Source organism: Ptychodera flava, chromosome 2 (genome assembly GCF_041260155.1).
Source record: "Ptychodera flava strain L36383 chromosome 2, AS_Pfla_20210202, whole genome shotgun sequence".
Taxonomy (NCBI): domain Eukaryota; kingdom Metazoa; phylum Hemichordata; class Enteropneusta; family Ptychoderidae; genus Ptychodera; species Ptychodera flava.
Window position 1 is genome coordinate 26,230,541 of NC_091929.1, and position 61,092 is coordinate 26,291,632.

At 36.7% G+C, this 61,092-nt stretch overlaps 4 protein-coding genes across 5 annotated transcripts; 1 reads left to right on the top strand and 3 right to left on the bottom strand.

Moving 5' to 3' along the window:
* Positions 1–4,435: 4,435 nt before the first annotated feature.
* LOC139149615 (uncharacterized) lies at positions 4,436–8,751 on the bottom strand. The gene is made up of 7 exons (XM_070721452.1): positions 8,727–8,751; positions 7,463–7,627; positions 6,946–7,015; positions 6,557–6,710; positions 5,102–5,151; positions 4,698–4,818; positions 4,436–4,537 (listed from the first exon to the last, which is right to left on the bottom strand). Exons 1-7 carry the CDS (start codon positions 8,749–8,751, stop codon positions 4,436–4,438), a joined length of 687 nt encoding a protein of 228 aa, XP_070577553.1.
* Positions 8,752–13,467: 4,716 nt separating this feature from the next.
* On the bottom strand, positions 13,468–26,359 carry LOC139149624 (salivary glue protein Sgs-3-like). The gene is made up of 6 exons (XM_070721463.1): positions 26,341–26,359; positions 25,700–25,909; positions 17,689–17,844; positions 17,044–17,199; positions 15,928–16,071; positions 13,468–13,619 (listed from the first exon to the last, which is right to left on the bottom strand). The coding sequence occupies exons 1-6, from the start codon at positions 26,357–26,359 to the stop codon at positions 13,468–13,470; spliced, it is 837 nt and encodes a 278-aa protein (XP_070577564.1).
* Positions 26,360–27,686: 1,327 nt separating this feature from the next.
* Positions 27,687–36,558, top strand: LOC139117766 (uncharacterized). Of its 2 annotated transcripts, XM_070681037.1 has the most exons (9): positions 27,687–28,454; positions 28,772–29,814; positions 30,826–30,953; positions 31,851–31,957; positions 32,558–32,655; positions 33,480–33,644; positions 34,460–34,604; positions 34,958–35,207; positions 35,826–36,558. In XM_070681037.1, exons 2-5 carry the CDS (start codon positions 29,663–29,665, stop codon positions 32,594–32,596), a joined length of 426 nt encoding a protein of 141 aa, XP_070537138.1. In that variant the 5' UTR covers positions 27,687–28,454; positions 28,772–29,662; the 3' UTR covers positions 32,597–32,655; positions 33,480–33,644; positions 34,460–34,604; positions 34,958–35,207; positions 35,826–36,558. The 2 variants fall into 2 exon arrangements, with proteins under 2 accessions (XP_070537138.1, XP_070537130.1); XM_070681029.1 differs by lacking the exons at positions 32,558–32,655; positions 33,480–33,644; positions 34,460–34,604; positions 34,958–35,207; positions 35,826–36,558 and having other exon boundaries at positions 31,851–32,032.
* Positions 36,559–38,876: 2,318 nt separating this feature from the next.
* On the bottom strand, positions 38,877–39,908 carry LOC139149635 (uncharacterized). Its single transcript, XM_070721474.1, has one exon. It carries the CDS (start codon positions 39,906–39,908, stop codon positions 38,877–38,879), a length of 1,032 nt encoding a protein of 343 aa, XP_070577575.1.
* Positions 39,909–61,092: the final 21,184 nt, after the last annotated feature.

The following is a 61,092-nucleotide window of genomic DNA, read 5'->3' on the forward strand; positions in this document are numbered from 1 at the left end:
CTATTGTTGATGAATTAAAAGAAAAATACACTTTTTGGTCAATATTATGCCCTAACACGAAAACCTAATAATGATATTTTCAAATAATGTCAAGACATATCACACCATATCATTTCCATTTGTTACAAAGTTAACCAGAGGACCCATGTCGACAGAATGCCATTCCTAAGCAAATCTGTCAGGAATAATTTTGCACTTTAGTCGACGTTTCGGCGTAGTCCGTTATGGCACAGAGTAACATCATAGACAGAGTGGCAACAGCTATTGTTTAAGGCGTGAAGCGGTTACGTAAGCAATCCATGTTTGCCTCGACTCACGAAACTCTTGGCTCTCTTTTCCGAAGAGTGCCGACCATGCACCTTCGGTAATTTTCGGATTTTCACCAATTATTAGGCGAAAGTATGTTCGACAAAGTTTGTGTTGTTGTTGTTGTCGTGTGGTGCTGATCGGAATTGATGTGCTGGCAAAAACGGGAGTGTTTTGAGCTTCAGGAAAGTGGGTTTTACCGTTTTAAAAATTCCTCTCATATTTTTATGAATATATAATGAGTGTGTTTGAACCAAATTTGAAAGTCATTTATCGATACTGTCTGGTTTTATTCAATGGTTTACGCTCAGTCATACCGTCTTTTACACGTGCGTCAAGAAAGGACATGCTTATGAAACTGCTGGCGTGCTATGTTTTGATTGGCGTGAAGCAGTGTTTCTGGCCTGAGAGCTCACAAAGTAACTATGGTTGCTACGCGACTGGCATTACGATGCCATCTCGTCGTATGTTTCGCATAATCTCGTGTAATTATCAACCACAAACAAAGCCTCCAAAAAGTTTAACACCTTTGAAGCTCATTTTAATATGAAAAGCCAATAGTCTACCGAGACGACCATGGAACAAAAGGCATGCAAGTGTTGCCACTCTGTCTATGGTACTCTGTGGTTATGGCCTGTAACATGGCAGTTTTCGTATGTCTTTGTGTGCATATCCGTGACTGACTAAGTTGGCCGATATTATAGATATTTTCGTAATTGTGCGTGTGTGTTACTAAAGTTTTGTTCTACTCATACCTCAAACACTGCACCGTCGCAGCTAATGAAACCTACAGACCTGAAAAGTTTCTGTAGATGTTTGCAGTGACGGGTCCGGGGAGCATTATTTGGTCCTTCCAAACAATTCAGTTTCTGTGAACAACAGTTAATGAGCAGATAACCGCATTCCATTTTCTGAACACTTGTATATTTTTAAATGTTTTACTTTGTATTTGAAATTATTGTTTGCATATGGATCGTGACAGTTTACTTTGTTAACCTCTCATAATCAGTTTTACCTTCCCTGTACAGACGTTGCAGTGTTTCAGGTTAAAATTAGTAGTATCAACGATCGGTAAACTAATGATCTAGAAAAAATGTCTCAGATTTCTCAGATTTATTGACAACTTGTCGTAATTCATTAATCTCTCCTAGTTCTGTTGTTAAAGACGCTTAAATGTGTTTGACTTCAGATCATTCGCCAGCCAGAAAATTGTTGAGCCTTATAAAGATCTACATCTTCAATAAATCAGAATCAAACAACCATTAATCAATCAATCAATCGATCAATCGACGAAAAAGTCAATTAATCGATCAACAATCAATCGACGAATCTTTCTTTATCCTATTTGGGAAATCAGCTTTTTCGGCAGTGACAACCATAATGTAGATCACTCATGAAAATAATGCGTATATTAATATCCAGGCAGCACACATTCAAACTCAATAAAACACACAAGGGTGAAATGAACAATATACAAATTTTAAAAACTAGTGAATTGCTTGCAATCGTGTGATAGTCCTGTTGACAATGAAGCATTTATGTCTGTTTGTTTTTAATATCGGTGTTCTAAAACGACGAAAAGAGGGGCTAGAAAAATCAAATTCATGATGTAATGGATGCTGTACAGTCAGTACTCACTTTGCATAGATATTCTTGTGCAGGCAAAAACGTAGCTTGAGAAAATGCTGCAGACAAAAATTGAAAACCCAGGAACAGGAACTTATGAGTGCGTAGTGATGGAGCATGGCTGTCACACGACAACTTACCTGTAATCAATGGAATTCAAGATAATAAAGCACATAGTTTTCAGTAAAATAATAGCATTGTTTTAGGAGAAAATTCAAGGATTCAAACTTTGTTCTTACCGTAAACAGTCGAGCTTGTTGAAAGTCAAGTTTTAGACTACTATATTCGTTGTCTGCTGATAAGTTTTGCTCTTGTGATTAAGAAAAGCAAACCGCCAAGTAATAGATCACAAAATATTGTATAATATTTGATTAATGTTTCTCAATTCACATAATAATAATGAAAATGTATTACTGTAAATTAGGTGTTTCGTACCGTTCCCCTCTCCATGTTCAAAGCTAAGACCACAACGAAAAAATACAGCGTCAATGACAATGTGAGACTTGCACACACAAAGTAGTGGTCCGTTGTAATCCTGCAGATAATCAGGAAATAGAAATAAAATTGCGGGGTTCTAGAAATTATTCGTTTCATGGACACTCGTGTACAAAGAAGCACCTTTTCGTTCACAATTTAGAAGTGCATTTTGTGTGATTTGGAGTAACATAAATCCTCAAATTTAACTCTGCATTTTTTATCACTTTTACCATATTTGAATCTAGTATTTACCTGTGATTGTTACTGTGTGAGTCAATGGGATACCAACATGTTTCATAAATATTCAACTACGACAAAAATCGGCGTTAGCTTATCAATAGAATCCATAGGTAACATTTCTTTGGTACAGTTGTTATAGTTGTAAATAGTAAGGCTAGTAAATGACCAAACTGAATCGTGTCAGTTCCCATAAAATACGTAAATTAACAAGGGACGACATGCATGTCGACTTTTTCTTTATAGTCAAGATCAAAGAGCTTAACTTACTTAAAGGGCTTAAGGGAAAATATGTTTTTATAGTCTGCCGTAGCGTCACCAACAATTTCAGGATCTTGTACTGTTGCCGAGAATGTACGCATGTATATGTGAGTTTCTGGTTTATGCTAATCTGGATCACTTTGAAATTTGCTTTGGCGAGCTAAGGCCCCCTTGTTATTAAAGAAATATGCAAAGATTGTAATTTGTGTTGCACAAATGCGATGTATGTATGTATGTATGTATGTATGTATGTATGTATGTATGTATGTATGTATGTATGTATGTATGTATGTATGTATGTATGTATGTATGTGTTTGTCCGTCAAAATCAAAACCTCGAAAACCGCAGCACCTACCATATTTGTATTTGCACATGTTATAAAGCGATAACAAATCAATAAAGAATACTTCCACAACAAACAAAAAACCAAAACTTCCAGTATGGCTGCCTTTCAGCTCTTACACGATGCACGAGACATATCAAACTTTTAGGAAAGCCAGAGTCCATTAATGTAGTGTTGGAAATATGCTATTTACCATTTCAAGGCAATAGAAATATATATTCTTGCGTAACAGACAGCAAAAATTGTACGATTGTCTTTTTAAAAATCTCGACCGACAACCGGAAATGTGTCAGCATACGGGAAGCAGGCTGCCTAACCGGCACATTGTATCACCTCTCCCGATGTTCCGGGCTACACGCACCCGTCGCCAGTGAGATGGAAACATAATTCATAGACATTACTGCGATCCTTTAAAATTAATGTCCCCATACTCAGGCCACTCTCAGAAAATTTTCCTTATGATGATAGCTCGATTTTTAGAACGAAATAGTTATCAGTTATATAGAGGTCTAACCAGATCGAGTGAACGGACTCACAGTCACTGTTCCTGTTGGGCACATACAATGAGCGGTCTGTATGATCGATGTAAGCTAGCTGGTGGCCGCAATCGCAAATTGTTCAAAAACATAATTCACAACTACAAATCGAAAAAGCGTGCTATAAGGATATAGTAAACATTTGAGTTTGACATTTTGATCTCTAATATTGTTTTTCATGATCGTAGAACGGCGTAGAATTCGCAATACTGTAGCCGCAAATTTCTTAGAAATACAACTTGACATTACAATCTTAAGCTGTATTCAATTGTACCAATGTAATTTTGAAGAACATTTGACATCTTAAACATAAGTTAGCTTTTGAACGATAAGATGTCCAACGCAACAGATTGCGAATTCTACGCCGTACTACGATCATGAAAAATAATGGTCGCTATAAATTGAGGGGTGTTTGTCAACATTGAGACGACCCAAATCAAACCAAACGGAGCTGAACCGAGCAAAAGCGACCAAAGAAGACCGAAGAATTGTGAAAACGACCTGAAACAGGCCAAATTAGGGTAAGAAAGTTGCAACCCGCCGTAAGATCAACTGAAACTTAGCAAAGGAACTTAAATCTGTACTCTTTGTATCAAGCAAATAAGTGCCACTCGTTTCTTAAGAGGAAAATGAATGTAAGCAATTAAGTTACCTTCTGAGGCACAGCATCACAAATGTGAAACTTGTCAGGAACGCTGCTAGGCCGTTTGCTACAAGAATAATTCTGCTCAAAGCATATTCCGCAAATGGCTGTTTTGAGGAAACAAGGTTAGAGAGACATTAGAAATTTGAGGCAAGAAGAGGTGAAAACGTCCGTATTAGCGAAACCTATTTATTTCATTCTTAGCAATATATTAGTATTACATAAATAACAAACAAAATTGACTTTTGAAGAGTGGGTAAATCTTACCATTGGCATTGTGCCCATTGTTGTTATTATCGCTACACTTCCTACATGATCACACTGACACTCTGTGAAATCAGTTGTTGCATTATGGTTCACTTTGCGACAGTTGTTATAGTTCCATACACTGCGTTCAAAGAAAGGAAAGACTTACTTTGTTGTTTTCATTACTCAATATTTTTTTTCTAAGTACACCCTTAAAATCGTATAAGACAAATGTACAATTCCTTGCTAACTTGTATTTAAAAACATTTGAAATATTTTATGTGATCACAGACAAATACTGAAGATTATGACATTCTAATTTTCCGAACGTTAAAATTTTGTCCTAAAGTCGACAAGATTTTGCGTTTTATCTTAATGTCTGCATATAAAGCTGCATATAGAGCATAGGAGGAAATAAAACTCACGCAGTTGGATTTCCGTGGATCATAGAAATGCATTTAGCATTGTAGCCAGCCTGAAATTAAAGACCAAATTTTACTAGACGAACTTGATTAATGTTTCAAGACATATTTATTGACTATACGCTAGACAACAGAAGTTTGCTAATGACAATATATTTTCCATTCAATCTTACAAAACATCCATACACTGAGATATCTTTAAAAACAGATGACGCTTTACCTTTAAACATGGTACGAAGATGTATAATTACTTATTTTTTGCTACAATTGTTTCGCGCATTAGCCAAAATCATACAAACAAGAAAACATATTTGACTTCCTCAACACATCTTCAAAAACGTTTGTTAGACTGTGTAGATGGTTGATGTACTGTCGCTACAAGTAGGTTTGGCAAGGTCCGGTTTTGTTCAAACTAGTACAAAAGTTACTGATGCAAATTGTTGAGAATATTTACTTCATTCCGTGATGTTTGTTCAAATAAGTATAGACGCTCTGTATATAATCAAATCAGAATCTGCTCAAGTAATGATAAAAATTTGCATAATGGTATACATTTTTGGCCAATACGTCTATCTATTTTAAAACACAAAGCAATAAAACAGTCAAATAAAAAACCAAAAGAGTTTTCTCGCTAATTACTCATCACATAACTTTCAAATTTACCATGAGGGTACCATAAGGTAACTGATTTTATTTTTACTAAGGGAGGGAGATAATGAAATTCGCGTATGTCAATATCAGGGTTATTATTTAAATATTTGTTAAAACGTTTTTTACAAGCATTTCTCACACCGCTTTTAAATTTACAATGTAGGTCCCTTTAGGTGACACTATTTTGATATAATATAAATGGCGTTGTTTGTATATGTCAAGGGTAGGTATTATTGTATAATTAGGTTGAAACACCTTGTTCCTGGAAACCACTCGCCTGATGACTTTCATGACTTTCAAATGCTGTTTGGTGGTACCCAGAGACGACTTACGTAATTTGTTATGTAAAATAGTATTTGTACACGTTAAGTTAAGATGCAGTGTTCCCATCTTTGGTTAAACAACTTTTTCTTTCAAAAGTATATGTCAGAGTTCCTTCAAATTGCATTAATTTGGATGCGCCATGTGCTAATGGCATTCGAATTTGATAAAATGTATATGGATTTGTAAAATGTAGACTTCATGAACCCTATATTCATTTTCTACCGCAATCTTCAACTCTGCAACTTCTTCTCTGAGAGTTTTCACATTTAATTACCACATTTCCTGATCTACTGGGAGCATGCGTCATTAATTCTATTTTAATTCAGACTTCGCATTTAAAGTATATCCCCAGAAAGGAATATCTATGAAGTCTGTATCAATGTGCACGGCTATGTTGGTAGCAATGCCATGACAGGGGGAACTTGACAACACAACACTGAGAAAAAGTTTATCAACGTTAAAAGCAATACCAATTACATTTACCTGTTTGTGGTATAACGTGAAGGTCAGAGGTTCTTGAAGCTTTCTTGTATGCTTGCCTTCTTCACTGTTGTAGACACTGACCGAAATCACGGGACTGTTAACTCTCTTAACCTTTTTCGTCGCAGTTATTGTACGCACCCACTGTCTATTCGTTCTAGAAATGAAATATCGGTAATCGTTAACGAGTATGATTTTTCATTCCCTAGTATGAATATCATTACGGCGAAATATATTTCCGTAGTTATCATCTCACATTTCTGTTCGTGCAAGATAACAAGCAGTTAAGTACATTTACTGTACAACTACATTTATTGGACCATATAGTATGTGGAAAGCACACAAAACAGTCTCAATAAATTTTCGATTAAACGTGAGACAAATCAACTTACCCCTTTTGAGCGCCAGGCGGCAGTATGTTAGCCGGGTTCTTGTAAGTAAAAACAATCACCGTTATACGATCTGTTGGAAATTTAAAAGGGAATTATTTGTTTCTGACATTAGGAACTTTACCGATAGCTAATTTGGCACCATTGCATTGATAATTTGAATAAACCTGAATGTGGCCAATCCTAGCGACCTCTACATCAATTATTCATGCTGTCTAAAAGGCGCTTTTAAACATGAGCAATTTGAAATAGTTTTTCTTGTTTGTATGATTTCCGCACTCATATGAAAAATTATTGACAGAAAAATGCTTTCTTCATACCATATTTCGAGGTAAAACGTTCACAGGTTTTACAAGATATCTCAGTAGATGGATATTTTGTGCGATTGGATTGAAGAACATAATCATTAGTACCTCTATCGTCAAGCATTATGATCAATATATATGTCCTGAAACACAGACCAGGTTCATCATTAAGGGTAACTAAATGTGTGATATTAAAACACTCTTAACTGAATTACCTGAATTTTGAAGTATGACGTTCTCTCCGGGTATGACAACTTTACTTCCTCCTTCGTCAACTTTAAACCAAACACTTTCCTGTGATCTCTTGTGTCTTGCAACTTTCACTTTGCTCGGAAACTCCAGATCGTCGGCATAGGACCTCACTTGTTTTGCTTCAAATCCTAGTATTATCAAAAGATAGAATGTCGTTCTTGTTCATGAGAAATATTGAATTTTCATGCTTTCCTATAATATATTTAAGCAATAACCCCCCCCCCCCCGCCGCAGGAGGGTAAACACGAGATTTTGGTACAATGCGCGACATATAGCACGAGCCGATAGGCGAGTGCTATATGGAGCGGATTGTACAAAAATCGAGTGTATACCCGACTGCGAAGGGGGTTATTGCTATTATGTTATATCAACTTGCGTGTATTTGTTGTCTTACTTGGGTATTTTCATCACTCTAAGCGCCAAATGCAGAAAATGGACGTCTGAGAGATCGAACATCGGAAATTCTGCACCCGAGACCGAGCATTTTTATAAGTTGGGATTCCGTACAGGCACACAGTATCCTACGATAAATAAGCATTACGTCCATATCGACACTGCATTTTATTCGCATGCAACACTAACGATACTTGTCAAAAATATCTGCTGCACTCACACAGAAAATGGGTCAAGAGTTCTAATCAAAAGAAAAAAGTTACAATTTTTTTCGTAAATTTACATAAGAACAATAGAGTCCAGGCTTTTTTGGCATACTAAAAATAGATTTGTCTCATTCTGTACCGAATACCGTCGCGACATTCAGTGGTGGCACAGTGAAGTTACAGGATCTATTTTTGATGGATAATTTGGACGTTAATTGTATCAGAAAACAAGCATTTTTAAAATAATCCAGACTTGCGATGACTGCAACTGTGATGAACAGTTGTGCAGATTCTGAGTGTGTTGCCCGATGCAGGGAGAGCTGGACGCTGAAACTGCTCGTTACATTTGATGTCAAATATCGCCGCAGTCGCCAGAAGTCATCCCATTGTTATTTTGAACTTCTTGGTCTACATCGTTAGGACATCCCGATCTGTTATAGCCCAAACTTTGGAAAATAATATCTGACATACCGTTACTGTGAGGAAGTGTCAATTTATTTGTGTATGAACGAATACTATCTTCATTTTAAAGAGCGGTATTAGGATATATCGCGTCTCGACTCCCGCAAAGTGCACGAAAAAACACGGTGCGCTGTCGCCCCATATTTGTATGCATTATACCCCAAACGTGCTGCTTCAGAGATGTCTTTCATCATCGATCCCAACTTATTTACACCAAGAGGTGAGTTACACACCCACACTTTATCTGTGTATCAAAATTCGGTCTTTGGTCTTTGAAACAAAGTGGACTGTTTCGGTCTTTCTCGAGGGTGTATTGTTTAGATAGGTACGTTCAGATGCACCGACCGGGCAATTTTCAAAAATGCTGGTTTAGGGGCCCGTTTTAGCACTGCTATCAGTGCTAAAACAGTATTTTAGCATCGGTGGAATGAGCTCTCGTCCAATCAGAATGGCGCATGGTAGCATGATATAATATAAATTTAGTTAACTTTATTCCTTAATCCTTAACAGGGCATTAGGTACATGCTAACGACACTGTGTCATTACAGGATATCCTTCATCATTGCAAGAAATTTTTCGATTTTGGACGCTGTAATAAATGGAAACGCATCCCTTATAAGGCAATAAACCATACCCAGCGACGGTATACCACGAGATTTTGACCAGTGTACGACATAATAGCTCGTGTATATATGACGTGAACTGGTCAAAACCGAGTGGTGCACTGTCGGTGGGTGTGGTTTTATGGCTATTGTATCATAACAGTATGTTGAAGTTCTGCCAGGGAACGTCAAAAAGGGGTTTCTCTCGTTGATAGTTCGTGCATGTACCAACCGTGCTATATCGCGAATGTTGCACCGTCATTTTCACGTCTCGACCAAGCAGATCGCTGTATTTGCGTTATCAATATATTGGACATATAAGATATAATTTGACATATTATACAGTCAACAACGGTATTACCACTGAACTGAAAGATTTTCATACCTATATTTTTGCTGTAAAGCCTGACTTCAGTGTCGACCTGTCGGACGTAACGATATACAGTCTCTCCGAATCTGTTCAGCGTGTCAAACAAAGTTATGGCACCTAACTGAACGCCCCGGGTCTGAAAGTGAAATGAAATCAAGTTAGATTATGTGCTTTGCTCGGTGAGAGTGAGAAACCTTTCCACATTTAGAGAAGCAGCAAAACGTTTAAATCGCAAAATGATACTTGTTTATGCTAACCTTGGGACTTGTATCTCTCTCTGTTTACAATACGTAGTTTTTAGTACATTGTCTGTCCACAAAACTTAATAAACATAAAAAAGTTTTTGATAAAAAAGTTTTGTATATATGGTGGCGGTATTGATAGAATGTGATCACAAACGTCAGTAAATATGTTGCATATTTTTCAGACACACACTCGTACACTTTAATCCAACCTACGGATCGAGGATTCAGTTTTATTTTATAATAAAACTTGTAGAACCCAAATTGCTATATTATCGAAAATAAATATAATCTTACATTTAGAACTTCAATACGCCATGTTCAAAAGACAAAATATATTTGGTTGCGAAGAGTAGCATGACCTTTGGACCACAACAAGGGGCATACACTGTCAGACAAAGAGTGGAATTTGGACACATTATAGTTTTTCGTTAACTTAAGTGTTCGCGCATTCTGGCACTTTAAAAGCAAAGATAACAGTGCATTTAGTCCTGAAAATTAATTTGATGTAAGAAGTGCGATAAAATATTTGCTGAGTTATTGATTCAGTAAAACTTGTGTATGGGTTCTTACTTCATGAATCTGGATCCAGCTTGGTTCCGTGTCTGCATCTAATAGAGCACTCACGAATCTTACAATCGACTGAAATATAACACATAACATTACAGGTTAAATGGTAGGAACAAATAACCTATTTTCAATAGCAAACACCCACTAACAGCATATGACGCGCTACGCCAAAACATCAACAGAAATTGCACAAAACACTATGAACTATATCCATAAAAGATAGAAATCCAAATCCCACACAGTTCATATATTTCTATTATTTATCTATCTATCTAGAAAATTTGTATAGCGCCAAATATCCAAAGTTAAAATATGCTCAGTGGCGCTTAGAGTAACAATGAAAATGCTCTCTGGAAGATGTAAGTTTTTAAGAGTCTTTTGAAAATGTTGAGATTAGGAGAGGTTTTTATATCCAGATCTAAAGAGTTTCAAAGGACAGGGGCTGCTGCGCAGAGAAGGAGCAGAGGCCATAGATAGTCAGAATCCACCTAGATGTGTGCAGAAGACATTTATCAGATGAGCGAAGAACACGTGATGTGGCAAAAGGTGTTATCAAATTCCTGAGTTATTGTGGAGCTTGTCCATTCAGGGCTTTGAAGGTAATCAACAAAAGTTTGTACACAATTTGATGTGTAATTGACCCTGAACTAATAGTAACTCGCACACTAGAAGCTGCTACAAGCAAATTGCTGATACGCTTGCCTAAATTCTACATTATTGTTGACCTCTTTACAAAGACACCCCTTGCTTTACGGCAATCACAGTTCCCACCTTCAACATTTGATGTATTTAATCAAACTATGCGAGCGAAAACTTCCTTCCATACCGTAACCATTTGAAAAAATTTAGTTGCAGGTGATATCCCCTTGGTCAAACTAATCAAATGCTTTTGGTAAAAATTCTTACTCTCTTATCATAGGCAAATGTCTCATACTTAATTACGCTACATGGACAGTTAGCGTGGCAGTAGTGGGTGGTACATTTTTGCTTCAAAATGGTGCCCTCTATAGAATGATTTAGAAGTAAGTCAGTTTCTCATTTCTGCCACTAATCATAGGTTACCAATTCATTTTTGTAAGGGAAAACCTATGATCGACCGTAAAAACATGTACGAGCACTTTAAACTAAAGTTAAATGTCGACTACTTAAATATGGCCTCTGTTAACTTCCTGGCTTAGCCGGATTCTCATATAAAATTGTGGTTGTTACATGAACCAAGTTTGTATGTATATGCGATGACTAAAAAGTGAATATAATATACAAATTAACACATTCATACATTTCTATTTTGTTTCTTGCGAATATGTAAAAGCAAAGCAAATGCTAGTCCAGAGCGAGGCAGCGTATATTTCATCTTCAATTGTTAGGACAAATTAACTGCTAAGAAGAATATATAATACTTTTCCAGATTACACTTTTGATCGAATTGAGAAAAAGGATCTTCGTAGGGCTGATGTATTACCTGCAGATACATCGTTTTGTCGTCTTCACTACCAGGTGAGGAAAGTGGATCATTATCAAGAATCTCAGATATCACGTATTTAGCCAGCAACAGGTTACCTGCATAGGCCTTATCCATAGACATTGTGATGTTGGTGAGCAATGCTGCTGTTCTGGATGCTACGCTGAGGTCAGGGACCTGAAATATTCAAATGATCTCCTTGTTAATTTTCTACTCTGGGTCGATAGCTCTGCTGGTGGACAGAATTGCCGCCGAGGCTGTCTTAATCAATGTATCATTGCTCTGATAAAGTTTGTGTGCGATGTATGATAGCGAATATGTGAGTGCGAGTATTTCACGAACTCTATAGCGTGTGTTGGGGTCGCAGTCAGAATAATTGTAAAAACTCAGGTCGTTTATTGAACCAATCTTTTTTAGGATGGGGTTTTTGTCGAGCGGTTTGACAATACTTTTTGGTTAGGTGACTGGTTGTCATACGTTGTGAGTTCGAATCCTATTGAAAATCTACAGTAAGCGCGATTGGAACAAAGTTGTAATATTTGGCTCTTTAGGTTGTTCAAATTTTTCAAAACTGATAGGTGCCATATAATTGAAAGTAAAAACATTACAAATTACTACTCATAAAAACAAGTGCATTGCAAAAAGGAAAATTAGATGAGCTTACATATGCTGATGAAACCAAGTAATATAATATCCAATTATCCAAAATTAGTTCCAATCGTGTTATAACTTAATCGTCACTGACAATTTTTCAGGGCTTACAACGACTATCAATTATTTATACACATTCGCCGACTTTACATGAGGGACATTATATTTTTAGCTAAGAGGATATTTATTACATTATTATTCAAATGCACGATGACACATCTCATATTTCATTGCAGCAATAAATGTCCGAGTTAGCTTCATAAAGCTAGACGCTGCATCTTTACCATAGTCATACAAGTAGCCGGTTTCTGTACTTTTGTCACCAATTTTATTTTGTACATGAAGACCATGAATATCATGACTTCAGAGTAATGTCACATGCTAACGAAGTGGACTTGCATTTGAAGCTCAACGCAGCTATCTCTTTTAGCCTCTTATCCAACGAGTAAAAAATAAATAGGAATTTCATATACTCGCCATTAAAAAAATCATTTTTATCGAATATTCAATGTCTTGCTTGAGGGAATATCGTTGCAACAAATTGAAACCTGACCTGTTCGATCATATGTAGAATTTCTTCAGATTTACATTCAGTTGCGTAGGGTTCCCACCATTCACCTCTTTCATCGCAGAATCTCATCATTTTCCCTACGACGATGGTGTAATGAAATAAATGGAATAACTTATTGTCATTCCTTAGACAGACAGATACCCAGTATATAAAGACAGATATATAACAAGTATAAAGACGATAGGATGATAGATAAGTTGGTAACATGGGCGGATGGATCTATGTAAAAGTATTAGTCGAAGGATTACGGATACAAAGATAGACAGAGAAACATATATTAGCAAGCTGAAACGGCAATAGGACAAAGATGCAGGCATATATGTATATGAAACAAATATGAACATGGTTACAAAACATTTCATATTCGGAGCAGTTCGTGGTTAGCCAACGGATATGTTTTATTTGTTTACCGAGTGTCCCGAGTTTTACCAAATGAAGCTTACGAACACTCGGTGGCATGGATAAACGTATTACCTGTGTAGCCATCCGGACAATTCACCCAGTCTGAAGTACAATTCGCAGGTACGGATTCCCAGTGAGTGTTTGTTAGCGTGTCTGGTCCAGCCGGGCACGTTTTAGATGTCTTGAAGGCTACGAAATGAAAACTTTTGACGTATAATTGCATGATTACTATTGAATGATACATATTGGGATGAGTTGACCGGTTAAAAGTTCATATATATTGAACTATAAGCCGAAAGGTAATCGTCATTTGTCATAAGTATTAAATTGTATACGTGATCAGTTGCACTGGTACAAGCTAAACGGCGATGATACCGAAAGTATTTCTTCGTCATATGAAAAGATGAAACAGATACAAGTGCAAATATCCGTCTGTCAATTACGTTTTCAGTCATTAAGCTTAAAATGAATATATCATGGATTCTTATATGATAACATCAGCCAGAATTTGCCTTATGCTAATAAGGGATTTTAATCTGTACATCACACTAACCTCATCCATAAATAAATATGTAATCAACCAATCAATCAACCAATCAATCAAGAGATCTATTGCGACCAATCAATCTATTCCATTTAAACTGCTTTCTGGTCAATCAGTTGTTATAAGTTATCACCCAAAACATTACGTCTTTATTTCCGCTCAAATTTTATTCAATGTTGTCAAACCTACCACCAATATTGCATTGTTTCTCCATCGGGAACAAGGGCACACATAATTTGCTTCCAAGTGAAACGAATCCTCGTTGGCAGACACATCTATAGCTACCAATGTTGTCAATGCATTCTTGATTCGTCGATAGGGGAGAACAAATGCTTTTGTCCTCTTTACATTCATTTATATCTGTAAGACAGGGTCAAGAGTCCAACAGTAACAGGGCAGACACGTAGTATAAAAACAAATAGATTAGGCTTTTGTGGAGAAAACTTCATGCAATCTGAAATCCCCCAAAGAAAATGAATTAGTCCTCGTATTATTGATTACATATTACAATCGTCGCTTCATGGAAATATTGCTTACAATATGTGCTCTGAGCTGTTACGTGAAATTAAATCTTGTTCGGTCGAGCAGATATTAATATTCATGAGACATGCGTATAAGGGACGGAACTCTAAAAAGCCGGATGTTCCATCACAAGCTAGATTGAGAGCTGCGATCTTTAAACCCCCACCTTGTTACTCACCTACCCCTGCAAGTACTAAGTTTGGTGCCCTTTTTCCATGTACAGAGAGACCAATCTTTAGGGGCCCTCGACCACTTAACGCCCATATTAGACAAATACCAATGCGCAAGTCGGTCATATATTTGCCTGGCAAATGATATTTGTACATTAACCATCGAGTTCCCATTACATGTATAAAACCTGGCTTTGGTAAGCGCAGATCTTATTGGAAGTTAATTTGATTGGAAGAATTAAGGAATTTTATGTTTTAGTACAACCGGCAAAGTAGACCGAGAAAGCCTGATACAATACTCTTTGAATATGTCATATTATTAGTTCATAGTGGTTATTACGTGTTAGTTATTTTAAAAACAGAGAAATCCCTGTATGATCTAATGAAATCTACCAATAACAAGGGTGTTTTCGGGAAAGATTGCGAGTGATCTGATTATGCGATACCCACCGCCTTACCCGTGTACAGACATTTTAGAGAAAGCTTTCTATACATGAAAAAAGAGTCAACAATTTTTGACGATCTCCGGCTCTTCGAGTTTGTCGTATGATTAGTGTATTGTACTTAGCATTTGTTAGTATTTGTGATAGGATTTCGTAAATTCATCATCAAATATGATTTTTCTGAAACTGGATGTCAACTGCTCACTAGTAATTATGAAGACCACTTCAATAACGTACAGGTGATTACTCACTTGTGTATCGTGGGAAATCGCTAGACCATATTCCATCACTGCATGTCAATAGAGGGTTACTCGAATTTGACCTGAAACCCGCACGGCCTACTGCTATCAGCGAGCTCTCGGAGTTTATACTGATAATGTGTTTGCCAATACGTTTCGTACACACTGTTGATAAAATGGTATAAAGCAAACTTAACTACTTTGTACACGATATATTACAGTGAATTTCAAAAAAGCTTGTAGTTACAACGTGCTTGGGTGATAAGAAACGTTTCTGGCAATAGAAAATGACGCCACCTGCATTCACTACAAACGTTCTCCTCAGAACAACAAAGCATCATATCTAATGAATGCTAAGCAAGTATTGAAATAGCAAAAATCTCACGTAGACGTTTGGGTATATAGTCAGATATGCATGTTTTAACAATTCTATTAAAAATGGAATAAATTCTTCAATATAAAATATGCGCAAACCTCTACATAATATTGTTTCAACGTGATTCTCTGTTTCACACTGTGATGTAAGTTAAGTGACATAAAAGAAAAACCGGTAAAATGAAATGGTATCGTTGAACTTACTCTTATCTCTGGTTGGTGACCGTCCCAGGGTCGGTGACGGAGTTTCTTCCGTAGTTGCTTTGCTGCTATGAAATTTCGTTGTAATAATTTCCACTGTCGTAGACGGAAATTCCTGTGTAGTTGCCTTGTTAGTAGTAGATTTGACTGTTGTGGACGTTGCAGTAAAAACAAAATAAATCATTTATAGTAAATATGTGGATAAAAATGACATAAAAAATATAAATCCATTGTAATATCGCGGCGTTTAGGGTTACTTATAAAGGTAATTAATCTCCAATGCAAATTTACTACGTTAGAACTATTGAGCAAGAAAGATTTTTTCCGTCACAACAAATCTATTCAAATTTGTTAAGTTCTCATTATCTTTATAATTGTGAACATCGTTGATATGAAAATGATATTTTGTCACGATTTCATACTTACATAAAAATTCAACTGTACTGGAAGCCTGAATGATATTTAGAATCCACGCCGAATTCGCGCGGTTGCCGTTATAACACTCGGAAATACGGTTTTAACAGTCCCTCCATACAGGAGGGACTGTGCACTTAAGATTGATTATTGGTGAATTTTTCTCGCCGATCTTTCTTATTTAATTTAATCATTTCCAGTGAATTTAATCTATTGACGTTTGATGATCTTTCTTAGTTGAGCTTATTTGTTTACTTCCTGAACATAGCAATGTGGTGGCGACGATCTTTATGCAAAATGCCACCGACCGAGCAAAAAGGGGACAGAGCTCCAGATATTCTAGCTGTTTTACTTTGTTTCTTTAAAGACGTTAGAAAAAATGTTGTCGTCATCATAAATACATCGACGACGATTAAAGTTAGTTTTAGAATGTTATCTCTTTACAAAAGTAACCACAAAGCGTCATATCGTATGAATGCTAAGTAAGTCTTGAAATGAGAGAAATCACACTAGACGTTAGGGTATTTAGTCAGATTTGCATGTCTTAACAATTCTATTAAAAATGGCATGAATTCTTCAATATGAAATAAGCGCCAACCTCTACATAATATTGTTTCAATGTGATTCTGTGTGTGTATCAGACTGTAATGTAAGTTAAGTGACGTAAAAAAACCCGATGAAATAAAATGGCATCGTTGAACGTACTCTCATCTCTGGTTGGTGATCGTCCCAATGTCGGTGACAGAGTTGCTTCTGTAGTTGCTTCGGTGCTAGGAAATTTCGTTGTAATAATTTCCACTGTCGTAGACGAAAATTCTAGCGTAGTTGCCTTGTTAGTAGTTGATTCGACTGTTGTGGAAGCTACAGTAAAAACAAAATAAAACATTAAGAGCAACAACGTGGACATCAATGACTAGTTAAAAAGGTAGCAATATGGCAGCGACGGTCTTTTGCAAAATGCCACTAACAGAGCAACAAGGAGACAGAGTTCCAGAAATTCTAGCTTTTTACCTTTGTTTCTATAAACACGTAACAAAAATTCATCATAATACATCAACGCTCGATTACAGCGTAAGTTTTGGAATATAATAGCCTTACAAACGCAACAAGTATCATATCTTATGAATGCTAAGCAATTCTTGAAATGACAAAAAATCAGGTAGACGATAGGGTATATAGTCAGATTTGCATGTTTTAGCAATATCATTAAAATGACATGAAATATTAAATATAAAATAAGCTCCAAACTCCACATGATATTATTAATGAAATTCTCTGTGTAAGACTGTCATGTAGGTCAAGACACATAAAAGAGAAACTGGTAAAATGAAATGCCATCGTTGAACTTACTCTCTTCTCTGGTTGGTGATGGTCCTAATGTCGGTGACGGAGTTTCTTCTTTAGTAGCTTCGTTGCTAGGAAATTTTGTTGTACTGATTTCCTTTGTCGTAGACGAAATTTCTTGTGTAGGTTCCTTGTTAGTAGTAGATTCCACTGTTGTGGAAGCTGCAATTAAAATAAAATAAAACATTAAGAGTACCAACGTGGGTAAAACTGACGTGAACAATTGTTACGACGTAAAAATTTAAAATCCATAGATATTTATTGTCGCGTTTATGGTTATTTTTACGTCCTATGTCAAATTTACTACGTTAGAACCATAGAGCCAGAAAGCTTTATTCGTCATAACAGATGTGTTAAAATTTGTTATGTTCTCATTACATTTATAATTGTGAATATCGTTGGTATAAATATGATATTACTTTCACAATTTCATATTTATATAATAATTCAATTCAACTGGATGATATTCAGAATTCATGCCAAAATCACGCGGTTGCCGTTATAACACTCAGAAATAGGTTGTAACAGTCACTCCATACAGAATTGATGTGCACTTCACAATGATTACCGGTGAATTTTCCTCGTCGATCTTTCTTCTTAAATATAATCATTTCTGGTGAATTTAAATCCATCGACGTTTGATGATCTTTCTTAGTTGAGCTTATTTATTTATTTCCTGAACAAGTATACAGTGCTTAGATAGGACTTAAAAAGGAGGAATGGTGGGGCTTGCTTCGAAACGAGCAAGATGGCGGCGACGCTCATTGTACAAACAGTCACCGACCGAGCAACAAGGGGGAGAAAGCCCCAGAACTTTTTGACTTTCTTTCTATAAACAGGTCACAAGGTTACAGCGTTAGTTTTGGAATCTAACCGCTTTACGCCTACTTTTCGTCGATTATGTTGCAAAAGTTTGACAAGAAACGATCGCTTGTGCATTTAAAATTGCTGTGTTAGAGTATGAAATGGTTGTGTAAACCACAGCGTGAATCTTCAGGTGTTTATTTCGAACCCGATCTGTGCTCTGTGCCTATCTGTGCAGGTCTGAGCTCGATTCCAGATTCTCGATACTGAGTGCTCAGTGTGCAGTGTAAGATTTCTTTCACGTACACTAACGCTGCTAAATGGTCGGAATAAATTTGTGTAGAAAGCGATAAAGCGAATGTAACACTTCAACTGCCCGTGTTTGATTAGTTGGAGTTGATCCTAATCCGAAAACCAGTGACCGTGGATGGCCACTTTAATGCTTAACACTCACCTGTTTTGCAGGCGTCAGGACAAGTTGACCTATCCACGAGGCATGTATAGGAGACATTCAGGTACTTCATTTTCCCTCTGCAAGAGTCCCAAAAGATGCTATTCGATGCGTAAACACTACAGTATGTTCTTCCATCGCACAGTCTTGATACTTTACAGTGACTACTGGCTTCTTCACAGTCAGTTTCGGCGTTATTCCCACAGACATCACTCCGTGTCCGTCCAAAGTTTGCCGATAAAACATGAATGGTCCCAGTAGCACATTTTAGGTTTGCCTCTTCATTCTCACATTTATATAGCGATATCACTGAGAAAGACACAGGAATAAATCAAAAATATAGGTGTCTTTTCCAACATATGTCATGCCGAAGAGTCCAAGGAGTAAAAATGTATAAGTCATATCATTCCTGAAAATTAGAAACTTTGGCAGGTATACACTTGACTTGCACGGATTTGAAAGTTTATGTTTATTTATTTGTGAATCTATATTTTTTTATACCACCGTGTCACGTGCCTCAACAATTTCAGATAATTTCCTTGGTTCAGTCGGGCCCCGTGACCGACCATAATGTAATCAACAAACCACATCAAGTGACGAGTTTACCACGTAATCTTCACCAGTTAATGACATGTATGTACGTGCTATAGCACAGATATTGAATAAAATGGTCAAAACATACTTGTATAAGTATAAGTGATAGGGTTCATTGGTATTACACTATAACAGTATACTGAAATTCTGTCATGAAACATAATACACAGGGGATTTGGAAGTCAAGTCTGTTCTATGGCAATTGAAATAATAGTGAAATGTTTCAGATGTCTTGACCGATCAGATGGCTGTATTTTCATCATCAATACATAGGTACAAACATAATACTCAAGATAATTGGACGCATGAACGCGTGTAATGATAAAACATATCTGCTACTAAATGCATAATACCAACTAATGAATCGACCGGGATTCATTTAAACTTCTACAACTTAAATCTGGCTTTAAGTAAATCAGTACTGGAGTTTTACATTTCACCACCAAATGAGCAGTAGACGACGAATACGCGCACGTCAGCGCTTTAATGTACACAGTGTACCTATACTGACAGCACTTTCAGGGTTTTAGGAAGAAAATGACATCATGTGATTTATTAGTGAGAGATCGACCTTGCCATTGGTAAATAAAGACAAAGAATAGGACGGCGAGTGTGAGAACAAGCATTTACGTGCAATATTTTGGGAAATATATATCTTGCATACAATATTTTCGCTAAAATGGCGACTTTGTCTTGGTTGTTGGTTAACCGTCATTGCTCCTTATTTTCGCTTCAATAACAAGATGAAAAAATATTTACTTTGAGTATCAAAATAAAGTTATCAACATAACAGACGCATTCAATAGATAAAGTTGACTTTTCAATTAAAGGGTTAGTAACTGTAACTTTCGATAATTTTTTCACATTTTTGTTTTGTATGCCTATTACAAGTTCTTGTTCTAATCTCCATGGCATATTGAAATTCCTATAAGCTGGCTCGCCAACAAGGCGTCCTGGTCGCGTAAAATGAACTGTTATTGATTACATTTGATTCAAATTACAATGCAGTTCACACATTTATCAGCTGAGTTGAAAATCCAATCACTGCGTACCTTAACATGCTTTGGCGACTTAAAGAAGAAAGTATAATTGACATTAAAAATAATACAATTGACAAATCATGAATTACAACAACTGACAGTTTCGATGCTCGTTACTTTCAGTCCCTGCAAATCATTATTGAATAATATCAGTGCTGCTATGGAAGAATGGCTCTCACAAGCCGGTGCTGACTAAACAGTGCCATCAAGTGGATGAGGGTAGAATGAGCCCGAGGACAGATATTGGGACTATCAAATTCTTACAACGCTTCTCTCATCTACCTCTTGTGGCGCTCATTTTGAAGCTCGTGAAGTACAAAAGATTTCGAACGTCTTAGTTTTTCAAAAATCAAAACTATTTTTCCCATACTGTTCACACAGAAATGGCTGCCATTTCGAATTTCAAACATCGGTTAGATTATTTTATTAGCTCACGTGTGTAAACACGTGGGCTAATTTCATAGCGACGTCTGTCTGTCTGTCAATGGGTGTGTATCTTAGTGTGTGTGTGTGTGTCTGTCTGTCTGTCTGTTTACACGATAACTCAAAACCGCCCGAACGGATTCAAGTCAGATTTCGTACACAGGTACCATATGCTACTTGCAAGAACTGATTAGATTTCGGTTAGTGTGGCTTGCATATTAATGAAGTTATGCAATATTGTTTTTTTTTTCCGTACAATGGTTTCCCTATGGAGACGGTAATCACAGTGTAGACATATATCAAGAAATACTTAACCAAATTTCATGAAACTTTTCACAGATGACAGTCTCAGAACATTATGATGATACTGTGAGTGTCATGTCAATTATCTTCTTATTAGCATATTTAATGATCTTTTGTTATTAATGAGATAACTCTGAAATTCCTGCACGAAACTTGATGATATTTGCAACAAATATTGATCTGATATATATCTAAGTATACTTAGAAGATTTGGCAGTGTCAAGTTAAAAAATAGCTCATTTGCATATTTTATGAAGTTTTGTAATTAGTCATATAACTCCGATATAACTTCACCAAATGTGATGAAATTTGCTGCAGATACTGATTTGACTGATATCATATGGATGTTTTATTTGCATTTCAAGGCCTCCGGCCCCATTGCAAAGAGTTACATTACACAAGAGAAAAGTTACAATTTGGTATGAAATAAATATAGTATGAAACAAAGTATTTACAATCGTTAGGAAAATTAATTACTAAGACATTGTTTTCGGAAATTAAATGCCTTATAAATAAATATACACAGCTTACGTATCGTTCCTTCATTTGATGATTGTAGCAAACGGTTAAATTTACAATAATTTGGATGGATATAAGTTTCACTTGAAATATAAAGTACACGAAAGTCTTTATAGGCAGGACATTCTAATAAGAAGTGAAATTCATCCTCGACTTTGTTAAGATTGCATAAGGTACAAAATATTTCGCTAGATATCATGTTTGTGTTTTGGAAACGTTTTGTACAAAAGAAAATACTTGTCATTTTCTTTCCGATTATAAATTGTTTTTCTTCGCAGCCACAAGAAAGTCTCGAAGGGGTAGACCAAGTGGTGGTGTTATGGTATATGTTAAAATGGATCGGTAAAGTTAAGCAAATTCAGAGTGATCTTGAAAATTGTGTTTTTCTCGAATTTGACAAATCAGTATTTTCATGTGATAAAAATGTAATTTTGGGCTGTTGCTATATTCACCCAGAAAATAGCACGAGTGAAATCGAAAAATTAGAGGATTACTTAGTAAATGTCCGTTCTTTCAACGCCGAAAGTTCTATCATTCTGTTTGGGGATTTTAACGCCAGAGTTGGTTCACTTGAGGATTGTATGATAGACGACTCAATTGATCATGTACCTCTATTGGGTGATATTGGTTATACATTCTGTAAACCACGTCAGTCCAGAGATTCGGCTGTAAACCCAGCTGGTAAGGTTTTGATTGATTTGTGTAAGAAAGTAGGTATGCATATTGTAAATGGTCGAACAGGTGAAGATCAAGTTGGTCATTTCACATGTTTATCGTATGCTGGGGCAAGTGTTGTAGATTATGTCATCATTTCTTCTGAGTTATTTGACAGCGTGGTGAATTTTCATGTACATCAACGTACTGAGTCAGACCATATGGCGTTAACATGTAAATTTAAATGTAATGTATTTAGAAATGTCAGTTGTGTGACTAGTGAAAACAACCACGAGTGTACAAATGTTGAGTGTTTTAAATGGTGCGAAAATTTCAGAAATACCTTCCTGGAAAATGTATCTTCAACTCAGGTAACAAGTCTCTTCAAAGATTCAATAGACAGCTTGCCGAATATTGACAGCGCTATTGATAAGTTTACCTGCGCTCTGAAAACTGCTGGGAAAGACATGCAGTGTCAAACAACTAAGCGTTAACAAGTAGATTGGTTTGATAACATGTGTTTTCTCAAAAAACGCTAGTATGTGTAACAAACTGAAAGATTCCAGGAAGTCAAATACCAGCTTTGCCTTAAAAGAGTACTTTGCAGCAAGAAAAGGTTTCAAAAAAACGTGTAGAAGTAAAAAGTTAAATTTTCAAAATGTCATTGGAGAGAAACTTTCAAACGCTTTCAAGGAGGGTTCATCAAACATCTTAGGTATTTTGAAATCATGTATGAATCGTACAAGCTGCAGCTCAAACAATATTAGTCTAGATGATTGTACGATTATTTTAAAACATTGTATGAACAGTGTGCGGATACTGGTTCTAGTGATCACTGCTTCTCTAAATCAGTGAGTGAAGTCTTACAAAATTTTGACGTTTCTGTAACTGAAACTCAGGATGCTGAAACTCTAAATAGGCCTATTTCTGAACAGGAGATTTTATCAAGTCTCAAAAAGCTGAAATGTTCGAAATCCCAAGGCTTTGATGGAATCCCAAGTGAGTTTTTCAAATATTCATCTGCTGTTGTAACACCTTTCCTTCATATTTTGTTTAATTTTATTTTTGAATCTGGGTATTTCCCCGAAGACTGGGCGACCGGTGTAATTGTACCCTTGCTTAAGAATGGTGATAAGAATAATGTTAACAACTATAGGGGGATTTCACTTTTAAATATTTTTGGAAAGATTTTTACTTCTACTCTTAATGAAAGGCTGACCATCTGGGCTGAAAACAATGATGTAAGATCCGAATGCCAAGCAGGATTTAGAAAAGGCCATAGTACTGTTGATAATATTTTTGTTTTACACGCTGTAATCCAAAAGTATCTCAGTGTTAAAGGAGGAAAATTTTATTGTCTCTTTGTGGACTTCTCGAAGGCATTCGATAGAGTTGATCACTCCTTGCTTCTTTATAAGCTGTCTTGACTGATATCTAAGTGTAGTGTAAAGCATTTAGTAGTGTGAAATTAATTAAGGGTTCATTTGCATATTTAATGAACTTTGTAATTAGTGATTTTACTCCAAAATTACAGCGTTAAATTTGATGAAACTTGCTACAGATGTTGATCTGATAAATATCCAATTGTACGGAGAAGCATTGAGCAGTGTCAAGTTAATAATTATCTGATTTGCGTATTTCATGAAGTTTTATAATAATAGTCATATGACTCCGAAATAACTGCATCAAACGTCATGAAAACTGCTGCATATACTGATCTGACAGATATCTAACTGTGTTGTAAAGCATTTAGTAGTGTAAAGTTAATTAAGGATTCATATTTAATAAACTTTGTAATTAGGTATATATCTCTGAAATTACGGCACCACATTTTGTGAAACGTGCTACAGAAATTGATTTGATAAATATTTAATTGTGCTATGAATCATTGAACAGTGTCAAGCTAATTTAGGGTTTATTTGCATATTTAATGAACTTTGTGATTAGTGACATTACTCTAAAATTACAGCACAAAATTAAATAAAACGTGCTACAAATGTTGATCTGATGGATATCTAGTTGTCTCATGAAGCATTGAGCAGTGTCAAGTTAATTAACAGCTCATTTTCATATTAAATAAAGTTTTGTTACTAGTGATTAAACTCTGAGAGTACTGTGCGAAGTTGAAAAAACCTGCTACATATATTGATAACATATATCTTATTGTTCTGTAAAGGGTACTGCTATTAATGAACCTGTTGTAAAACACGTGAGCATATTCAGTTCATATCTGGTTTTTCTAGTACCAACTTTGCATATTTGGGATTCAATATCAAATACTAATTTACAGATTTTCGAGCGTCTAAAAAGACGTGCAATTCGTATTATTCTTGATACTGATTCCAGTGTGCCAACCAAGGATCTTTATCGTACATTACGATGGTTACCACTCGCTTTTAAAATTCAATTAAACAGGCTGGTCCTAGTTTTTAAAGCTACGAAAAAGCTCGCACTATGCAATATTAATGAACTTTTTAACGAATACCGTCCTTCGAGAAACTTACGATCTGCAAATAAGCATCTTTTAGACATTCCAAGAGCCAGAACAGAGTTTTTCAGAAAGTCATTTCAAGTAACAGGTGCAATTGAATTTAATAATTTACCTTTTAATCTTAGGGAGCTGGAAGATGTTAATGATTTTAAAAAGGCTTGTCATAATTATTTATTAACCAAGTACATCGAAACTTGTTAATGCTGTTTTCTCATGCACTGTATCATTTCTTGCGTGATTTGTACTGTCTCTCTTTTAATTTTTGATTGTATTTGTGTTTTATGTCTTTTTGTGTCTCGACCTCCATGAAAAGAGGTTTTCGTAACCTATGGAGTTATCGAGATTAATAAATAAAGTTTAAATCAAATAAAATAAAAGAGAATGGTTCGAAATTGATTTTAGTAAAATTTATGAAAAGGTTGAAGTCTCGCGTTCGAGGCGCATACAACCTTAAAGCCGCATATGGTACATTTATGTCACCTAATGTACAAAGTAATGTTTGTTTGTTTATAACACTGTAATTCAATTCGTACCGATTTAACAATATACGACAAAATTTCCACTACCTAAGGAACCTCAAGTATCTTCGAGAAAAACATTAGAATCTTGATCAAATCCAAAATGTTTTCACTAGTCTTCTAATTATGGTTTGAAAAGATTAATTGCTTAATTCAAATAACAACTGACATTATTTACTTTATAGCGTGCATAGATGATCATAAAATATTTTCACTTTACCTTCGCCTAACACTTCCACTTCACAGAGGGTGAGACTGTCAACTTTGTTTTCTAGTTGCACGGAGACAAAACGACCTTCCAGACAGCATTCAACTTCTATCATCTCATTGGTGCTGATCTCATCAGCTGTTATGGTTTCTCCGCACTGTTGGTTGTCAGCAATGACGTCACTGTTACCAACTCTGATCACCGCACCACTTAAACGTTGAGCTACGGAAACAGAGTAGTAGATAATAAGTCCCTGTTCACAAACAACTCTTCAATAATGCAGGTATTAAAAAAAATTATCGGCTTCAGTAGTTAAGGGGCAGGATAGCGAACCGCGCGAGATGTGAGTGGTGGCGCTTGTATAGCACAAACGGCCAACTGAATTTGAGACGGGCAAGTATAGACCAAAAGTTTTCTGAGATTTGGGAATATCATGTAGTTCCAGATTTGAGTGATGCCTTGCATATTGAGGTCCCCGAGGTCATGATCTTTCAAAAGACCCAGAGATCGTTAATTCTCCAACCCTGGGAAATGCTGGCATTAATGTAGTCCCTCGTTTGTTCGTCCACGGAATAGCAGTCGGACACACAAATCCCGCAGGATTTCTGGAGTTTAAGATTTCGTGCTGCATGACATGTTTCTGCTTAATTTACATTGTGAGATTTGGAGCATGATAGAGGGTACATATCATTATGGACTGTTGATGTAGGTGAAAGGTCCAATTGGATAAAAAACGTTTAGCTGGTAGGAGGTGCACGGCTAAGAACGAGCTAGGTGGACCCCTAGTTATTGTAAATAAACCCTTTTCATTAAAAAATACAGATCAGATGTACACTTTAGTCACATTGGATAGTCTTCCTGATTAGAGTAAAATAATATTCTTTGCAAACGGCATGGAAGATAGGAGTCAAGGAATTATATGTTAAGTTTCCCTGTTAAATCTTTTATGATTTTATTTTATTTTCTTAGAGTGACCGAGAAATGTATTTTCTTTACCGGTTTTACTGGTAACAATACGTCATCAATATAAATTGTGTGACATTGTACATTGGCCCGACCTGGCCTTTATCAGACAAAGGGGGAGAGATTCACATTTTCATTTCATCTTTTGCAATAAAATATATATGGTATTATTGTACATTATCAGATGCGCAAGCCAAGTTTGTCGTCTCTGAACAGAAAATACCGGGATTTATACTCTGATCATTCTACGTCACGACAACCCGTGTCTATGTCATCAAATTTGGTGCATCGGAACTTTTTTGCAAAGGTCTTCGATGTACTCGTCATGTAAACAAACAATATGGATGCCCGTATTTGTCCTGCGATCAAAATTCATCTGACGTGAAAATTTGTAAAAATCAGTATGATTTTAAGGGTCTGACAAAATACATCCACTGAGCAAATTTTGAGTCCTTCTTTGTTAGTTTTGTACCAATATGGGGGATAACATCAGTATAGACCCCGCCGCCGCATGAACTTTCGGAGCACAGTGAATTCTCATGCCTTAGACATGCCGTTTCAACAGCAAGGCCGGGCGCACGCCGAGACTTTAAACGTCATGTAATGAAATCATTATTTTTATAGATTGTGACAACAAAAATCCGAACTCACAAGAAAACAAGAGTGTAAGGAATTGAAGGAATTACGTGATTAATTTTCGGAAACAACAAAGTCGAAGCTGGTCGCATTACAGTGGAATCCGTAAGCATTGCGTACTGTTGGGGGCTGTATCACCCCTATTTGTAACAATCAACCCTATTTGTAAATTCGGATAGTTTTCAATCGGATTCGAACCCACAACTACGGCATCAGTCGCCTAGCTGGGAGGCCACAGACAGAACCAGTCGGCTAAATCTCCACTCCCAAAAAAGAGTGGTTCAATAGCCGGCTAAGTTGTTACATTTTTCTGACTGAGACCGCTCAACACGTTGTAGCACAGGGAACTGAGTAATCTTGTTGTTGTTGTTGTTGTTATTGTTGTTGTTGATGGTGATGATGATGACGATAATAAAAAATATTAAAAAACAACGTGTCATTCCTTGCTGTTGTTTGTCGATGTTGTAGATAATTGTAAAAGAAAACTGTAATCGTGACCAAAAAACGACGTAGGTCGCTCAACGTCACTCCCGTCCTTAAATACAACCAAGGGTGGAATCGAGATGCCCCTGATCAAGGCTCATCAGCCACCTTCAAGGCCCAGAAAAAACACCCCATTCACGAGCGATCGATTGAAATGTGCTATCATAGGCACTGAAATTTATCTCACTGACCTAATTTGGGCTTCACTTGAACTACCGACCTGCAAACGAGTGGAAAAACGGCGATTTCCAAGTCGTACCCGGTCAAAATCGATCACATTTGAACTTCCCGGTCGATGGTGACGGCGCTTTCGTCACTGGGCATTTAAATTGACCAATTGGGGGCCCTGTAAAGGCTGCTTCGGCCAGCTCTCATTACTAATACATGAGGAGGCTTGTCCCAACGCAAAATTTCACTACAGTTTAAACTTCGCCATCTCAACTTCATTCAATTTCCATTCTTGTAAAATAATACTTATATGGATACCAATGACAAATCAACCCGTCTTTTCCTGTAAACTATCACCTGGAATACTCATTCACAACGACAATGTACACTCGCTCAAGTACGAGCCCGGATGTTGTTTACGCTTGTAACGGGGGAAATTTAAATACCCGGAAGTGTACGCTCTAACTATCGACAGTATATCCTGAGGTAAAATGGCAGATTTCCTGACAAAGAGTTGGTAAGTATCCGTTTATCTGCATGACTATGAAGGTTTTTCTACTTTTTCGCGTACTTTTGAACGTTACACGTACACGTACGAGCAGGGAGCATTGAAACATAAACAATCGGCTGCTAAACATTGTCGGCCTGAAGTGAAGACATACCGGAAAAGTTTCGTTTCGTTGAAACGTACATGTTCAATATCATTTTATACGAAATTTTACCTCTGAGAAATGCAATATATTTTTCGGTCAGTATGACAGAAGAGCCGTTACCTTGTTCATGATTTAATTAAGAGTTCATTGTTATTGACTTGTACACTTGTATTTGTTCCAGGTTGCTATGCAATTATCATGTGTCACCTGGTGCCACAACGCGCCTTGTTGACATTCTCAGTCATTTGCGGCAATCCTTAGGAAATACCCACAACATCCAGTACAAGGACAAAACTGTGAGCTGTTTCATACGAGATCTGTGGGGTGAGCACATTACAGTAAACAGAAAAGTAATTTCAGGCACATTTCCCCTTTACCAACGAACCACACTCTACACTAATTTAAGTATAAAGGAGACTACTCAGCCATCTGAAAGTGATGGAATGTCATGGGAAACCCTGAAATCCTTCTGTCCATCAGGCTGGAGTCCACCTCATTTGAACAGTGATGGCATTTTAGTATGGATAAAAATATCTACCACAACAAACACAGTGAATGGTTGCCGTATTGTAACAGAAGTTCAGATCAAGAGAGAAGAAAGTGGTCTCACTGTTGCAGTCAAGTATGGGAGTCGCACTGTAAATCTTGAGGACATAGGCTTCAAAGTTTCAGAATTTTTCTGTCAGAATGGTTCAAGTATTCATCAGATAAATGCTTTAATGGATATGATATCAAATACATCATTTTGCTCTGGGTTTGAGTGGACCGGATCCACAGTTACCAGTCAAGGCCACAGTGAGAAATGGAAAATATCAGACAGAGAAATTACCAAAATGAGAAGCAACAGCTGTGAACTTTTCTGCCGCTTGTCAACATGCTGTTCAAAATGCCTACTGTTAAAGAGAAAAATGAATGCAAGGGTACGTGCAAGTGATGAAGATAATAACAGCAGACATAAGAAATTAAAAATGATGGACAAAGCTGAGGTTATAGAGCTGTTGAAAAAAGAACAAAAACTGCGAAGAAATGCAGAAGTAAAGAAAAGGGCTTAAGGAGAAAGCTGCAGGAAGAAATGTTGGAATTTGATAGCAATGATGGAGACTTCACAGAAATGTTTCAACTGATTGATGAGAAGCAACTGGGTGACGATATGAAAATTTTGTTTCAACAACAGAAAGACATTTTAAGACAGAAAAACGCGAAGGAATATAGATGGCATCCACAGTAAGTTGTTGCATATACATGTACATTGTCACAAACAGAAAAGACAATATGACATAATGTAAATTTGTAGTACCATACAATACATGTGGTGCACAATATACAATACTGTATACAATTTCCCTTGTCCACCTACAACACAAGATGTCAAAATGACTGGTTCAAATTACTGCTGAAGTGACCAAACTCTGTATTTTATTATTTCAGATTTATTTTGCCTCAATTATGTAATGCCCTTGTCTTTGTTTTCATGTAGTTGGTTGTGTGCATCCACAAACTTTAACCTGAAAATCACTTAATGTGAAGGGTTTCAGATAAAAAAAAAGTTGGGACACCCGCATGCATTTCAGTGTTAATGTTGATATAATGAAATATTATGTATTGGTAAATTCAAGTACATTACCAGAAACTCGGGCCTGAAAGGGTTTTAAAACCCTTTCTCAGATCACATGAGTACAACACATAAGTTGATAAGTGTAACATAAATATCCTGTTTAAAAATGATACATTTCATAAAAACTGCCGGTGCCCAACAATGTGGAGTTTGTGAAAAATGTTAGAAGCTGCATAATAGAGTCAAAAAAGCTCTGTGGAAATACATACAATTCAATTGTTTAAAATTTATTTTATTATGTTTTCATGTCCTAATTGAATTAATCTCTTATCTTCTGAAAGGGACAAAGTCACTCATTTTTTGGCATTATTTCAGCTATTTTAAATACTTTTCAAATGTTCACTGAAATATGCTTAGTCTCTGGATGACACAGCTCAACTAACACCTGTATAAATAAATACGCATAAGATCCACCATTTTAATTTATGGTATGTACCAAAATTTCCAATACAGTTACAGTTGTGTACAGGATAAAAGTCAAATAATTGTAACATACAATGTACATGTATGGTGATTGAGCATATTTCAGTGAGCACATCAGCATAAATGATCAATGAAAAGAAACTAAAATAGCTGAAATATTGTCAATAATAAGTGACTTTGATCCTTTACCATTTCAGCATAATCCAGCTATGCCTAAGTATTTATGCCAGATCCCCACAAGTGTACGATGAACTTGCAAAAGTTCTGATTTTGCCAAGCAAGAGAACTATCCGGTACAATAAAAACAAGAACCCACAAGAACCAGGTGAGACATGCATGTATCTAAAACATTATCTCTGCTGAAGTTGAGAGCTCACCCATAAGGACACACAACTTATTGATTTGGGGCATAACTTCATACCCTGATATAACTGCTTTGATATACTATTGAATATGACAGAATAATGTACTGCCTTTGAAAGCTAACTTGGACAATATATGCATTTTCAGAAAGTAGTTTCACTGTTGATATCCCAAATGAACTATCAGTACAGAAAACTTAAGGCCCAATCAGCACCATTGTAAGCATTATTTTTTCCATGATACATGTGCATGATTTTTGCATTTGGATCCATATGTCACCTCTTTGGCAATGCATACATGTACAACAATTGTTCTCTACACTTTCTATGAAGTAAGGGATATGGCACATGTTTAGTCTTTGAATTCAAATTTAAGTGGAATTACAATCAGAGGTTTATAATGTGTGCCCATTAGTAAGCTTATAATGTAAGTTTGAAGGTAAAATCATCAAAATAATGAAATGGTGGCTTATTGGGCTTTTAAGTGATTTCTGTACATTGTATAATCCATATTTTACCTGAAATTTTACACAGATTTAATAAACATGCCTGTGTGCCTTTGTTTCATAATGGCATTTGACACAAAAAATTTATACATGTAAGTGTTTGTTGCTGATACCATAACTCTCTGACGTCATTTCACTGAACATATGCATTTCTACTGTCTAAGTTATAACATGTTAAGCTTGACACACAAACAATACAGAAAATCAAATTTTAAAAAGTACATTTACAAACTGGGAATTTGTTAATTCTTAACTGATGCATTAAAATACCTCTACAGCGTTACACACACTCAAACATGTATGTAGACCATAAAGAAAATATCCATCTACAAAGCATTTCTGTTTTGATATCAGGTTGGAACTATGAATCTGTCAAAGGTTTGCTGGATGCTGCCAACAAGAAAGGTCTGAAGGAAGTAGATCGTTGGGGAGGACTATGCTTTGATGAAATGGCAATTCAGGTATTCTTTTTTGATTTCAATCTTAAATTTCCATGTGCATTTAGCAGTACAATATACACTTGAAGGGGAAGGTTACCCAGCAATTGTGTTCATGAATAAAAAATCTATGAAAAAATGGTGCGAAATCTGTCTTTGTTATCAACTTTCACTTACCGATCCCATTTGTAAACCGTATAGGTTATGGGTAGTAGTGACGTAAGGGCCTAGGACTGGACTGACACTTGTATGGCTTCCTTGGCTGAAGACTACAGGGAAGCCCTACAAGTGTCAGTGCAGTCGTAGGCTCTTACCTCACTTCCACCTATAATTAAAGGTTTTCAAATGGGTGCCACCACACGATCAGTAAGCGAAAATTAAATAACAACAATAGATTTCACACCATTTTTCGTAGATTTCTTATTGCTGAACACATAATTGCTGGGTAACCTTCCCCTTTAAAGACGCCCATTGGCTATAAAAAGAGGATTACAGATAATGTGAATATTACTGTCAATAGGACCTTGTACAAACTAAAATGGTTATGAGCCGTATGTTTACCAAACAACATAAATGATACTGTGTTGACTGGTTGATTCACTTTGAATTCACACACTCTTTCAGGAGGATTTGCAGCTTTCAAAGTGTGGCGGGAAAATCTAAGCTGGTTGGCATTGTTTCATTGGGAAACTCATTCACAGATATGCAAAGATTGATGAAAGGTAAATGTCCTAATCAAAATTGTCCTGGACCAGTGTTTTTTTACATTTCTAACTTTTTTATACATTTGAAGCTAGCTCACTGACAGCTTAGTAATGATAAAAATGTTACAGAGCTCAAAAAGTATTAATGGCTGAGTACAATAAGCTTGAATTCTGTATCATACAGTACATGTATATGTAGCCGAGCACATTAGATTAATTGCCAGTGTAAGCCCACATAATTACGCACTTCACAGAAAAGAGCTAATCAGTTGGATTATACCACTGTATGTCATACTACAGGAAAACCTGTTTAAAACTGGACACCTAAGGGACTGAGAAAACTGTTTGGTTTATAGAGGTTCCTTAAACATGGCAATCTATGTGAAAGAGACTTGGAAAAGTGTTCAGTCTACACACGTTTCAGTTTAGACAGGTTTCACTGAAATAAGAAAAGGCCTAAAATGGCATGCCTTAGTTATCAAAATGACCATGCGGTGGAATGTTTTTAAGGCACCTACCTAACCTAAAATCTGTGATTGCCGACATCTCTACTTTTCCTCAATAACCAGGCTCGTAAATCTGCATATTTGACAGTAAACCTATCATGAAAACCTTAGCCAGTTTGCTTCTCTAACAATGCAAGCTTCATCATCAGTATAATTTTCACTCAGAGAAATGCAACTTAATTATCCCCTTTCTATGGCACACGTACATACTTCAGTGTAAAAAGTACACGTACATTGTACTAGTATATAGAACATACACTACTGTTATAGCCATAGCTAAAGAAACATGAAATAAACACATGACTAACTAAAGTGGTCTACTTTCCCCTTTTACAGGAGACTGGAAAGCAGAAACCGCGACACACGTTCTGCAGTTTGTATTCATAGGAGATGGTGGGTTGCGATATCCCATAGCCCACTTCCCAACAAGGGAGTGCCCACCAGCTACTTTATATAGATATTTTGGGAAGGGGTTCAGCTACTTCTAAAGGCTGGATTTCAGTAAGTATCACTAAGTAAGTTGATTTAAGGATGTACCAGCGCTACGCATGCATGGAATTTGTCTCTTCCAGGCGCTACTCATAAAAATAAAGGTATTACGGCAAAATAAGACACCCCCCCCCCCCAATATTTGGATTCTAATTAAAGGGACGAAGTTGCTCATTTTTAACATAATCGTGGATTTGTTACTTCTGAAATATCATTTATGTTCATTTGCTAACTGAAATCTGCTTAATAGCCAGGTTTTATTATTCAAGACTTGTCCTGCACAGGGTCATGATATGCAATTTCTACTAAAATACAATATTTATCACATACATGTATAAACAGTTCAATGATTGAAGTAATCATGCGTTTTGTCCTATTACAGGATGATGTGAGTAGATAGTGTCAACCAGAGACTGAGTCCATTTCAGTGAAATAACCGACATAAATAATATTTCAGAGAAACTAACATATCCAAAATAATATAAAAAATGAGTGACTTTGTCTCTTTAAGGATGAACATGTACACCCTGAGTAAAATGCTACTCAGTAAAGCTATTGAACTAATTTAGTCTGTGTAAATGAACAGCTGTATATGTTTTTAAATGTCTTTCAGAATTCCTGAATGAAGATAAGACATTGATATGTTGGCTGCTTCTAAGTTCACTTGGATTTCCACATTGACTTTGTATCAAAAAACTATGTGCCTAGTTCAAAAAATACAAATACATTTCTACAGAGGGAACCAGGGTCCAAATGCCAAATGAAGCACACTGTACATGTATTTGTTCAGTAGTCAGATTGTTTAAATGAAACCTCTTTCTCCTCAGTGTGTACTGGTCCTGCTGTGATGGTGGAGAAAGTAACCGTGGATTTATAAACCTCCATTTCAAGGATAAATCTGCCAGAGAGAGCAATTTCACCACACGTAATCCAATGACTGGAGGTAAAATGGTCTTCATAATGGATCCAAAGGTATGTCCCCACTAATTACTTCCAAAATGTGTTTCTCCATGAAAGATAAAAAACTAAAAAGTAACATTTCCCTAAAAAACTTATAAAAATCTACTGAAGTCTGCCTAAAAATCTTATGAAAATCAATAATTTTGATAATAATGAAAACAGCTACCCAACTTCAGCTGCTTCTTTGTCACAGAAAATTTACCATGGAGCAATTTCAACTGATTTGAATTTTTTAAAGAGGAAGTCAACATTATTAGATGAATGTTCATAGAGTTCTTTTGTCTATCCAGTTGCATGTAACACGGAATCTCCTTATTCTTGACTTGACAGTGTATTACATATTTGTGTGATCTTCATTTCTCTAGCACAACATCAAGAAAATACGCAACAACCTGGAGAAGAGCACAGAGACAGGAAAAAAAACAACTTCAGTTGAATGGAAACAAAGTTCTGTGGAAGTACTGGTTAGATGCATATACTACAGATCAAACTTCCAACCCTCTAGTTATACATGAGAGGCTAACAGAGGATCATTTCCATTTGACTCCTCAGTTAAAGATGAGGAACCACCTTGCTGAGGATGTACTGGACAGGAAAATGCTTTTTACTGTACAGGTACATTTAAATTTGTCTTAATATTGCTTGCAGAGGAACTATCTGTCAAAGCAATGGCCAAGCGAACTGAAGAATTTCACATGTGAAAATTAACAAAGGCTGATGATACATGTACTATTGACAGCTTCATGAAAATTTGCACAAAGCTCAGTCAAAAGAAATACATTATAGTGATCAAATAAAACTATATAGTCACCGTGCTTACTTTTGAGATAAACGACATTGAATGATTTTGTCTATTGCATTGGTGAAACATGTTAACCATTATTGTTAAAATTCATGGTCTTATATCTCAGAAACAAGCACAGTGACCCCCCCCCTCACACATATTTTATTGCACATTTTTATAATGCTTACAAAGAAGTAAATTTAAATTAAATTTTACTGATCGTACATCCTTAATGATGCAAGTTTCAATCCCTTGTTCTCACATTATTTCTTGTTGACACTATGTTTACAGGCTGTCAGACCTTTGTTTTCCATTGAAATTGTTATCAGTGTGATAAGTGTGTTTTCAGATAAAGCTGATAAAGAAGTTGCCCCTTTAAGAATTTGCTTGGGGGTGCTGGCGTATTCGTATCAACACTCAGTTCACTATCCCTGTCTTTTTTCTTACAGGCTTTCAAGAGACACTTGTTTGCAAAATATGGCAAGGAAGTTTCTTACCTTGATGGAGCAATAAGGATCCTGACACACACCAGCAAATATGTAGCATTCTGCAACAATGTGAGGAACCCCATTCGTGACATGTCTGATGGCAGATTGGTTGACTGTCGAGAATTCCTGTCATTTCTAGATGCATGGAATGCTGCTGCACAACCACATCAGTTCATCTCAAAGAAGTTGTACTTCGATATGCAATCGGCACTTGTTGGACTGGAACAGCTGTGTCAATATAAACTCGGCCTTTTCCCGGGTTCAGCAATCATGCCTGGCATCATAAACCAAGATGTGGTAGAAAACATCTTTTGTCAGGCACGTTCCTATAATGGACAAAACAATAACCCGACATACGATAAGTATCGCAAGTCACAAAACAGCATCATTCTTCACCAAAGGTGCATTAGCAGAAAGGGTAATGCCAGTGTGACTTTCTCACGGCAACTGTCCCTACTTGACTGAACTGAATGACTCTTCAGGGTAAACCTTACCATTCTATGTTGTCTATGTTGTCCCATAGACCCTGAAGCAAGAGGGATGGAGACTGTGGCATACATCAAAAGAAACCCATTGAATAACACAATTATCTTTTATAATTTTGTAACAATTGTCATTTTTCATGTGAGATACAAATTAATGTACATGTACATACAACTTACCAGTATTTCAATAAATTTCTAATTAATATCAATCCAGGGTATGTACTACTTTGTTAATGTCTCTGGTATCTTTTGAAAAACTTATAGTGAGAATGAAATCTATATTTTTAAGGAAATATTGCAGGCAAGTAAACTAAGGAACCCAACCTCAGATTTGCATTTGTTGTTTCAAAACAGTCTTCAACAACAGACAAAATATATACAATTTTTTTTTTCATGCTGAATGAGTTTGATTAACCCCTTGATTAGTCAGGGGTTAACTTTTTTAGTTCTAGCATATGGTGGAAGCTTACCAGTGTCCCTTACCGGTATTATACCCCGGTAGTTTTGTTTGCATTTGCTTTCTTGAATGACATACCAATCACATCACTATCCCCATTAACCTCAGTATTCTCCCTAGGAACCGTTTGATAGCATTGCGGCTGGATTTTTATTGTTGAGACAATAAAATCCTGCTGTAATTGCTCTTGGAGAACACCGATTCTATTTGTAGCATAATATAGTAAAGAAAAAATATTTACCCTGCTACTGCCTCTGGAACCGCATCATTAACCCACCAGTATCGACTGTCAATACCTGATATGTCTTGAAAACCCATGGATTTGGAAAGCAGCTGGATTTAATGATGACATCCTTCAAGACTTTTGCCAGTTCTTTCTTTGTTGACCGTTTGGGGAGAGCAAGACTGTATGCTTCTGCCAGCAAGAAAAGTTCCTCTTTTTTGTATTGAGTTGATTGGAATATGTCAGGGTGGTGACTGAGCATAGCACAAAGACGGTGGTGAGAGTTGATCAGTCCCCTAGAATCATCACATCTGATCTGAACATCTGTTACCTTTGCAGCAGCTTGTTGTCGTTTTTGTGTCTTTGTTGCAATTTTCTTACGATGGGCTTGCGTTTTCTTCAACTGCACCTCTCTCCTGTAGTCTTTAAGGAACTGTCCTGCACCCATGTTGATGTACCTTGACACAATTTGTGAGTACATTTTCATTGCAATGTCATGGCTTATGTTGATATGTTCACCCAGGAATAGGTTTTGGAATGTGATGAAGATGTCACTATTGTTGAGAAGACTGTCTTTTGCATTTGAACCAGTGATACATGCTGTTGATGAAGGTGAGCTATTGTTAGTAGCTTTATCCTTTCCTGTTCCAACTTTAGGAAAAACAAGTATGTTTCATCTGTGACATGGATAAGCCCATGTCTGGAATATTGGCGACTGTCTGTCACCCGCAGTGTTTCTGGATACTTTGAAACCCTGTGTATCAGTGTCTCTGGAACTGTCAGAAAGTCCAGAGATTGCTTTGTCTGGTATTCCAATTTCAACCGTTCATGGACTTTCTTATCAGTTGAGTACAGATTGTTTTTTATGTATTTTCTACTGCTTTCAATTTCTTTACGAAGTGTCCAACCAGCCAGGTAGCGTATTTTTCCTCTGCCATCACTCCCGATTTCTTCTACATCTACAATATTTGGCGTCTCTTCAAGACTTCTGTTTTCTGCAAGGGAAATAAGACAGTGCACCTGCAGATCATTAATCTTCCATACGATGTTAGTTAGTAGGGTGAAGTGTTCGTCTTTCATACTGGTGACAGGGATACCAAAAAGGGATGCACCTTCTTCCATTAAGCTGTGTTCGTTGCAGATTTCATGCAGTGCACCAGCCATGTTCTTGAAATCTGCTGGTTTAAGCTTTACTTCTTCATTTTCTTCAATTCCTTTCTTTGTAGCACAAAAGATCTTCAGCCATTGTATCTTTATAAATAAAATAAACAGCTCTGGCATACTTTCTAATTTGTCAATCAGACAGTTCAAACGCCTGGGTAGTGAATCTTTCATTTCAGCAAATGGAGAAACATCTTTAAGTTCATGTAGGAATGTGTCTGCATTGAAGTCATGTGGGAGTTCTTCTAGCTCTCTGTGGCTTTTCTCCATACTGGCATAAATGTCCCTCAAATCTATGGTAGTCTCATCACTATTATCCCCATCATATATTGACTGTACATATGCCTCTTCATCATTATTTCTCCTCATTTGGATATCCTCACTGCATACTATGTCACACTCTACATCTTTGCTGCAACAGGCAATATCTTCTGGCACTTTTCGACTCTGAATGCATAGTGTTTCATAGAAAGAAGATACCTGGCTGTTGACTGGAAGCATCCTCTGTGGGGTAAAACCAATTAACTGAACTGTATCTTTTGATTTTGCCCTTGAAAGTGACACGTACAACTGCCCTGGAACGAATTCGTTGCCTGCGTGTACAACGACATTCTTGATTGTTTGTCCCTGACATTTATGTGATGTCATTGCCCAGCAGAGCTTCAGAGGGATTTGACAGCGCCTTCCTATCTCAACTCCTGGTCGTTTTTAAAAATCCAGACTTGACGTTGCACAGACACCTGTATCATGCTGTCCTCAAAGGCTACAACAGGATTTCCATTTTCATCCACTCCTTTGAAAAAGCCAGTACTCCCATTGTGTAGGCTGTTACTGAGATTGTATACCAACATCACAGGAGCCCCAACCTTTAGTAAGAGCTTCTTTGGTGCAATGGCACGCCTTTCCACTTCATGCATGTCCCCTTTATCAACTGCCTGGAAAACATGGCATTGTCCTGTTAACTTATCAAGTTGACATATGTTGTGGAAGTCCACATCTGCATTATGGAAGTAGATGTGGGTTTGGTTTTCTGGGTTTGGCAGAGACCGCTTCAAAGTGTTGAGGAAATCCAATGTGCGAGGACTGCATTGACCGAGGCGGACACTATTCAAAGCTTGGAGGAACTCTTGCTGATTGTGTTGCTGTCTATAGATAGTTTTGAGGACCATGTTGTGTCTGAAGGTTTTCTCCCACAATGGGGACTGGAATGGGTATTCTCCATCATCTACATGGCTTGGTACTGGTGGTAATTGATGGAAGTCTCCAATTGCAATTACTTGGATACCACCAAATGATTGCTTTCCTTCTCTGCATACTTTACTTAGCGTAGCGATGACATTGAACAGACGAGCACTGACCATGGAAACTTCATCAATTATGAGTACATCAACTTCTCTCAACTGTGTAGCAACATACTCCTTTGCATTTTTGATAATGTCTTGAATGGCTTGGTCAGCCAATCCGATTCCAAAAAAACTGTGAATTGTTTTAGACTTTTCTGGCAGGTCATCATATATGCTGCAGGCTGCACCAGTAGGACACACAATCTGTACATTTTTGGAAGTAGTTCTGGTAAAGTTCTCGTATATTTTCTTTACAAGGTAACTTTTACCACTTCCAGCTGGGCCAGTGATGAAGATATTGTGACCAAGCAGTGCTAACTCCACACACTTTTGTTGTTCCTCTGACAGGCTACAAGGCAAAGTTTTGAAGATCATTAGTTTTCTCAATAAGAAAAGATAAATCTTATCTGTACAAAACTTCCAGAAATCTCTCAAGTGAACTCTCCATATTATTTTCGGATATTTTAAATTGTTAAAATTACTTCAAGAATTTAAGTAATACAATTCAGATTTATGGAGATATCCGGAAGCTATGTTCAGGAAATGATATGTTAGATATTTAAAATCTTGAACTCAATTTGAAGCTGATATCTAACAAAAAATATTACAACAAATGACAGACATCTTATTTTCCTGGAAAGAGAAAGCAACAATTTAACAACTGTTTCTGCAAATTTGATAAAATAGCTAAAAACATAAATCTATCAATGGTTATACACTGCTTTTGAACACGCACAGTTAAATCCACTACACACTTTCAGTCTCCAGGGTAATATGACATCAATAACATTGAACAGTTTCATTAAATGCTGAAAATGCTTAAATGCTTAAAACTTCTTCAATATGGCATGCATCATGCACAACCTCATGAGACTGATCAATGAAAGTTGATTTGTTGCATAATATAATGAAAATGATCAAATCTGTAGTCAAAACCAAGGGAAACACAAATCAAAAAGTACATCACTCTCAATTTATATTATTGATCTGTCTCTAAGGAAAAGTCTTTAAAAACTTTCATGCAAATGTACTACTGAAAATGTAGACTGATAAAACCTTAAAGTAAACACTTAGTTGTTTAAGTGTTTAAAGGCCCATGAACTGTAAATTTCAAATGATTTTATTCATGTAGGTGAAATCACGCATCACTAATTTGTAAATGAAAAAAGACAAGTGGGTATCCAACTCAAATATGGCTGCATTTATACTTGTATGCAAAAAGGAGACGTGTAGTGTGACACCATACTAATATGCAAAAACACCCACACATTTGACATGGAAGTAACATTTGTTACAATCTTGATGGAAATACTATGGTGTCAACCAATGAATGGGACACATGTAATTTAATGGATGTTTTCTCTGTTACTTTGCAACATGACTTGCATACTTTTTGAAAGTGGCAGGAAATTCACAATGCAATAAACATGACTTTACTTTTGGGTGTTTCTGTCACAAATACATATTTTCTCACGTTTAAAGCCAACGACATTATTGTGAGTTGGAAATCAAAGATTAATTGGGAATTTAAGAGAATATATTTTTAAGTCAAAATATTTCACAGTTACAGCTGATGGACCTTTATTAACACATTGGGTAATTAATTATTTGAAAATACAAATTAATGAAATTCAGGATTTTATAAAAAAAATGAAAAAGTAATTAATTGAACTATTTTAACAAAAAAGTATAACTCTGACTTGATGTATTTTATTTATACATGTGTGGTAACATATGTAAACTGGGCAGACTGAAGAAGCTATCTGCCCTTATTATCATACAGTCCTAAAATGTCAGCATAACATACCTCATACCTGGTTTCTCAATAATATAAATGCTACCTTGATAAACAATACCCAACAATACAAATAAAATCAGTTACAAATTTAAAAAATACAAATGTATTGACACATAACACCCTACAGTACAAATCAATTTCAGTTAAAAAAATAAAATGATATAAATGACAACATCCTCTTCTTTAAAGCATAACACCCCATACACTTGTACTTGCAAACACATACAGAATTCCTTTCTAGTAGAGAAACCACATACATGTACAGTGCAAGGTATAGTTGTACTGAAAAATCTAATATCACAGTACTCTGACTGGTGGTTCAAGTAATATTGATCTTACTGGTGGTTGTTTACATTTGGAGGATGTTGCCATCTTCATGGCACGTCTGTCAGAGCAACATGTTTATTCTATTTTATATACACTCCATGAGATCTCTGAGTATATATATGTGTGTTGTGTGTGTGTGTGTGTGTGTGTGTGAGGAGAGAGAGAGAGAGAGAGAGAGAGAGACACACAGACAGACAGAGAGACAGACAGACAGAGACAAACAGGAGAGAGACAGACAGACAAACAGACAGAGAAACAGACATAGAAACAGGCAGATAGACAGAGATGCAGACACAGAGATCATATGGAGAGATATGCACATTTCAAAATACAAGCATGCAAAGCATATTTGTTTTGTACCTCTGTGACATGACTTTTCATATACAAAACATTGCATCATTGCAGGAGAAACTGTAAACACAAATACTAATTGTTTTACTTACCAGCGCCTGCTGTTGACAACTCACTGATTTGTAAGCTTATCAATAGTATCCACGTTTCTGCTCACAAGATCGAGAATGAAAAATAATGTCAGAGGTTGGTAAATCGCCATCACTTATATTATGTCACGTGCCGATCAATCAAGCATCGTTGAATATTTATATTAGATGCTAATGACTTATTATCAATGGTGAATATTCATACCCCTCAGATATTGCCCAAGCTGGAGAGGCAGCTGAGCTGGAGGCGGCGGTACCGAATCCCCCCCCCCCCCCCCCCGATCTCCCCACTATGCTCGCATACAATGATACATGCAATATTCTGCGTATATATTCGTGCAGACATTACATTGTAAAGGCCAACGATCCGGACTGAGTCTGTGATCTCCTTCACAAATGCACGGTCACTCGAGTAACCGTACCAAACGTCAGGCATCTTCACTGCTTTGCTGTGAGGACACAAACACATCGATAGGGCAGCCGCAGGAACAACTTTAGTACCATGGTTTGCAGGGGAAGGACGCGACTGAATTCACAAACGCACTCACTCCAAATGCTTACCTTGCGTATAAATTATCCTGTCGTTTTACAATAGAGTGATACAGATCGATGGACTGTCTGGAGAAACGTGAGGAAACCGCTGAACAGCACGTTGTATTTTCCCGCGAGTACACCAGGCGTAAACAACATCCGGGCTCGTACTTGAGCGAGTGTACATTGTCGTTGTGAATGAGTATTCCAGGTGATAGTTTACAGGAAAAGACGGGTTGATTTGTCATTGGTATCCATATAAGTATTATTTTACAAGAATGGAAATTGAATGAAGTTGAGATGGCGAAGTTTAAACTGTAGTGAAATTTTGCGTTGGGACAAGCCTCCTCATGTATTAGTAATGAGAGCTGGCCGAAGCAGCCTTTACAGGGCCCCCAATTGGTCAATTTAAATGCCCAGTGACGAAAGCGCCGTCACCATCGACCGGGAAGTTTAAATGTGATCGATTTTGACCGGGTACGACTTGGAAATCGCCGTTTTTCCACTCGTTTGCAGGTCGGTAGTTCAAGTGAAGCCCAAATTAGGTCAGTGAGATAAATTTCAGTGCCTATGATAGCACATTTCAATCGATCGCTCGTGAATGGGGTGTTTTTTCTGGGCCTTGAAGGTGGCTGATGAGCCTTGATCAGGGGCATCTCGATTCCACCCTTGGTTGTATTTAAGGACGGGAGTGACGTTGAGCGACCTACGTCGTTTTTTGGTCACGATTACAGTTTTCTTTTACAATTATCTACAACATCGACAAACAACAGCAAGGAATGACACGTTGTTTTTTAATATTTTTTATTATCGTCATCATCATCACCATCAACAACAACAATAACAACAATAACAACAACAACAACAAGATTACTCAGTTCCCTGTGGTTGTAGAGTTCGTGAAGCACTCACGCACGCATGCTCACTATCATACATCGCACATACACACTTTATCGAAGCGAAGAAACGAATTTCATCGCTTTAACTGGGCGAACGATAACCTCGGGGACAATTCTGTCCACCAGCAGTGTTACCTACCCAGGGTAGAAAATTCGGATAGTTTTCAATCGGATTCGAACCCACAACATACGGCATCAGTCGCCTAGCTGGGAGGCCACAGACAGAACCAGTCGGCTAAATCTCCACTCCCAAAAAAGAGTGGTTCAATAGCCGGCTAAGTTGTTACATTTTTCTGACTGAGACCGCTCAACACGTTGTAGAGTTCGTGAAGCACTCACGCACGCATGCTCACTATCATACATCGCACATACACACTTTATCGAAGCGAAGAAACGAATTTCATCGCTTTAACTGGGCGAACGATAACCTCGGGGACAATTCTGTCCACCAGCAGTGTTACCTACCCAGGGTAGAAAATTCGGATAGTTTTCAATCGGATTCGAACCCACAACATACGGCATCAGTCGCCTAGCTGGGAGGCCACAGACAGAACCAGTCGGCTAAATCTCCACTCCCAAAAAAGAGTGGTTCAATAGCCGGCTAAGTTGTTACATTTTTCTGACTGAGACCGCTCAACACGTTGTAGAGTTCGTGAAGCACTCACGCACGCATGCTCACTATCATACATCGCACATACACACTTTATCGAAGCGAAGAAACGAATTTCATCGCTTTAACTGGGCGAACGATAACCTCGGGGACAATTCTGTCCACCAGCAGTGTTACCTACCCAGGGTAGAAAATTCGGATAGTTTTCAATCGGATTCGAACCCACAACATACGGCATCAGTCGCCTAGCTGGGAGGCCACAGACAGAACCAGTCGGCTAAATCTCCACTCCCAAAAAAGAGTGGTTCAATAGCCGGCTAAGTTGTTACATTTTTCTGACTGAGACCGCTCAACACGTTGTAGAGTTCGTGAAGCACTCACGCACGCATGCTCACTATCATACATCGCACATACACACTTTATCGAAGCGAAGAAACGAATTTCATCGCTTTAACTGGGCGAACGATAACCTCGGGGACAATTCTGTCCACAGCAGTGTTACCTACCCAGGGTAGAAAATTCGGATAGTTTTCAATCGGATTCGAACCCACAACATACGGCATCAGTCGCCTAGCATCAACCCAACTTGTAAAAAACCTTCACCCTATTTGTAACACTAACCCAATTTGTAACAAACCTTCACCCCATTTGTAACACTAACCCATTTGTAACAAAACTTAACTCTATTTGTAACACTAACCCAACTTGTAAAAAAACAATCGGTTTTGTTGAAATTTGATGAAATTTGCATATTTTCATTTTAGGGGCAATTTTCCTGATTTTTCCTTGTGGAAACTCATTTCTTTCGGAAGCTGCTCGTGAGATTGTTCAGAATTTCGGTGTGCAGGTTCCCAGGAATAATACTCGTACGTTGTGCAGATATATGACAAATCTAATTTGAGGGCAATTTTCACAAATCAGACGATTTAGACAAGATTATTATTGTTATTTTCTGTACCTTTGGTGAATGATCTTGCATTCATTTATTCATACATTTTAAGTGGTCAAAGTCGATCTCAGCTGTTTTGGTAAGTTTTGTTTTATATTAAAAGTTGCTGTTGTTTGAATATTTAAAGCATGCTGAAATCAATACTGGTGAAGAGTACACAACACCCACTCTGTTTGCGGATAGACAAGATAAACCATAAACGAAACATTTTCTGGTACAGAAGAGAAAATGAAAGTCTGTTCTCCATTGTCTATATATCACCATGCATGAATTTTAACATTTTTGCATACTATTTTGACATTTTGTGGTTTTTTAATGTAATCTTGATTAGGTTACATTAATGAAAATAAATGTTAACTTCTTTAATATAAATTGATGTGGCAATGTTTGTTTGTCATAGGAAAGATTTGTAGTGATTCACCTTATGTAGAGGGCAAACATAAAGTCGTCTTTTTATACAGTAATAGAGTTATTTCTGACATTTTTCATAACTTTTAAGGTTCTGCATCGACATTATTTTATACACTTTAAAGGTATACAGTCACCTGTAAGCTGAATATGCCCATATATGGTCAAAGGGGCGTTCCTTGGTATTCATGCCAATGTGAAGGCACTGTTTTTGACAAGCGGCCACCCGCTTAAAATCTGTGATTGGTTAGATTTCTCTTTCCATGGTAAACGTGGCAAAATAGGTACAGGTGACAGTATACCTTTAAGAAGTCATGTGTGCGTAATAAGGAAACACACTGCTCACTCGCCCGGCAACTAGAACTGATTGACAACTCGCCCATGGCGTATTGATTTTTCTCTAAAAGCAGTTTAGAAGTTAAAACGCGGAATCGTTGTGAGAAACTCCTTTTGTTTTGTAAAAAAAATAAAATAAATTCTTTGCTTGTGCATCTGATAAGCATAGTATTCCCTAATATTTTTCTCCGTTCGACTTGGAAAATACTTGTGACGTAATGACTGTGTCACCATTCGTCTTCAACTCGTGGTTACATGGTCATTACGTCACGAGTATTTTCCTTCGCCGAACAACGAAAAATATATAGCAATAATATCGAAGTATTTAGTAAAGCAGCAGGCAGTATTAGGGACATGAATGTATGAATCCTGCTTTTAAAAAATGCGCACTGCAGTAAACGAGGCCATGTACCATTACACTGCGTCATACTACTGCCTTGTTGAACCTGGCTGGACATACAGTGTCGTCCGTCTTAAAGTGGCACTCCCATTTGGTAACATTTTTAAAACACATTTTTTTAGTGCCAACGGTCGATATTTGACGTGGCGACTGCGCGCGGATCGCGAGATATCGATAAAAACATGTCTTCAAAAAAGTAAAAGTTTGAATTCCGGTGGCCCACCTAAATTCAGCTTCCGAACATCGAACGTTCGGCACTTGGGCCATTTTCAACTAAGCTATGGAGTACGAGTCTACACTGACGCTGCTGTACGCCACAGTACCACTTGCCTCGGTGATCGGTCATGCCCCATTGGAGAAAGCTGAGTCTTACTGACTTGGTGATAAAACGAAAAACAATTTTTGCTGATTCCACCAGAATTCGCATAGATGACTTGCCCAGTTACGTGCGGTTGATACACAGTGGCCACCGCGTGGTATGCATAGACGCATACCACGCGCGCGGCGAACCACACCTACTGTGTGGCAGACGACAAAATGTAGTCATCGGAGGCGGCTAATATTTAACACGTAAAAACGTATGTTTATATGGTATTGGTTAAAAATATAATACAACTGATTTAGAATAATGACAACAACAAAGCTATGAAGAAGTTTTCAAAAACTGACCTGTGTTAAAGGCATAATGCTGTATATAAAGTCTTCGCAGTGGGAGGTAAAATTGCGTCGTTCGAACTTATTATGGAGTCCCTAGAACATCGTCAATCATCACAACAACAAACCTTCGGTTGGTTTCGCGTCATAATCAGAAACGATCGTAAAACTTCAGGATGTGAAAAATACGCTCGGGAAATGAAATGTTTTTATCGATATCTCGCGATCCGCGCGCAGTCGCCACGTCAAATATCGACTGTTGGCATTAAAAAACTGTGTTTTAAAAATGTTACCAAATGGGAGTGCCTCTTTAACGTTGGTCATTATTTCTTTGCTTCGAGTTTGAATGGAAAGTTTGAAAATACTGATGAATTCCGTGTTTTTCAAATATATTTGAATAAAATCATCGAACCTTAACAAGAAGTGATATTCTCATAAATGATGGAAGTTGTTTTGCAAGCGTCGGAAGCTGAGTGAGTTATACCATCCGTATCCTTCACTTAAGCGAGTATTGTTGGCCTGCCACACACACTGTTTTTGTTGCCCAGCAACATCAGAGTGAGAAATGTGATGGTTTCATCAGTAAGGTGCTAATTAGTATCCTGTCTCAGCCTTCTCATATTATCAGTAAATTACTTTCATCGCGGATGACTGATAGTCCAATTAGTGGCATGGAATAGTGTTTGGTTAAATGATCACCGAAGGGAAATTTGTCGATCTATACACATTCGTACGTGTGCTAGCTAACAAAACTTATTTGTGACAAGGCAACACTGCCTGCAGTAGGCTGCGTTCACAAATAGTGGTAGGGGCAGGCTAGAGAAATCGCGATTGAAATTTTATTTTTATTCATATCCCGCCATCAATACCCTCAATAAAATTTCAAATCCCCCATCTATATGATGAAAACTTTTCCAGCCTACCCCTAATTATTTAGCCGCATATTGAAGGGATGTACGCACAGAAAAATTAAAAATGTATTGCACAGTACAGCTCGCAGATGTCAGACACTACCGTTTTTGACGCACGCATAAATATTCTGTGATGGTTATATAAATGTTGTAAGAGTTTGTAGAACCATATTCCTAAATGGTTCATTTTTAAATGCACCAGTGGACTTTAAGATCTGTCAAGTTAATCCAAATATGGACGGGTCAATTGAACTCGCTGAAGAGCACCAAATGACGACCATGAGAGAGTATGCAAATTGTGAATTCCTGGCTACACGCTGCTAAATAATGAACCAGATATGAACTGAATATGCTCACGTGTTTTAAAACAGGTTCATTAATAGTAGTGCACCTCACAGGGCAATGAGATATATGTTATCACTATATGTAGCAGGTTTTTCTCAACTTCGCACAGTACTCACAGAGTTTAATCACTAATTACAAAACTTTATTTAATATGCAAATGAGCTGTTCATTAACTTGACGCTGCTCAATGCTTTATGAGACAACTAGATATCCATCAGATCAACATTTGTAGCACGTTTTATTTAATTTAATGCTGTAATTTTAGAGTAATGTCACTAATTACAAAGTTCATTAAATATGCAAAGAAACCCTAAATTAACTTGACACTGTTCAATGATTCATAGCAAAATTAAATATTTATCAAATCAATATATGTAGCACGTTTCACAAAATTTTGGTGGCGAAATTTCAGAGTTATATACCTAATTACAAAGTTTATTAAATATGCAAATGAACCCTTAATTAACTTTACACTACTAAATCCTTTACAATACAGTTAGATATCTGTCGTATCAGTATATGCAGCAGATTTCATCACATTTGATGCAGTTATTTCGGAGTTATATGACTAATTATAAGACTTCATGAAATATGCAAATGAGCTAATTATTAACTTGACACTGCTCAATGCTTCTCAGTACAATTGGATATTTATCATATCAACATCTGTAGCAAGTTTCATCAAATTTAACGCTGTAATTTTGTAGTAATATCACTAATTACAAAGTTCATTAAATATGCAAATGAATCCTTAATTAACTTCACACAACTAAATGCTCTACACCACAATTAGATATGTGTCGGATCAGTATCTGCAGCAGATTTCATCACATTTGGTGCAGCTATTTTGGAGTTACATACTAATTACAAAACTTCATAAAATACGCAAATGACCTATTTGTTAATTTGACACTGTCAAATGCTTCTCAGTACAATTAGATATTTATCAAAACAATATCTGTACCCAATTTCACTGACTTGGGTGCCGTAATTTCAGAGTTATATACCTAATTACAAAGTTCATTAAATATGCAAATCAACCTTTAATTAATTTCACACTACTAAATGCTTTACACTACAGTAAGATATCAGTCGGATCAGTATCTGCAGCAGATTTCATCACATTTGGTGAAGTTATATCGGAGTTATATGACTAATTACAAACCTTCATAAAATATGCAAATGAGCTATTTATTAACCTGACACTGCCTATTGCTTCTAAGTATAATTAGATATATATCAGATCAATATTTGTTGCAAGTATCATCAAGTTTGGTGCAGGAATTTCAGACTTATCTCACTAGTAACAAAAGTTCATTAAATATGCAAATGAGAAGATAATTGACATGACACTCACAATATCATCATAATGTTCTTAGATTGTCATCTGTGAAAAGTTTCATGAAATTTGGTGCAGTATTTCTTGATATATGTCTACACTGTCATTACCGTCTCCATGGGGAAACCATTGTACGGAAAAAAACAATATTGCATAACTTCATTAATATGCAAGCCACACTAACCAAAATCTAATCAGTTCTTGCAAGTAGCATATGGTACCTGTGTACCAAATCTGACTTGAATCCGTTAAGGCATATTTGAGTTATCGTGTAAACAGACACACACACACACACACACACACACACACACGGACAGACAGACAGACATCGCTATGACATTGGCCCACGTGTTTACACACGTGAGCTAAAAACTAAGCACGGTGACCTCCGAAGAAAATTGTATACAAAAAGTGCGAGACATATATGACCTAGATGCTACTTTTGAAAGTTTTACAAAATTGACAATACTGGAAGGTTGAAATATCCTAAAAATACAACTTTGAATCTCTGAAATTTGGGGAATCATAATGGCAAATTTGGTGAAAAGTAACAAATTCCATTTATTTACACAGTCTCCGGCGTGGTGTGCATCCTGCCCCTTTAATACTGGCTTCGATGTTATTGTGTTTTTATTTGACACCTGTTATGCCGTCATAAAATGGTATATGTTTGTAAAGGAGAGGTAAATGGTACACTCTGTGTATCAAGTATTATATTCCGAATCTGGTTAAAAAGAGTTTGTATTCATCTTCCATTAAAATAAAAATTGCATGTCTAAGCTACAGCATTTTGACCACATCTCCTGAGATTTCGATGTCCATTGCCTTTCTTCTTGTTAATTGGAATGAAAATAAAGACCAAAAGACTGCGAAACTGAAGAATACAAATAAAATTATGATATGTAGAAGTACGTGGCAAAAAGATTCTTGTTTGACAACAATGATTGCCAGCTAAATAATAACCTAGAGGAAAACCTACGTTGTTTGACTCTGTTAGTGACGACAACCGTATGAATTGTATATTCTACAGCTAGGTCAACTTTCCACCAGGGTTCAGACTCATTTCTAGTATGCGTACAACTTCCATGTTGGTAATGACTATCTCTGTTTCCGTCGACTGCTCTAGAGGCAATCCCACCATGATTGTCACTGCTCTGGGTTGAACTCTTTTGAAAAGCGAAGTTCCAACATGACGAGTCGCCTGTAAAACAGTCATGTTTCGCAAGTAAGTGACGTTTTATCCATGTTTGAGATAATTGTTATTTCGATAATTAGGTCTGGAGGGACTAACGGATCCCGCTGGTCGCTTAAAATCGACGGGTGACGTTACATCTGAGTCACAAGGCATCATACGCAAGGGGTGCAATATGCGACAATGAAATGGATTGTAGCAACAGTGTAGATTACAGTCTACATACATTTTTAATTTTTCATGTCTGTAAGATCTACGGAAACCAATTTAAGTCATGGTTTCCAGCTTGCCTGCTTAAAGTAATATAAATTGATATCTGAAAAATGAAAGGGAGTTAAACTAATAACATGTGACATTGCTGCTAATTTTCATCACTTTCCCAAGGTTTTAAATGTTGACGGTAAATATTCATCAATGCCTAAGACACGGGGAGACGGCGAATTATCGAGAACTATATCACAGAAGATGACTTATGTGTTCATATATAGGTTGCTTATCCCTCAAGTCATTATCTGTATATTGAATGCTTTCACACAATTCGATGATCGTCACCACAAACAACAGATATTTGGACATAATATTGACAAAAATAAAATCACAGTTTTATATTTTGGTAAGGTCAGCGGAAGAGACCTATTCATATTTGCGTTGCAATTGCAACGTATTCATAAATGTACGTGCACGTATTATACACCTATTGTAATCGTAGTCGAGGACGTTCGAATCGTAAAAACATATAGCATGGTGTATTTTTAATACGCATGGATAGCAAGTGAGTGCGACAAGTCACATAAGCATGCTGATTACGAATTCGCTTACAAAATGACACGTCATTGTTCTATGTAAATATATATTATGCGCGTTCTTTATTAACAAAATTTATCTAACAAAACATTAAACACATTCTAAGTTTTTATGACACAGCCAACTCAAAAAAAATATTGTCATTTCGTTAATATTTGCAGGCTGATATCAGCAGACAAGAATTCATTCGAAAAAGTAGTGTGACCGTCTTATGTTTTAAATACATCACAGAGAAATGTACTATGCCATTTGACTTCATGCAGTTCATACATACAAGTAGGTATCGTGCTGAGTAGCGGTATTTTTTACCTGTATTAGCGCGAAAAACCTGAAAATTATATTTTCAGTAAACGGACAACACTGCATTAACAAAAAGAACAAAGTATTCCGTTTTACATGATCAGAGTTTGAATCCGAGCCGTCAGTTTGTATTACACTAAACTAGCGACTCAACTTGAACGTAACTATGTTGAAGTGTTTGTGTTCGATGGAATGGCAGTTGAATAAATAAGTCAGATATAAATAGAAACTATGCATTTTTATAGGATAATACAATATCGCTATCTTATTCAAGTGGTATTATGATTGGAAATGTAGACGAATTTCACACTTTCTACCTAAATTGCTTTCTTTTCTCGCAACAGCATGGAACAAATAATTTCCATAAGTCTTGGGCCCTACGATCCAAATTACTTCAGTGCATTTCCTTCCGGACGACGAAACAAATATTGGTGAAAATTAAATGTTCAATACAAAAATGTCCTCAGATCAAAATAATACCAGTAAATACTTATATTCAATGCAAATTTAGACCGCATTTCTCTATCGTACAGTCTAATAAATAATTAAGCAGGTACTGTGTATTGGTTATCATGCGAGAAATTAACTCTACATTTTTGTTGTTGCCACAACACAATTGAAGATGTGTCGTACACATTACTCTTATACCTAGAACTCTTGCATTCCGAATCAAAGTCTTTTTCATACATGAGACTTCAGTGATATTTAGAAAATAGTGCACATTTAGCTGAACTGACCTGAGACGTCGCACAGTATAGTGCCAGGAATCAGACCAACACACAGAAAACGCATCAGCCAAAACACAACCATTCTGTGGCAAGGCTCTCACTAGGAAACGATGGTGTATCTTTTGCTCAGACGGAAAAACCACCCACTTTGCAATATTTACGGTCTAATAACTTTTTGATCTTTCCGATATAATGGCATATGTGTTTTAGTAATTAAGTAAAGTGAGCCTTGCTTGGCTTAACAAGGGGCAACTGCATTCAAAGTCGCCTTAACAGCCGATTTTGTCGAATTTGAGAAGAAGATTTGTAAACTATTATTTTTCAGAATTTTCTATGCCCTATATCTCTACAGCTAAGCATGGCTATGACTGTTCTAGTCTGTATCAGAGTCCAACGGGGCTGCTGTCTATTGAACAATGACCAGTGAGGGACCACATTACAAAGCTAATCTTCTACTTCATGTTCTAAGCTAGTATTCCTTTCACCTGTTATTGCGGCTCATATTTTATTGATTAGGGTCAAAGTTCAACATATCATAGGTAAGGAAAGAATACTAATAGTCTAGTGCACAAACACAGCTACCTTCAAATTGACCCCGCAATGGTTCTTGCCTACTGAATCAGGTACTGCATGATGCCACCCTGGCACCCTTTGGCATTCTGAAATATTCAAGATGGCCGTCAAAATGGTCATATATCAGCTCTATGAGATGCTGTGATAGTGATTTTTGTGCCCATTGCAAGATAAATGGGGTAAAGCAATCCATTCCTGGAAGTGATTGGCTTGTGCGATCCTTACTTTGCATAAAACCTAAGGTGACCGACAAAATGGCTCCTTCGAGCCATATCTCAATCAACTGAGCAGCTACGATACTGGTTTGGGTGTCCTTTGAAGGGTCTTAGGGATCAAGGAATTTGTGACACACGAAGCTGAAAAGAACTTATCTTGAAGTCGATATTCTCTAGATCCACTTAAGAAAATGTTATATTACGAATTCAGGGAAACGCAGATTTGTAACAAAACACAGGACATATACACTTAAAGCACTTTTTCTTTGGACTTTGGAAAGGCGATCTGTTCACCAATGTCACCGGCCGCATAGCCATTTTTAAATAATAAGACAACATACCATATTTTCGGGGTAAAAAATCAGCAGTGGAATAAAAATCAACAGAAATGGAGCGGAAACATGTGTAATTAAAAACATGGACATAGCTACCATAATTGTAGGATGCTGGGCGACGTCACAATTTAACCGGATGTTTATTGTGGTTAGAACATGTCAAACCGAACATATTATATCTATTGTACATTACATGTAGGTTCCTTCTCAACGTTCCTTTACAAAACAACAAACAACTATCACATTTTACATGCCGGTAATGGCCCCGTGAACTTTGGTTCCAACAAGAACTTAACCTAGAAGTCACACAAACGTAAATAGAACATGTTATTGTAAAAACATATGTTGACCCACTGGAAGATAATTGGAAGAGTGAACTCACTCGGTGTTGAACATGTTAAAATAATGACAATATGCAAATTATAAAAAAAATATATTGACATGTAAGTTCTGATTGGACGGGAGCTTTCGCCGGCCATGGTAAAATACCTCCAATCCTCCCAAAGTACTGAAATGTTCGCCAGAGCTACACTGGGACCTCGCCTAGCTAAGAAGCGTTAGGTGGAGAAAAAGGACATATTTACTTTGATAGCAAGCTCAATTAGCAGCGGAACTAGTCAAATGATCATATACATTAAGATAATTGCAATTAGAGTAATGTAAATGTTCAGAATGTCATTGTTTGAATGGGCTTATCAGAGCATTTAGCTTGCACTGCGCACAGTCAGCGTTATACCGTTTTAATCATCTGCGTTGTTTTTCCACTGGCGTATCCGTGTGGGTATTCTTCGTATCCTTGTCGTCAACAGTAATCAGTCAGTAGGGTTGAATGTCTATCCGAAGACGATTGCTCAATAATTAATTTTGCTATCTCCCATTGTAGGCTCTAAAACTACGGAGAAAAAAAAAACATTTAACAAAATAAACACAATTTAGGTGCTTCAAATAAAATTATTTGTTAGCCGTCCGCCTGCTGGTAGGTTTTCAGAGAAAATTAAGAAACCAAACACAATGTTAAGACTATTACAAATAGAAATATTATTTTTTCGAAGGAAACCAAAGAAAATTTGAGCATATGTTAATACAGCGTGTGTTTTGTCTGTGTTTGATTTTTTCCCTGACTAGCTGGTAGGTTTTTCAAAAATGTAAGGACGGTAAACAAAGAATTTTCTTTAAATGGCCAAATATATATATTCTATAGTACACACCTATTGCCTGGTATATATTCCCCGAGGCAGTAGGCCGAGGGGTATAGCAATGTGTTTCTAGTAACACACGGCCGCGAGGGGTAATGAACGGGCGCTATAGCCCGAATAAAGACCAGGTTATAGGTGTTTTATAACACACCACACGCTTATTTTGTATTATGTTATATAGTTTTTAATGTGTTTTGATATTTTGCACGGCAACAATCCATTATGACAAGTTTACTGGGCGATGTTTCCACAGCGGTTTCAGTTGTACGTTGGTACCACTTTCTTTCAAAAAAATATTCTAAGCATACATAGCGGCATCCTTAGTTTCACTTTAATCTGTTCCGTCGATGAGCTGTTCAAGTTTCTACGCTGTTGGAATGTTGGAAAATGTTGGAAAATCTGTTTTAGAGAGAGTGTCGTCGCTTATCCCGGACTCACATCACGTTCAAGTCACCCGCCATTGTTGTAAAGCTGCTATCTCCCATTGTAGGCTCTAAAACTACGGAGAGAAAAAATATTTAACGAAATAAACACAATTTGGTGCTTCAAATAAAATTATTTGTTTTCCGTCCGCGTGCTGGTAGGCTTTCAGAGAAAATTAAGAAACCAAACACAATGTTAAGACTATTACAAATAGAAATATTATTTTTTCGAAGGAAACCAAAGAAAATTTGAGCATATGTTAATACAGCGTGTGTTTTGTCTGTGTTTGATTTTTCCCCTGACTAGCTGGTAGGTTTTTCAAAAATGTAAGGACGGTAAACAACGAATTTTCTTTAAATGGCCAAATGTAGATGTACTATTGTAAACACTTATTGCCTGGTCTTTATTCGGGCCGTGTGTTAACAGAAACACATCGCTATTCCCTGAGGCAGTAGGCCGAGGGGTATAGTGGTACCACTTTCTTTCAAAAATATTCTAAGCATACCTAGCGACATCCTTAGTTACACTTTAATCTTTATCGTCGATGAGCTGTTCAAGTTTCTACGCTGTTAGAATGTTGGAAAATGTTGGAAAATCTGTTTTAGAGAGAGTGTCGTCGCTTATCCCGGACTCACATCACGTTCAAGTCACCCGCCATTGTTGTAAAGCTGCAGGAGAAACTACGGTCACGTGACCGGGCACTTTTCCAAATTTGGTCAACACTATTTCCCTAAGGAAATAGCTTTTCAAACAATACCCTCTGACGTCACTTTTGTCGATCCGGTGGGGACTAGACGTATCTATTTTATCGTCATGTGACGTATTCTGGCGAATCGCGACACGGAATGAGCATGTGGTGTGTTATAACAATAAATATTAATTCGCAGATGGCTATACGCTCAATGTGCGGTCATTGTGCTCACTATAACAGTCGCCTAGCTGCTCGTTCAACATGTCGCCCGTTGTACTGAAATCTCGAGTATACGCGGCTGCGCGGGGGATTTTCCCATGGTCTAATATGCACTGAATATGCACTCAGTTTTTGCGCTAGCCTTGTACATTTTCCAAGGTCCAGCAAAAAGTAAACTATTCATCTCGAAACGTGATGTTCTTCATGAAAGAACCTATCAAAATCAATGCCGGGTACTGGGCTGTTTCGTAAGAAACCTCTTGTAAGGTGAAGCAATGTAAATAAATAAAAGTCAATTTCAAAAATTAATGACAATCTTTAGCTAACGTGTTCACACACGTGAGCTAATGTCACAGCGATGCCTCTCTGTCTGTCCGTGTGTCTGTCTGTCTGTCTGTCTGTCTGTTTACACAATAACTCAAAAACGCCTGAACTGATTCGAGTCAGATTTGGTAGACAGGTACCATATGCTAATTGCAAGAACTGATACGATTTTCGTTAGTATAGCTTACATATTAATGACGTTTTGCAATATCATTTTTTTCATATAATGGTTTCCCAATGGAGACAGTAATGACAGTGTCGACATATATCAAGGATTTCTGCAAGAGATTTCATGAAACTTTTCAAAGATGACAATCTCATAACATTATGCTGATACTGTGTCATGTCAATTATCTGTTCATTTGTATATTTAATGAACTTTTGTAATTGGTGACATAACTCTGAAATTCCTGCACAAAATTTTATGATAAATGCAACAAATATTGATCATATATATATCTAATTGTACTTAGAAGCATTTGGCAGTGTCCAGTTAATAAGTAGCTCATTAGCATATTTTATGAAATTTTGCAATTAGTCATATAACTCCGAAATGACTGCACAAAATTTGATGAAATCTGCTGCAGATACTGATCCAACATATATCTGACTGTGTTGTAAAGCATTTAGTAGTGTGAAGTTAATTAAGGGTTCATTTACATATTTAATGAAATTTGTAATTAGGTATATAACTCTAAAATTACTGCACCAAATTTTGTGAAACCTGCTACAGATATTGATCTAATAAATAATTAATTGTGCTTTGAAACATTGAGCAGTGTTCAACGGTTCATTTGCATATTTAATGAACTTTGTAATTAGTGATATTACTCCACTATTACAGAATTAAAGTTGATGAAACGTGCTACCTATGTTGATCTGATAGGTATCTAATTGTCCCACGAAGCATTGAGCAGTGTCAAGTTAATAAACAGCTCATTTGCATATTAAATTAAGTGTTGTAATTAGTGATTTAACTCTGAGAGTACTGTGCGAAAATTGATAAAACCTGCTACATATAATGATATAACAGATATCTGATTGTTCAGTGAAGCGTACTGCTATTGATGAACCTGTTGTAAAACACGTGAGCACATTCAGTTCTCATCTGTTCATATAATGGTTTTCTATGGAGACAGTAATGAAAGTGTCGACATATATCAAGAAATACTGAACAAAATTTCATGAAACCGTTCACTAATGACAATCTCAGAACATTATGATGATACCGTGATCTGATAAATATCTAATTGTCGCGTAAAACACTGAGCAGTGTCAGGTTAATTAAGGGTTCATTTGCATATTTAATGGCCTTTGTAATTTGTGATATAACTCCGAAATCTCAGCATTACATTTGATGAAACGTGCAACAGATGTTGATCTGATAGATTTCTAATTGTCTCATGAAGCATTGAGCAGTGTCAAGTTAATAAACAGCTCATTTACATATTAAATGAATTTTTGTAATTGGTGATTTAACTCCGAGAGAACTGTACGAAAATTGATGAAACCTGCTACATATAATGATCTTACAGGTATCTGATTGTTCTGTGAAGCGTACTACTATGTAATGAAGCTGTTGTAAACTACGTAAGCACATTCAGTTCACATCTGTTTACTTTATTTGGAGTCCCTAAACCATTAAGCTTGTCTACTTGTGAAGATGTTCAAGAAGAATTCGCATACTGATAATACAACTCTAGCAAAAGCAGATAATATATATTAATAATTTGCCCCATTTTAACTGTATACACCATAAGATGGACCAGGTGGAATATTACTGTTTAAGTAGGGAAAGTTTATGATTTCAAAATTAAATTCTTTCCTTTTGTCATACAGCTTAGTGTGTAATTTAGTCTAATTTCCAAAAATAGATCACAGTGTGACGCTGAGCTCACACATTCTCTTGTTTTCTTTTATTTCTAATTTATCTTGATAGATGTGATGTAGGTACTTCGAAATCCCAGGATTGTTCACACTAATCAGATTATCGATATATGTATGGGTGTTGTTAAGGTGGAGAAGCATGTTCCCAATACAGTTTTTTTCAAAGCAATATTTCTCATCAAAGATGACGAGGAAACCCCCTCATACTATATATTTTCAAAACGCAGAGACTCTAAAGTTTAGTATGGTAGCAGTAGTTTACTCGAAGGATGAAGTGGATGTATATTTGGGGTAAAAAACCTCAATTTTGGTATTAATGATAAAAATTAATTTAAGTCAAAAACATGATGCTATTTTCTGAAATGTAATATTTCACTTGAAAGAAGAGTATATGTAGAAAAAAACGACTATTTTATTTTGCATTATCTATCCTCATTCTAAAATGGCAAAGGTTGAAAGACTGACACTCAAAAAAGTGATTAAAATCATGATTAGCAAAATTACAGTGCCTCTTATTCAAAATGTAAAAACTTAATCACCTAACAAAATAGTTCATTTTGTAACATAGTATTCAAGGAACATAATGTGAAAATTTCAGAAAATTTGAGCTAGCAAGAGTGGAGTTAAATTCTTTGGAAACTTTGAAATTGGGAGGAAAAAGAAACATATTTTGCATATATTTGCATAAATAAACACTTCTTTATCACGCAACTTACGACTGCTTGACAAGCTACAAGGTGAACTCAACCAATATTTAAATTTTTGGTTAACAAATTAATTAAAATTGAATGAATATTTGCAAAAAAGTCATTTTTGAGCAAAATACACTGTGTAAGGTGCAGCGCCCCCTTAAAATACTTTGCAACTCTTTTAGTGCCGGAACTATGAAGAGACTGCATGAACTCAGCTTCATATGCCCCAGCTCCATATGAAGTCTGCAAGAAATGGTGCATAGTTCGTCCCCATACGAATGCCTATAGTTTGCCTGGATGTCATTACAGTAAATGTGATGTATATGTTATCAATTAGCACCTTAATTACTTCCGTATCAGTGCATTTGCGTTTTGCATTACTGTAATTACTAAAAGAGCTTGAGTTGTGCTTGATAACAATGTATTCATACTAGTGACTACCATTCTTGTGATAGAAGGAAGTTATGGCCAGGACTTTTATTGTTAAGGTAGTATGTGCCTCGAAAGTAAAAGACTTAAACTTTTGCTCAAACTTTCCTTGAGAAATATTTCAACCATTGTCTTTCAAAATCAAGAATAAAAATCGGGGTCACCGTGCAAATTTGATAGCAGAGAAACAAATAACCCAAGATTTACCGATATTTGAAATACCAAATGGGCGCCATCCCAGTGTTAACTCCATAGAGGAAAATAAAAATTTTTGAATTTCGAAAAGGTTTTCTCTCACCAAGAGCTTTAAAGTAAACCCCCAAAGTGGTATATCAGAGGAGCATTGTAAAAGTTTGAAAGGCCTAATAGCACAATGTTTCAACTTTTGCAGAGTTGATTTCTTTATGATCGACTATGTTACCGTTTAGCTTTAATTGCACCTGACAGTGTTGGCAACACCACGATTTAGACAATATGTCTAGTTCGTCTAACGCCAATGCTTCAAAGCAATTCACTGTAAAGACAGCAAAAAGTGAAATCGGTCTAAACTATGTGATACCAATGTTACCGTTTGCCAAATAAGGCAATTTGCTCTACCACATTTGCGGGCTCATTTTAAAGCTCTTGGCGTAGAAGGATTTCCACCGTCCTAGTTTTCGGAAATCAAAACTTGTGTTGTTCCCCATATAGTTAACTCAGGTATCGTAGCCATTTTGCACTTCAAATATCTGTAAATCTTATTTGTTTCTCTAGTACCAGATTTTGCACGGTGACAACAGATTTTTATTCTTGATTTTGAAAGTTAGAGAATAGTAACGGTTGAAAGTTTCATCAAGGAGTCGGAAAGTTTGAGCAAATGTCAAAAACTTTCGGGCGCATACGATTACTTGAACTTATGTGAGATTTGTGCTTGAAACGATTAAAACATGTCACATTTTTGCAAGGATAGGTACGTTTTAAAACATTCATGCAAGATATATGCATAGAATTGTGTTTTGAAATTGTCTTGCATGCATGTTTTCTAACAATATAATACACTTACTGCTTTAAAAAGCGCATTATTAGTTATCATGGAGTTTCCTAGTAGGGAAATTTTAACATATCAAAACCGACGAACTTCCCTTAAGCTTTGATAACTAAGCTAATTTCGACAGACACCAACTTTCAGAAATATGATTATAAAATTCAACGGCAGCTCCACATCATTCAAAAACTTCGGACCATCAGTCTCTCAGAACACATTATATCGAACATCATTAGAATATCACTGAAACATTAAACAAGGGCTTCTTTGAAAAATAAGATATTAGGTAAATTTTTATAGCAGAACACACTACATGTATTTGAAACCCTGCTATCTAAGCACATAACATGCTTTAGAATACCGGGCCTTGGCCAACAAGTACTTGATAGTGACGTTTATATTGCCAAGTGGATACTGGCAGTGCACGTAAGAATAATATATTCGATATGCATGACACAATATTGGCATAATTTCCGTTTGCACCAAGCATCTGCCAATAGACAGTCTTGCATGCCGTGACGCCGGAGTACCAGCAAATTTTACATGTGTATTTACAGCTACTGGTCAAAGAATGCGGAAG

What these genes read in the sequence shown, in the direction of transcription:
- LOC139149615 (XM_070721452.1), bottom strand. Translation starts at nt 8,751, where the DNA reads ATGAAAGACATCTCTGAAGCAGCAC. An exon ending in CGTCATACTTCAAAATTCAG is followed by an intron (nt 7,016 to 7,462) that starts GTAATTCAGTTA and finishes AATTTCCAACAG; the next exon opens with ATCGTATAACGGTGATTGTT. An exon ending in CCGCCTGGCGCTCAAAAGGG is followed by an intron (nt 6,711 to 6,945) that starts GTAAGTTGATTT and finishes TTTCATTTCTAG; the next exon opens with AACGAATAGACAGTGGGTGC.
- LOC139149624 (XM_070721463.1), bottom strand. An exon ending in ATCACCAACCAGAGAAGAGA is followed by an intron (nt 17,200 to 17,688) that starts GTAAGTTCAACG and finishes TTTTTACTGTAG; the next exon opens with CTTCCACAACAGTCGAATCA. An exon ending in GTCACCAACCAGAGATAAGA is followed by an intron (nt 13,620 to 15,927) that starts GTAAGTTCAACG and finishes TTCATTTCGTAG; the next exon opens with CCTTCAAGACATCTAAAACG.
- LOC139117766 (XM_070681029.1), top strand. Translation starts at nt 29,663, where the DNA reads ATGTTGGAATTTGATAGCAATGATGGAGACTTCACAGAAATGTTTCAA. An exon ending in GAATATAGATGGCATCCACA is followed by an intron (nt 29,815 to 30,825) that starts GTAAGTTGTTGC and finishes TTACCATTTCAG; the next exon opens with CATAATCCAGCTATGCCTAA. An exon ending in CAAGAACCCACAAGAACCAG is followed by an intron (nt 30,954 to 31,850) that starts GTGAGACATGCA and finishes TTTTGATATCAG; the next exon opens with GTTGGAACTATGAATCTGTC.
- LOC139149635 (XM_070721474.1), bottom strand. Translation starts at nt 39,908, where the DNA reads ATGATCTTCAAAACTTTGCCTTGTAGCCTGTCAGAGGAACAACAAAAG.